The following is a 72089-nucleotide window of genomic DNA, read 5'->3' on the forward strand; positions in this document are numbered from 1 at the left end:
CTTCTGCCTTTGACTCTAACACACTCTACTCAATTTTTTGAGGTCATAGTTAAAATGCTGCCATTCTCAACATATTCTTTTTTGTATATTTCCAAAGTACTTTAAATTATGTAAAAATCTGTCTTTCCTTCAAAATGAAGGCTCATTGAAGGCAGGGAATATGTCTTGTTTAGCTTTTCAATCTCATTCTTTTCTATGTGCATGATGAATAAATAACCATTTTATCTCTGATTGCCTCAATTTCCTATTTGTTATTTATCCTCTTCCCTCTTTCTTCCACTTTCCATTAGTAAAAACTCTAAGAGTTATACCACAGGAAGTGTTTACATTGCTTACCTCAGGCACAAAATTCTGTTGTGAAAATAGAACAAAAACTAGACAAGAAATTTGAAAGAAAAGCCCATTGTGAAATTCGAATATGAATAGTGAAATTGGGTCAGTATAATTTAGTAAGATGGCAAAATTAATCCCCCAATGTAATCATGTTCAAAAAGCAGTTTGTGGTAGCATGTGTTTTACAGTAAAATGGCAGAAAGAAAGAAAAGGAATAAAAGTTCTGTCAAGTAACTTTTGCTTAGGGTCATCACAGAAGGCCTAAGACTTACAGTATTAAGAAGAAAAAGAACAGGGAAATTAAAGAAGAAAAGGGAATAAATGAAGTGACTTACAGAGAAACTATATATAATAGTTATAATATAACTATATAAAAACACTCAAAGGTCAGTTGAATGGAATTAATTTCCAATACGTGTTTGATTAAAATATCACAAAGTATATTTAATTTTAAATTTTAACACATAAGAAAGAGATGAGGGCTTCCCTGGTGGCACAATGGTTGGGAGTCTGCCTGCCGATGCAGGGGACATGGGTTCGTGCCCTGGTCTGGGAAGATCCCACATGCCGCGGAGCGGCTGGGCCCGTGAGTCGGGCCCGCTGAGCCTGCACGTCTGGAGCCTGTGCTCCGCAACGGGAAAGGCCACAGTGGTGAGAGGCCCGCGCACCGCAAAAAAAAAAAAAAAAAAAAAAAAAGAAAGAGATGAGATTTTCAAAGATTAAAGAGAATATATGGATAACTTTATCAAAATAGAATACTGAGCATATCTCTACTGCTGATTCTCCTAAAAAAACTAGTTGAAATGACTGAAAAATAAAGAGAATTGTCTATAAGACCAGAGGAGGAAAGAAAATAGAAATACAATCAGCAAAGCAGAATTTTTTCTATTGTACTTTTTGTTCTCTGAATTTTTAAGACATGTTTTTAAAAAATGAACAGCAGACCCTAAATGGAGTCACTTGTCCCATGACAGCAAACTAAGACCATATCTCACATGACTGCAGTTGCAGCCTCTCACAGGAATGTTACCTTTAATCAGTCAATCTGGAATTATCAGATCAGCACTAGTGAGGTCATCTACAAGATATACCCACCACTGCCCTTCCACCAAAGGAAGGTGACCCTGCCTAAAACAATCCACTCTTTGTTAGAAACCTCCTTTTTCCACCCCCTCTGACTATATAGCCTTCTATTTTGTACAGTTCCTTAGAGTTCCTTTCTACTTACCAGATGGGAGGCTGCCCAAGTCATGAATTGTTCAATAAAGCCAATTAGATTTTCAAATTTACTCAGTTTAAATTTGTTTTATTACAGATGAAAGCATTCTTCCAAAATTTAATCTTTGTTCAGTCATACTTAAGAACAAAATAGGCATGAAAAAGCTGATTGGAAACTCTGTATATGAGGGTGGGCTTTGTCACTGGTGGATCTCCCAATAAGTGATTGAGTGGGACTTAATAATGTCATATGGTTACTCTAAAGTTTCAGTATTTGAAAGTTTTTTGAGGGCTAGTCAAGAAAGGAATAGTCTAACCAGCTACTCTGAATAGGGGTGAGTTACATTCATTGGCCTTCCAGTGTTCAGGGAATAAGTGGGGGATGGGGGATCTCAGAATTAATTATGTAGGGTTTCAGATGATCTCTCTTTTGACTAAGGTCCCATTGCTATCCTCTGATGTGCCTGGTGTTTTCCAGGAAAAAGTCTTATTTGTTCAATTTTACCTGATACTAAAATTCTCATTTTCTACAAGAAGTGATGATGTGAAGATGGCAGAAGAGTAAGACGTGGAGATGACCTTCCTCCCCACAAATACATCAGAAATACATCTACACATGGAACAACTCCTACAGAACACCTACTGAACGCTGCCAGAAGACCTCAGACCTCCTAAAAGGCAAGAAACTCCCCACGTACCTGGGTAGGGCAAAAGAAAACACAATAAACAGAGACAAAAGAATAGGGATGGGACCTGCACCAGTGGGAGGGAGCTGTGAAGGAGGAAAGGTTTCCACACCCTAGGAAGCCCCTTCGCGGGCAGAGACTGCGGGTGGTGGAGGGGGGAAGCTTCAGAGCCACAGAGGAGAGCGCAGCAACAGGGGTGCAGAGGGCAAGCGGAGAGATTCCCGCACAGAGGATCGGTGCCGACCGGCACTCACCAGCCCAAGAGGCTTGTCTGCTCACCCACCAGGGCAGGTGGGGGCTGGGAGCTGAGGCTCGGGCTTCGGTCGGATCCAGGGAGAGTACTGGGGTTGGGGGCATGAACACAGCCTGAAGGGGGTTAGTGTGCCACGGCTATGCGGGAGGGAATCGAGGAAAAAGTCTGGAGCTGCCGAACAGACGAGACTTTTTCTTGCCTCTTTGTTTCATGGTAGCAAGGAAAGAGGATTCAGAGCACCAGTTAAAGGAGCTCCAGAGACAGGCGTGAGCCACAGCTATCAGCACAGACCCCAGAGACGGGCATGAGATGCTAAGGCTGCTGTTGCTGCCACCAAGAAGCCTGTGTGCGAGCACAGGTCACTATCCACACCTTCCCTCCCGGGAGACTATGCAGCCTGCCACTGCCAGGGTCCCATGATCCAGGAACAACTTCCCCGGGAGAATGCATGGCACGCCTCAGGCTGCTGCAACGTCACGGCGGCCCCTGCCACTGCACGCTTGCCCCGCATCCATACCCCTCCCTACCCCCGGCCTGAGTGAGCCAGAGCCCCCGAATCAGCTGCTCCTTTAACCCTGCCCTCGCTGAGCAAAGAACAGACACCCTCAGGTGACCTACACGCAGAGGCGGGGCCAAATCCAAAGCTGAATCCAAGGAGCTGTGCAAACAAAAAAGAGAAAGGGAAATCTCTCCCAGCAGCCCCAGGAGCAGCGGATTAAATCTCCACAATCAATTTCATGTGTCCTGCATCTGTGGAATACCTGAATACAAAACAAACCATCCCAAATTGAGGAGGTGAACTTTGGGAGCAAAGATATATCTTTTTCCTTTTTCTCTTTTTGTAAGTGTGTATCTGTATGCTTTTGTGTGTGATTTTGTCTGTACTGATTTGCTTTTACCATTTGTCCTAGGGTTCTGTCTGTCAGTTTGGGGTTTTTTGGTTTTGTTTTGGGGGTTTTTTTTACTTAAGAAAATTTTTTTCTTAATAGTTATTTTTCATTCTTTATTTTAAAAACTGTCTTATTTTACTTTACTTTATCTTGTTTTATTTTATTTTATCTTCTTCTTTCTTTCTTTTTCTTTTTTTTTCTCCCTTTTATTCTGAGCCGTGTGAAGGACAGGCTCCTGGTGCTCCAGCCAGGCATCAGGGCTGTGCCAGTGAGGTAGGAGAGCCAAGTTCAGGACACTGGTCCACAAGAGACCTCGCAGCTCCACATAATATCAAACGGCACAAATCTCCCAGAGATCTCCATCGCAACACCAACACCCAGCTCCACTCAATGACCAGCAAGCTACAGTGTTGGACACCCTATGCCAAACAACTAGCAAGACAGGAACATAGTCCCATCCATTAGCAGAGAGGCTGCCTAAAATCAGGATAAGGCCTGAGACACCCCAAAAAACACCACCAGACGTGGACCTGCCCACCAGAAAGACAAGATCCAGCCTCATCCACCAGAACACAGGCACTAGTCCCCTCCACCAGGAAGCCTACACAACCCACTGAACCAACCTTAGCCACTGGGGACAGACACTAAAAACAACGGGAACTACGAACCTGCAGCCTGCAAAAAGGAGACCCCAAACACAGTAAGTTAAGCAAAATGAGAAGACAAAGAAACACACAGCAGATGAAGGAGCAAGGCAAAAACCCACCAGACCTAACAAATGAAGAGGAAATAGGGAGTCTACCTGAAAAAGAATTCAGAATAATGATAGTAAAGATGATCCAAAATCTTGGAAATAGAAGGGAGAGAATACAAGGAATGTTTAACAAGGACCTAGAGGAACTAAAGAGCAAACCAACAGTGATGCACAACACAATAAATGAAATCAAACATTCTCTATAAGGGATCAATAGTAGAATAACTGAGGCAGAAGAAAGGATAAGTGACCTGGAAGATAAAAGAGTGGAAATAACTACTGCAGAGCAGAATAAAGATAAAAGAATGAAAAGAATTGACAGTCTCAGAGACTTCTGGGACAACATTAAACACCCCAACATTCAGATTATAGAGATCTCAGAAGAAGAAGAGAAAAAGAATGGGACTGAGAAAATATTTCAAAAGATTATAGTTGAAACTTCCCAACTAAGGGAAAGGAAATAGTTAATCAAGTCCAGGAAGCACAGAGAGTCCCATACAGGATAAATCCAAGGAGAAACACGTGAAGAAAAATATTAATCAAACTATCAAATATTAAATACCAAGAAAAAATATTAAAAGCAGCAAGGGAAAAAAACAACACATAAGGGAATCCCCATAAGGTCAACAGCTGATCTTTCAGCAGAAACTCTGCAAGCCAGAAGGGAATGGCAGGACATATTTAACGTGATGAAGGAGAAAAACCTACAACCAAGATTACTCTACCCAGCAAACATCTCATTCAGATTTGACGGAGAAATTAAAACCTTTAAAGACAAGCAAAAGCTAAGAGAATTCAGCACCAGCAAACCAGCTTTACAACAAATGCTAAAGGAACTTCTCTAGGCAGGAAACACAAGAGAAGGAAAAGACGTACAATAATAAACCGAAAACAATTAAGAAAATGGTAATAGGAACATACACATGGATAATTACCTTAAATGTAAATGGATTAACTGCTCCAACCAAAAGACATAGATTGGCTGAATGGATACAAAAACAATACCTGTATATATGTTGTCTACAGGAGACCCACTTCAGACCTACAGACACATACAGACTGAAAGTGAGGGGATGGAAAAAGATATTCCATGCAAATGGAAATCAAAAGAAACCTGGAGTAGCAATTCTCATGTCAGATAAAACAGACTTTAAAACAAAGACTATGATAAGAGACAAAGAAGGACACTACATAATGATCACAGATCGATCCAAGAAGATATAACAATTGTAAAGATTTATGCACCCAACATAGGAGCACCTCAATACATAAGGCAAATACTAACAGCCATAAAAGGGGAAATCGACAGTAACACACTCATAGTAGGGGACTTCAACACCCCACTTTCACCAATGGACAGATCATCCAAAATGAAAATAAATAAGGAAACACAAGCTTTAAACGATACATCAAACAATAAGGACTTAATTGATATTTATAGGACATTCAATCCAAAAACAAGAGAATACACATTCTTCTCAAGTGCTCATGGAACATTCTCCAGGATAGATCATATCTTTGGGCACAAATCAAGCCTTGGTAAATTTAACAGTATTGAAATCGTATCAAGTATCTTTTCCGACCACAACACTATGAGACTAGATATCAATTACAGGAAAAAATCTGTAAGAAATACAAACACATGGAGGCTAAATAACATACTACTTAATAAGCAAGAGATCACTGAAGAAATCAAAGAGGAAATCAAGAAATACCTAGAAACAAATGACAATGAAAACACGATGACCCAAAACCTTTGGGATACAGCGAAAGGAGTTCTAAGAGGGAAGTTTATAGCAATACAATCCTACCTTAAGAAACAAGAAACATCTCAAATTAACAACCTAACCTTACACCTAAAGCAATTAGAGAAAGAAGAACAAAAAACCCCCAAACTTAGCAGAAGGAAAGAAATCACAAAGATCAGATCAGAAATAAATGAAAAAGACATGAAGGAAGTGATAGCAAACATCAATAAAACTAAAAGCTGGTTCGTTGAGAAGATAAAATTGATAAACCATTAGCCAGACTTATCCAGAAAAAAGGGAGAAGACTCAAATCAATAGAATTAGAAATGAAAAAGGAGAAGGAATAACTGACACTGCAGAAATACAAAGGATCGTGGGAGATTACTACAAGCAACTATATGCCAATAAAATGGACAACCTGGAAGACAGGACAAATTCTTAGAAATGCACAACCTTCCAAGACTGAACCAGGAAGAAATAGAAAGTAGGGGACAAGGTGAGAGAGAGGCATGGACACATATACACTACCAAACGTATAATAGCTAGTGGGAAGCAACCGCATAACACAGGGAGATCAGCTCGGTGCTTTGTGACCATCTAGAGGGGTGGGATAGCGAGGGTGGGAGGGAGGGAGATGCAAGAGGGAAGAGATATGGGGACATAAGTATATGTATAACTGATTCACTTTGTTGTAAAGCAGAAACTAACACACCATTATAAAGTAATTATAGTCCAATAAAGATGTTAAAAAAGAAGTGATGATGTGACATTCACCCTTAAGTGTTGGTTTGGGAAGGGGATCTGCAGTTTAAGAATTCCTTTTATAGATTTTAACTACTTCTGTTTTTTTTAGCACCATTTTCCTCCTGCCTTCAAAGTTACCTGATGCCTCCAATTCTTGGATTTCCTGAGGTTTCAGAGTGGAAACTGACTTGTTTCATGTTATGTCCACCCAACACTCTCACTTTTGCAGGCACTTAGATTAGAGAAAATAGAAACCTAAGTCAATTACCACTTGTCAATCCACGTTCTACTTTCTAAAACTGTAGCAACATTTTTCTCTGCTTTCATCAACTTCCCTTTTGTCCTTGTGACTTTATAATCTTTTAAAACTTTCTTCACTATCATTTTAGTTACATCTCAGATGGGGAGAAAAGATAAAGACATATTCAGTTAGCTATATTTACAAAGAAATCTCAGAACTACCTTTTAAATAAAGTAAAGGGCTCTGGCATGAGTAATTAATCTAATAGAGAGCAGAGTGCAGTCTGACATAACCTGAAAAAAAAGAATAAGAAGTAAAAGGAATACCTGATTCTAGGATTTTCCCTCAGGATAAAGCCCTATTTAAGAATGTGTGAGGGTGGGCTTCCCTGGTGGCGCAGTGGTTGAGAGTCCACGTGCCGATGCAGGGGATACGGGTTCGTGCCCCGGTCCAGGAGGAACCCACATGTCACGGAGCGGCTGGGCCCGTGAGCCATGACCGCTGAGCCTGCGCATTCAGAACCTGTGTTCCGCAACGGGACAGGCCACAACAGTCAGAGGCCCACGTACCGCAAAAAAAAAAAAAAAAAAACTTAAAAAAGAATGTATGAGGGCTTTCCTGGTGGCGCAGTGGTTGAGAGTCCGCCTGCTGATGCAGGGGACTCGGGTTTGTGCCCCGGTCTGGGAAGATCCCACATGCCGTGGAGTGGCTGGGCCCACGAGCCATGGATGCTGAGCCTGCGCATCCAGAGCCTGTGCTCCACAATGGGAGAGGCCACAACAGTGAGAGGCCCACGTACCGCAAAAAAAGAAAAAAAAAAAGAATGTGTGAGGTTACAGTTCTGACTCAAGACATTGCCAGAATGGATGATGGGCCTGGTAAAACAAGGAACTTCTCTAGGAAAGGAAAGGAAATATCTATACTCAGACAACCTATGGATACATTCCATGCAACTAAATGTCCAAGCCATCTCAATCACCATGACAGACATCTGCATCAAACCCTGTATTCTTCAACTGTTGATCCAGGGTTCACACTTAGGCTAAGCAACGTGAAAATTCTATTTAGAGTCTCAATGCAATGTATGAAGAAAAATGAAGAATCACCAAATTTCAGAAAGTAACCCTCAGGCAATAAAATTAATTGGGAAAATAGAATAAAAATCTTAAAGAAGAACAACGAATGCAATTAAAGTAATTTTATAGGAAATCATATGACTCAAAAAGAACAAACTTTCAAGTTCTTGAAAGTGAGAAGCTAAAATAATTAATGAATAAAATGAATGAATTGACAAGAAAACATATCAAAAAATTTGGAATGATACTGAAGCATCACACAGGCAAAAATTTGTAGGACCAAGTGCCTATATTAGAAAAGAAGTCACAAAAAAATTAATTTAGCTTCTGCTAAACAAAACTTAAAAAGTAAGAGCAACTTACAGTGAGCAGAAGAAAGAAAATAAAAAGAAAAGAGTAGAAAAAAATGAAAGAGAAGACAGAAAAAAATAGAGAAGTCAAAATTTTGTGTCTTTTTTTAAGTATCTTTATTGGACTATAACTGCTTTACTATGTTGTGTTAGTTTCTGCTGTATAACAAAGTGAATCAGCTATATGTATACATATATCTCCATACCCCCTCACTCTTGTGTCTCTCTCCCATCCTCCCTACCCCACCAGTCTTGGTGTTGACAAAACACGGAGCTTATCTCCCCTTGTGATACAGCTGCTTCCCACTACCTATCTATTTTACATTTGGTTTTGTATATATGTCAATGCCACTCTCACTTTGTCCCAGCTAACCCTTCACCCTCCCCATGTCCTCAAGTCCATTCTCTACATCTATGTCTTTATTCCAGTCCTGCCCCTGAGTTCATCAGAACTTTTTTTTTTGGATTCTATATATATGTATTAGCATACGGTATTTGTTTCTCTCTTTCTGACTTATTTCACTCTGTACGACAGTCTCTAGGTCCATCCACCTCACTACAAATAATTTAAATTCTTTTTATGGCTGAGTAATATTCCATTGTATATATATATGTGCCATATCTTCTTTATCCATTCATCTGTTGATGGACACTTAGGTTGCTTCCATGTCCTGGCTATTGTAAATAGAGCTGCAATGAACATTTTGGTTTTCTCAGGGTATAAGCACAGTAGTGGGATTGCTGGGTCATATGGTAGTTCTATTTTTAGTTTTTTAAGGAACCTCCATACTGTTCTCCATAGTGGCTGTATCAACGTACATTCCCATCAACAGTGCAAGAGGGTTCCCTTTTCTCCACACCCTCTCAAGCATTTATTGTTTATAGATTTTTATTTTTTATTTTTTATTTTTTGCGGTACGCAGGCCTCTCACTGTTGTGGCCTCTCCCATTGCAGAGCACAGGCTCTGGACGTGCAGGCTCAGCAGCCATGGCTCATGGGCCTAGTTGCTCCGTGGCATGTGGGATCTTCCCGGACCAGGGCACGAACCCATGTCCCATGCATCGGCAGGCGGACTCTCAACGACTGTGCCACCAGGGAAGCCCGGGAAATATTTAAAGTGATGAAAGGGGAAAAACTACAACCAAGAATACTCTACCCAGCAAGGCTCTTGCTCAAATTCGATGGAGAAATAAAAAGCTTTATAGACAATCAAAACCTAAGAGAATTCTGCACCACCAAACCAGATTTACAACAAATGCTAAAGGAACTTCTCTAGGTGGGAAAGAAAAGGCCACAACTAGGAACAAGAAAATTATAAATGGGAAAGATCACCAGTAAAGGCAAATATACAGTAAAGGTAGGAAATCATCTACACACAAATATGATATCAAAACCAGCAATTGTGAGGAGAGTACAAATGAAGGATATTGGAAATGCGTTTGAAATTAAGAGACCAGCAACTTAAAACTATATATATATATAGACTGCTATACATATCAAAACCTCATGGTAACGGCAAACCAAAAATCTACAATAGATATATACACAAAGAAGAAAAATGAATCCAAATGGAATACTAAAGATAGTCATCAAATCACAAGAGAAGAGAACAAAAGAGGAAGAGGGAAAAAAAGACCTACAAAAACAAAACCTAAACAATTAACAAAATGGCAATAAGAACATACATATCAATAATTACCTTAAATGTAAATGGATTAAATGCTCCATCCAAAATACATAGACTGGCTGAATGGATACAAAAACAAGACCCATATATATATGCTGTCTACAAGAGACCCACTTCAGATCTAGGGATTCAAACAGACTGAAAGTGAGGGGATGGAAAAAGGTATTCCATGTAAATGGAAACCAAAAGAAAGCTGGAGTAGCAATACTCATATCAAACAAAATAGACTTTAAAATAAAGAATGTTACAGGAGACAAAGATGGACACTACATAATGATCAAGGGATCAATCCAAGAAAAAGATATAACAATCATAAATATATATGCACCCAACACAGGAGCACCTCAATATATAAAGCAAATGCTAATAGCCATAAAAGGAGAAATTGACAGTAATATAATAGTGGGGGACTTTAACACCGCAGTTACATCAGTGGACAGATCATCCAGACAGAAAGTCAACAAGGAAACACAGGCCTTAAATGACACATTAGAACAGATGGACTTACTTGAGATATATAGAACATTCCATCTGAAAGCAGCAAAATACACATTTTTCTCAAGTGTACATGGAACATTCTCCAGGATAGATCACATGCTGGGCCACAAAGCAAACCTCGGTAAATTTGAGAAAACTGAAATCATATCAAGCATCTTTTCCAACCACAGTGCTACGGGATTAGAAATTAACTACAAGAAAAAACTCTAAAAAATACAAACACGTGGAGGCTAAACAATATGTTTCTAAACAACCAATGAAGCACCAAAGAAATCAAAGAGAAAATCAAAAAATACCTAGAGACAAATGAAAACAAAAACATGACAATCCAAAACCTTTGGGATGCAGCAAAAGCAGTTCTGAGAGGGAAGTTTATAACAATATAATCTTACCTCAGGAAAAAAGAAAAATCTCAAATAAACAACCTAACCTTACACCTAAAGCAACCAGAGAAAGAACAAACAAAACCCAAAGTTGGTAGAAGGAAAGAAATCATAAAGATCAGATCAGAAATAAATGAAATAGAGAAGAAGAAAACAATAGCAAAGACCAATGAAACTAAAAGCTGGTTCTCTGAAAGATAAACAAAGTTAATAAAGCTTTAGCCAGACTCATCAAGAAAAAAAAGGGAAAGGGATCAAATCAATAAAATTACAAATGAAAAAGAAGTTACAACTGACACCACAGAAATACAAAGGATAAGAGATTACTACAAGCAACTATATGCCAAAAAATGGACAACCTCGAAGAAATGGACAAATTCTTAGAAAGGTACAAACTTCCAAGATGGAACCAGGAAGAAATAGACAATATGAACAGACAGATCACAAGTACTGAAATTGAAACTGTGACTTAACAACTTCTAACAAACAAAAATCCAGGACCAGATGGCTTCACAGGCGATTTCTATCCAATTTCTATCAAACATTTATAGAAGAGTTAACACCTATCCTTCTCAAACTATTCCAAAAAATTGCAGAGGAAGGAACACTCCCAAGCTGATTCTATGAGGCCACCATCACCCTGATTACAAAACCAGACAAAGATGTCACAAAAAAAGAAAACTACAGACCAATATCACTGATGAACATACATGCAAAAATCCTCAGCAGAACTAGAATAAATAATTTTTAAATATACAAAAACACAAAAGACCCTGAGTAGCCAAAACAATCTCAAGAAAGAACAGAGCTGGAGGAATCATGCTCCCTGACTTCAGACTATACTACAAAGCTACAGTAAACAAAACAGTATGATACTGGCACAAAAACAGACACACAGATCGATGAAACAGGATAGTAAGAAATAAACCAGAAATAAACCCACAGACCTATGGTCAATTTATCTATGGCAAAGGAGACAAGAATATACAATGGAGACAAAACAGTCTCTTCAATCAGTGGTGCTGGGAAAACTGGACAGCTACATGGAAAAGAATGAAATTAGAACATTCTCTAACACCATACACAAAAATAAATCAAAATGGATTAAGATCTAAATCTAAGACGGTATACTATAAAACTCTTAGATCATCAACTTAAAATAATCATATATATGTGTATATATATATATATATATATATACACACACATATATGTATATTATATATATATATACACATATAACCCCTCATGGTAACCACAAACCAAAAGCCTATAATAGATAAACACACACATACACACACAAAAAGCGAAAAAAAGGAATCCAAACATATCACTAAAGGTAGTCATCAATATCACAAGGGTAGCGAACAAAAGAAGAAGAAAGGAACAAAAAAGAACTACAAAAACAACCCAAAAACAATTAACAAAATGGCAATAGGTACATACCTGTCAATAATTACCTTAAATGTAAATGGAATAAATGGCCCAATAAAAAGCTATACTAAAAATCTACAGTAATCAAAACAGTATGGTACTAGCAAAAAAAACAGACACAACATCAATGGAACAGAACAGAAAGCCCAGAAATAAACCCACACTTATAAATCCACAATTACTCTATGCCAAAGATGACAAGAATATGTAATGGGAAAAAATAGCCTCTTCAATAAATGGTTTTGGGAAAACTGGAGAGCTACATGCAAAAATTCAAACTAGACTACTTTCTCACACCATATACAAAAAGAAACTCAAAATGAATTAAAGAATTAAAGGAAAGACCTGAAATCAGAAAATCCTAGAAGAAAATATAGGCAGTATACTCTTTGACATCAGTCTTAGCAATGTTTTTTGGATCTGTATCCTCAGGCAAGGGAAACAAAAGTAAAAACAAATGGGACTCCATCAAACTTAAAAGCTTTTGCACAGTGAAGGAAACTATCAACAAATCGAAAAGGCAGCCTACTTAATTAAAGAAGATTTTGTAAATGATATATCTGATATGGAGATAATATCAAAAATATACAAAGAATTCATACAAGTCCACATCAAAAACAAAAAACCTGATTTTAAAATGGGCAGAGAACCTTAACAGACATTTTTCCAAAGAAGACGTATGGATGGACAAAAGGTACATGAAAAGGTGCTTAACATCACTAATCATCAGGGAAATGCAAATCAAAACCACAATGAGAACCACCTCATATCTGTCAGAATGTCTATCATCAAAAATACAACAAATAACAAGTTTTAGTGCCAATGTGGAGCAAAGGGAACCCTTGTTCAGTGTTGGTAGGATTGTAAATTGATGTAGCCACTATGGAAAACAGTATGGAGGTTCCTCAGAAAATTTAAAAATGTCATATAATCCAGCTATTTCACTTCTGGGTATTTACCAGAAGAAAACAAAAATACTAATTCAAAAATACACACGCACGGGCTTCCCTGGTGGCGCAGTAGTTGAGAGTCCGCCTGCCGGTGCAGGGGACACGGGTTCACGCCCTGGTCCAGAAGGATCTCACATGCCGCGGAGCGGCTGGGCCCGTGAGCCATGGCCGCTGAGCCTGCGCGTCCGGAGCCTGTGCTCCGCAATGGGAGAGGCCACAACAGTGAGAGGCCCACGTACCACAAAAACAAAAACAAAAACAAAACAAAACAAAAATACACATGCACTCCAATGTTTACTGCATTATTTACAAAAACCAAGATATGGAAGCAACTTTTGTGTCCATCAACAGACGAACATATAGAGAATATGTGATACAATGGACTCAGTCATAAAAAATGAAATCTTTCCATTTGCAACAACATGGATAGATCTAAACAGTATTATGCTAAGTGAAATAAGTCAGACAGAGAAAGATAAATACTACATGATTTCACTTATATGTGGAATCTAAAAAGCAAAATAAACAAACAAAATGAAAATAGACTCATAGATGCAGAGAACAGACATGTAGTTACCAGAAGGGTAGAGGGTAGTGGGTGGGTGAAATAGTGAAGGTGATTAAGTAGTACAAACCTCCAATTATATAATAAATAAGTCATGGGGATGTAATATACAGCATAAAGAATATGGCCAATAATATTGTAACAGTTTTATATGGGGACAGATGTTACTAGGCTTATTGTGGTGATCATTTCATAATGTATGCATATGTCAAATCATGATGTAGTACACCTGAAACTAACATAATATTGTATATCAACTATATTTAAATAAATAAATACTTTTTAAAAATCGACACTATGTTAGCAGGCATGAAAACAACATTAATCTCATTTTACATCTCCATCAGAGCTCTTGGGTTACCTGCTGCATTGTCAATGAGCAGTAAGATTTTGAAAGAAATCTTTTTCTCTGAGCACTTGGTCTCAATAGTGGGCTTAAAATATTCAGTAAACCATGTAGTAAACAGATGTGCTGTCATCCAGGCTTTGTTGTTTCTTTTGTAGAGCACCAGCAGAGTAGATTTAGCATAATTCTTATGGGCCCAGGGATTTGGGGAATGGTAAATGAGCACCAGCTTCAACTGAAAATCACCAGCTGCATTAGCCCCTAACAAGAGAGTCAGCCTGTCCTTTGAAGCTTTGAAGCCAGGCATTGACTTCTCCTCTCTAGCTATGAAAGTCCTAGATGACATCTTCTTCCAATAGAAGGCTGTTTCGTCTACAATGAAAATCTGTTGTGTAGTGTAACCTCCTTTATTAACGACCTTAGCTAGATCTTATGAATAACTTGCTGCAGCTTCCATATCAGCACTTGCTGCTTCACCTTGCACTTTTATGTTATTAAGATGACTTCTTTCCTTAATCCTCACGAACCAACCTCTGCTGGCTTCAAACTTTTCTTCTGCAGTTTCCTTGTCTCTCTCAGCCTTCATAAAATTGAAGAGAGTTAGGGCATTGCTCTGGATTACACTTTGGCTTAAGAGAATGTTGTGGCTGGTGTGATCTTCTATCCAGACCACTAAAAATTTCTCCAAAGCAGTAATAAGCTGTTTCAGTTGCTTATCATTCATGTGTTCACTGGAGTAACACCTTTAACTTCCTTCAAGAACTTTTCCTTTGCATTCACAACTTAGCTATCTGGCACAAGAGGCCTAGCTCTCAGCCTATCTTGGGGCTTTCAACATACCTTCCTCACTAAACTTAATCATTTCTAGATTTTGATTTAAAGTAAGAAACATGTGATTCTTCCTTTCACTTGAACACTTAGAGGCCACTGTAGGCTTTTAATTAGCCTAATTTCAATACTGTTGGGTCTCAGGGAATAGAGAGACCCAAGGAGAGGGGGGAGAGATGGGGAGAATGGCCAGTTGGTGGAGCAGTCAGAAAACACACATTTATCGATTGTTTGCCATCTTATTTGGGCTTGGTTCATGGCGCCCCAAAACAATTACAATAGTAACATAAAAGATTATTGATCACAGATCAACATAACAAATATAATAATAATGAAAAAGTTTGCAATACTGCAAGAATTACCAAACTGTGACACAGAGACCTGAAATGAGCAACAGTTTTGGAAAAATGGTGTGTCAGTAGACTTGCTCAACATAGGGCTACCCCAAACTTTCAATTTGTAAAAAAAGCAATATCTGCAAAGCACAATAAAGCAAAGTGCAATAAAATGAGGTATGCCCATATTATATATATATATATATATATATATATATATATATCCATTTGGTTCTGTTTCTCTGTAGAACCCTAATATAAGAGAGTTCGCATATATCCTTCATCCAGTTTCATTTTCTCATAATGTTATCATCTTCATTATGATGATGTATTTGTCAACATTTTTTCAAAAGGCTGATTATTAACTGAACTACAGCCTTTATTCAGGTCTTACCAGCTTTTCCTTTATGTACTTTTTCTGTTCTAGGATCCCATCCAGGATACAACACTGTATGTAGTTTCCATGTCCCCTTAGTCTCCTCTGGTCTTTGACAGTTTCTCAGATTCTCTCCTTGTTCTTCATGACTCTGACAGTTTTGAGGAGAACTAGTTATGTATTTTGTAGTATGTATCCCTATTTGGGTTTCTAATGTTTTCTTTTCTCAAGATTAGACTAGGATTATGAATTTGGGAGAAGAATACCACAGAGGTGAAGTGTTCTTCTCATGACATCATAACAAGCAGTGCATGATATCTATATGATATCACTGCTGATATTAACACGAGTCAGTTTTCTAAGGAATGTTTGCCAGGTTGTTCTACTATAATGTTAGCATTTCTCACTTTCTGTATTCTATTCCTGTGAAACAAGTCACTATGCTCAATTCATATTAGGAGGGGTGAAGGGAGTCATCTGCACCTCTGGGAGGTGGAAGTATCCATATACATTATTTGGAATTTTGAGAATTACATATTTAAGATAGTCTTATTCCTCAGTAGAAGAGATTTCATCAAGAAACTAAATACATGATGCTCAGTTATAGAGATTCAAAGTATACAGCTTGTGATTCATCTTTGCTTATACATCATATCATGCTCATAGTGACACTTCCGAGGTTTATGGGTAGTAAATCATTAAAGGCCTTTTTTTTTTTCTTCACTAGGAGATGTTTTTATGTCCCTCAGACAGGTGGAATCTAGGACAGAGAAACACAGACTGAAATTTAACTCCCGTCTCTTTGTACTTCATTGCAATTTCTGGCAATATTGGTCCTTTTGCTCTCAACAGTAACTTAAAGTGTGGATCTCACATCCTTGACAATGGGAACTAATAAGAAATTTCATAAATGCTGAACACATTGTGAAAGTTACTAAAAGTCTCATGTGTTTAGCTCTATTTTAAAAATATGATACTGTCTTTGAAACAAGTCTTTCTCATTGTTGTCATCCTTGCGTTTTGGGTTTTTTTAGGCACTTTAACTCCTTTTCCATTTCTTATCACAGTTGAGCATATCCTATTATTCTCTATGTTGTATTAAGCAACTAATTTTTTCTCCTAAAATGCATCAATGTGTGCATTGGAATATCATTTTGTTACCAATTCAAAAATTACATTTTGCCTTCTAAACCCTCCCTTTTGAAAAATCGGCAACATCACTGAACATTGCTCACTAAATAATAAAGGTGAAGGAGAAACTATGATTCCTACTTTAATAATAATAAATATTATATTGCCTTGCAGTTTACAGAGGGCTTTCATATATGTTCTCTCATGTGATCATGTGATTTTCCCCCAAAATCTCAGGAGGAAGGCATAGACTAGAAATCATAATTTTATAGCAGAAAAACTAAGACACATAGAAGTTAGTGGCTTGCCCTTACTGATCATGAAAATTAGGGGCATGTGTCTGAATATGTTTCAATCAGATTAGATGAGTTTAGGCTATGAACCAACATCTCAGTAGCTTAACATACCAAAAGTTTATTTCTCACTCACACAAAATCCACTCTGAGTCTGGGAGAGTCTACAGGGCATATGACATCTATTTGGTCATTCAATATTTCAGGCTGGGTTTGTCTTTCCTCCTCACCTTCAACACAATAAATACATGCTTCTACAATTACTATGGCAAAGAAAGAGAACACGGAGTATCTCACACCAGCCTTTAAATACTCCTAACCAGAAAAGGCACAGGTCACTTCTCTCGTCCCATTGGATAAAGCAAGTCATATGACTATGTCCAACTTAAAGGAGGCCTGTGCCCAAAAGGTGAAGAGAATCAGAGATTTGGGTGAACATTTGTATGTCCACTACAGAATATTTGTTTGGTTCCCTTCCACAAGATCATACTGCCTCAACTCAGAATGTTCATGAGTAGTGTCAGTAATGACCCACCAGCTAATGAAGTATCCTTCTGGACTTAAGAGTCTGAACAATTTTAAGACTCCAATACACTTTTTCAATCCACATTAGCTAAAAGAGTCTCAAAGAGGCACTATTACCTAGTAGTCAAAGCTTGAGCTTTAAAGTCAGAAAAACAGTTCAAACCCAGCTTTACTACTTATTATCTTTGAGACTTGGGGCAAGGTGTTTTACATCTCCAAGTAAAAAGGAAATAAAAATAGTATCTACCTCACAGATTGCTTCTGAGCATGAAGAAAGATAATGCATAAAAGCACAGTGCTTGGCATATAGTAAACCCTCAATCAATGTGTACAACTTTCATGATACTGTAGCCCAATGTAATTATAATAAACATAGGTCCTAAATTTTCAAGGACAATCCCAGTGTTGCCTTCTCTTACCCTATATGTATTGACTTAGGTGCAAAAACATGGCTAAAAGTATAATCCACAATAAGGTAAATTTGAAATCTTAAAGAAAAACAGATTACATCTAAAAATATTCACATATGAATATAAATACACTAGACTAATATTTCGGGAAGAGTGACAGGAACATAACATCTGCTTCACTTCCATTCTATTTAATAAGGCCATTTGTCAGTAAGAGGTAGAAATTTAAATATTCCAATATGAATGATTCTTTATAATTCCATGTTGTTTATTATATTATTCTGAAGTTTTATAGATATGTGGCTACTAATTGTTTAGTATTTAGTTAGAGCCATGAACTCCTAAGACAGAGTGGTCTTACAAATTAGAAAGCAGGAACACAATTAAACCATAAAACCCTTTTCAACCAGGTACCGTTTATGGTATCACTGAAGGTATAGAAATTTATTTTTAATCACCATAAGCACTAGCATAACAGAAATAATTTCTTTAGTATTATTTTTTTTTTTCTTTTTTTTTTTTCTTTTTTCTTTTTGCGGTATGCGGGCCTCTCACTGTTGTGGCCTCTCCCGTTGCGGAGCACAGGCTCCGGACGCGCAGGCTCAGCGGCCATGGCTCACGGGCCCAGCCGCTCCGCAGCATATGGGATCCTCCCAGACCGGGGCACGAACCCGTATCCCCTGCATCCGCAGGCGGACTCTCAACCACTGCGCCACCAGGGAGGCCCAGTATTATTTTTGAAGTGCCTAATGTGACAGAAACACTTAATATTGCCAATTAATATGCTTGCAAATATTAGCTTTCCCTCAACACCAGTAGAATGCCATAAAACTGGAAACTTTTTATTTTCATTCACTTTATATAAATAAAATTCTAAGTTTACAACAGTTCCAGATAAGAAACCATTTAGATAAACTCCTAATCAATATCAGGCTCATCTAACTGCTAATCAAAAAGGAATTTCTGAACTTTTGAAGTTTAGCCATACACAATATTAACAATTTAGTATTTTGTGTGTGTACCTCTGTGAAGCATGAATTTATCCTTAAAATTACACTGAGATAATCTGCTAACTTCTTTTGTGTACCTCAACAAACATACACAAATGGAAGTGAACTATTGACCTAATGTGAAGACAAAATTATGACTTTACCTCCAACTCTATGCTAGTTGATAAGCACTTACTGAAATAATATTTTTCACACAAAGAGCTAATATATTTTCTAATACTTTCCTCACCCCACTATTTTTTTTTATAAAGTAGTATGTTTATCATGACTGTCACTGATTAAAATTTGGTCCATTTTCCCACTTTCAGAAGTGTAAGTTAACTTTTGAAATCTGACTGAAATAAATTACAAATGACAAACTTTGCGCTCCTTTGTAGAAAGAAGCTAGATTTATTTTAAAGTCCACTTTCCTATAGTCACCCACATGTGTCCGTTCTGAGAAATGAACTTCCCAGATTGCCTCAGTAAGGTCATGTTTCCTTACTAATTTATACTAAGTGAATTTTGTACCCTACATGAGGGGGACAACATCCAACTAAATTGCTAAAGTCCCACCAGATTTGAATTGTAAGTTTATAGTTTTATACCAGATATTTTTGACCTTTCCATTTTCTAAGATCAATTTAAAAATACTTTCCACTAAGATTTTTTCATGTAAAAAACTAGTCTGCATATTAGAAAACTGAGATTTCTTTTCATTATTTCAGAAAATTCAGAAGAGGAATAAAAATAATAACATGGAAGTAAATAACTAGTATCTTATAGGAGCATTGTTCTTCTAAACATGTATTGGGAAATATTGACCTAGACAGCATGCTGCTCAAGGGCAGTGACCATGATTTATTTTTCTATGCAATTTCCCCAGTACGTAGTTCAGTGCTAATAAGTGTCTAATAAATGTTGAAAATGTTGAATGAATGAGTGGACAAATGGATGGCTAGACGGATGGATGGAAGAGTGAATGAATTAACAAATGAATAAAATGACTTTCAGTCAACAGTTACAATAGGTCAGAGACTTCACTTTATGAGGTCAAAATTTCTTTGCCCCTAGAAAAATTCTTTTTGTACTCTATCAAATGGCCTTTTAAGATTTGAACTTGACATTATCATCAAATCAGTAGATACATTTCAAGAAATAATACATGATTTTGACCTTTTTTATTGTAGCCACCATATCATCACTCTGCTTGATTAACTTGTCAGCTTTCTCCTCTTCAGACGGTGAGCCAAGCCCTTTGCACTGAAAGCTTTTAAAACAGCTAAAGAATTCATGATAAGGTCAGGCTATATCAACAGAGAAAGCAGAGCAAGACTTTTTATTTTATTTTATTTTATATTTATAAGATGAAAGTGACTAAAAATTGATTAGTGGCTGTCTCATGACACTTCACTTATTCATGATTTTTTTAATGTAAGTTGGACATAGGGTTTTCTCAAAGTAAAGACTTTGAAATCAATTTAAGGTATATTTCTGTTTTAAGACCCCATAAACTAAAAGTTCTTTATAGAACTGCAGCCTGAGCTGCGTCTTCAGGAAGTATCTTATTTATTAAACAAACAGAATAGTAAAATACCCTGAACTAAGCAGGGAGAAATAAACTACATTTCCCAAGACTAGCTGTTATCAGTGTCAATCAATATTTTTGACAATCCCATTTGACACAAAGCATTGTATTTTGTTTTATGAAGGACTTAGAAAATAAGTCTTCTAAATATCTAAAACCTGTATTATTCACGTAGAGAGAGAAAACGGCCACATGTGATTCAGCCTAAGACCACTTAAAAACATTGTGATAAACACATATAAATTTATGAGACTGACACGCTGCCCACTGAAAACATAAATTTAAATATTCAGAAGAAATAATATGCAGAGGACACCACAGTGAAGGAAGGATTAGGATGGTGGTTCAGAATGGATCAGCTAAGTCAGTGGTTCTCAACTGGGGGAGATTTTGCCCCCAGGAGACATTCGACAATATCTGTGGACATTTTTGTTTGTCACAACGGTGGGTGTGCTAATAAATTTAGAGGGTAAAGACCATGAATAATGCTAAGCATCCTACAATGCACAAGACAGTACCACAACAAAGAAGGTGGCACAAATATCAGTAGTGCTGAGGTTGAGAAACCCTGAACTAAGTTCTGGTAAGACAAATTTATGGTATTCTTGTTCCAACCCAACATCTTCCCATAGTACTGGGTTACTAAGTTTGCACTAAAGCAATCAATATTTGAATGCACACACTGCTCTAAAAATTATGTGATCTAAGTCTATTTTCCTAGTTTAATGCAACAACACTTGATCCCTATGCGTCAAAATGATTTTAGTGGTGGATATAAACAATATTATTGTTTATTAGGGTATGAGATAAGATTATTTGATTTTCCATGGCGCTTTTAAATTTTCAAAGAACAGGAATAGTGAAATCAGCAGAGTTAATGACAGCTATTATAACGTCTTATCTTGAAGGTAAAAAAAAATATATATATATATATAGGGCTTCCCTGGTGGCACAGTGGTTGAGAGTCCGCCTGCCGATGCAGGGGACACAGGTTCGTGCCCCGGTCCAGGAAGATCCCACATGCTGCGGAGCGGCTAAGCCCGTGAGCCATGGCTGCTGAGCCTGCGCGTCCGGAGCCTGTGCTCCGCAACGAGAGAGGCCACAATAGTGAGAGGCCCGCATACCACAAAATTAATTAATTAATTAAATATCCATAATGACCGTAAGTCATATAATTAGCATTGATGATTTTGATTTTAAATGACACTCTTTGCTCTAGTGCTTTTGCCTCTCAGAGAGGGCAGTATACTAATATCAGACCTTAGTTTATTTCCTCATTTCTCTCATCAGAGGTTTTATTTGTTTGTTTGTTTACCATATAGTAAGAATCATCATGATTAGGAAAAGAAAGTTTGAATATTGGTATAATGAACTTCTTTTTATAAGGCAAACATTTACTTCTCACTTTTGTCAATGAAAAGTACCTGGTCAATGAGTGAAAATATCTCGAACATGATGGTCTCAGTTCTCAGTGTCTTTGGCCAAGGTTTTATAGACTCTTTGATTTGTGTTCTAAAAGAAATGCAACAATCTCAGGAATAACTTAAAAATTTCAGGACTCCATTTCACATTTGGTCTGAGCAGATGAGACATGATTTTCAAATGACCTTTAGCAAGAGGTATTAAATAATGTCCTGAGCTTCTGTATTAGACAGGTAAATTCAGAATGGAAAAAAGGTTTTAGTAAAACCTTTTGAGTATAGCTCATGTAGTAATCCTATCGCTCTATCTCTGGAACCTTGCTGCATCCATAATGCTCCTCAATTCCCAGCATCCTTTACTTCAATGTTTCCATTCTTCCCTCCCTTGCTAGGGCGAAGTTCCATAGCCAGAACTTATATGGCCCTGCTTATCTCAGCAGATGTTTCATTTGACCACTGACAGGTAATCAAAATAACCAATCCATACTAATCATCGCCAAAGTATAATTTCTCCAAGATACTGCATCTGCATTTTAATATGAGCCTTTTAGAAATACAATGCCTTATATGAAAGCAGTGATTCCAAAGCAACACTAGTTAATTACCATATTGATTGCATTTTTGGCTTAATAGATTTATTAATATGTGAAAGATGCAACTTAACCAAATGATAATTGAAACAATGAATTCAAAGGCCTAAAAAAATAAAACATGAAATAACTGAGAGATGGGTGTCTCTGATAGAAAGTGACCCTGATCATAATAAAATATACACATGCATATTCAGTGATTGCAGGAAAGGATACAATCCTGTCTAGTATTAATATACTTTTAGAATATTGGTAGTAGAATCTGAAGTTGGTTCATTTTTGATAAATATTAATATAAAATATTATTCTAAAAATAATGCATTTCTTTGTTGCAGTGGTCATTTTCTGGTTATTTTTATTTAAAACAAACAAAAGAATACCGAATTGACAACTGTTTAAGTGTTCATCATAAGATAAACAGTAAGGACACATCTACCAGCTTATTTTAATAGTAATTCTAGCAAAAGTCAACGATTACATTTTACAAATGAACAGAATATAACAAGGGAATATAGAAAGACAGGGATTCTATTAGACTAGGACTGTATGTAACTTGGCTTGAAGTTTATTTTCTGTGACACTTACAAGTGAGTGTGGTATTCCTCTCCATTATCAACCAAAATCCAAGAAAACATAGATAAATTATGGCTGAGCTCCTACAGCCTGAGAGGGAGGTTAAGGCGCATGTTACCATGACAAACTGTAAAAGCTGGGAAGGAATAAGTCCAGATGTTACAGTTAAGAACATTACGTGAAATGATAGATTGAAAATAATGGTTTATCTAGAAGAGAGAAAATTTCACTGTAGGAGGAAAAGATATAACATGATAAAATAGAATGTAGGAAGGGTCATAAAATAATGAATTGCCAAGACAGTAAAAACTAATATAAGAAAAATGAAGAAAATGCTACAATCACTTACCATTGAAATATATTTTTTAAAGAATTATAGCAATAGCATATTGGCTTTAGAATGAAGCACAGAAAGCATCTAGTCCATCTCCATCATTTTGAAAATGAAGAGAATGAGATCAGGATTGAAAAAATGTAAAGTCACAAAGTCATGTAAAGTCACAAAGTAAATCAGTGGCACAACAGTAACAACTGTCACTTAAATGCTGCAAATAACTTGTTTATTAGAATTAGAGCCCAACATCCCCCACACTAATACTCCAAAGTAAGAAGAAATATTATCCAATGGGGACTTTTCTCTCACTTAGGAAAAGACTGCTGTTCATTTTAGACTGGTTTTATCCATATTGGAAAATAATAATTAGCATGTATTCATTGCGTACTGTGTCAAATACTGTACACATTTTTCTTTTCTCTCATTTAGCTCTTATAGCAACCCTATAAAGAAGGCACATTTAGTGTCCCTATTTTCAGATGAAACAAACTAGAGGCTTAACAGGGAAATAAATTGCCCAAATTTTCACAGATAAAAATAGAAGGACCAGCAGTCTCCCAAGGTAATAGAAATAAAAGCAAAAATAAACAAATGGGACCTAATCAAGTTATAAGCTTTTGCACAGCAAAGGAAACCATAAACAAAATGAAAATACAACCTACAGACTGGGAGAAAATATTTGCAAATGATGTGAACGATAAGGGCTTAATTTCCAAAATATACAAACAGCTCATACAATTCAGTAACAAAAAAACAAACAACCCAATTGAAAAATGGACAGAAGACCTAAATAGACATTTCTCCAACGAAGACATACAGATGGCCAAAAAGCACATGAAAAGATGCTCATCATCACTAGTTATTAGAGAAATGCAAATAAAAACTAAAGGGAGGTACTACCTCAAATTGGTCAGAATGGCCATCATTAAAAAGTCTACAAATACTAAATGCTGGAGAGGGTGTGGAGAAAAGTGAACCCTCTTAACACTGTTGGTGGGAACGTAAATTGGTGCAGCCACTATGGAAAATAGTGTGGAAGTCTCTCAAAAAGCAAAAAATCCAGCAATTCCACTCCTGGGCATATACTCAGACAAAACATAATTCGAAAAGATACATGCTCCCCTATGTTCATAGCTGCACTATTCACAATAGCCAAGACATGGAAACAACCTAATGTTCATCAACAGATGAACGGATAAAGAAGATGTGGTATATGTATAGAGTGGAATATTATTCAGCCATTAAAAAGAATGAAATAATGCCATATGCAGCAACATGGATGGGCCTAGAGATTGTCATACTAAGCGCAGTAAGTCAGAAAGAGAAAGACATATACCACTTGTATGTGGAATCTAAAATATGACACAAATGAACATATCTATGAAACAGAAACAGACTCACAGACATAGAGAACAGACTTGTGGTTGCCAAGGGGAAGGGAGGGTGGAAAAGGGAAGTATTGGGAGTTTGGGATTAGCAGATGCAAACTATTATGTATAGGATGGATAAAAAGCAAGGTCCTACTGTATAGCACAGGGAACTATATTCAATATGCTGTGATAAACCAGAATGGAAAAGAATATGAAAAAGAATATATATATATATGAGTCACTTTGCTGTACGGCAGAAATTAACACAACATTGTAAATCAACTCTTCTTCAATAAAATTTTTTAAAAAAAGAACTAAGGCCCAGAGAAGTAATTTTCACAAAGTCACAGCAATTTTATGGTAGAACAGGTCTAAAATATAGTTTTTCCAGCACACTGACAAGTGTTCAATCCATTATGTACCTTTTCTGAGTTTGTACGGAATTTATAGTCTGTGACTCAAGATTTCAGTCAATGTTGTATTCGCTTCAAGTTATTTCTCATATACACATGGGTCCTTCTCCCAACTAAATTGTCATCATTTAAATTCTCTCTCTTTTCTCTTGTTTCATCTTTCAGAAGCATGTTTATCATCCATTCCTGGTAAGCACAATTTTTCAACATCTTGCTAATAAATAATTTTTAAAAATAGAAAGACCAGGATTTTGACTTCAAGTAGTCTAGTTTTGGATACCTCTACTGCCTCAAATACCTAGTTTGTCAAGGTCTGTAGGGTAACAAAATGAAACAAGGCTTAACACCCTTGACTATTCAGTAAAGCAACATGAAAATTAAGTAACATGCAAATAAAGCAACAAATAAAAGAAGAGAAAATTGCTTGGGATCTAAGCAAACATTACTGCAACAACTCTACAACAACAAAAGAAACCTTCAAGGACAATACCTCTTTATGGGAGAAGTTTGATTTATTCATGAGGTCCACTAATGAGGACAGACACTTAGAATGAGCCAACAGGAGCAGAGAGGTTGGCAATAAAACAGAGAAGGAGTAATTCATAGTGCAAGACTCCTACAACAAGAAAGGATGGGACTCAGCTCACAGGTGAGACGGTTAGCTTTGGAAAGGAGAAAGGATACTGCTTCCCTGTAAAAGAACAAGAGGAAAATATGGGTATGAGTGAAGATATAATTTTTGGTTTGGTAGCAGTGAGACAAAGGGAGAAGTAATTTAATGGTGCCCATTTTCTCTGTGAAATAAGCAAGAGGTAATCAACTGTAGAAGATTAGAGGTTTAAAGAGAATGAAAAAGTTTTGAAACTTTTGTTGTAAAGAATGAAGACAGGTGAACGGGGACATGTAGAAATCTTGTCAGGCAGCAATAAAGGTCCCTCTGAAGTAGGAAGTAATTTATGTAAAGATTTTGTTGTGAATATACCATCTATGGTGGTTAATTTTATATGTCAACTTGGCTGGGCCACTGTGCCCAAATATTTGGTCAAACATCATTCTGGATATTTCCGGGAGAATGTTTTTCAATAAGATTTACATTTAAATCAGGGAACTTTAAGTAAAGCAGATTGCCTTCCATAATGTGAATGGGTCTCATCCAATCAACTGAAAGCCTAAATAGAACAAAAGGCTGACTTTCCTCTGAGCAAGAGGGAATTCACAGACTGTCTTCAGTCTTCATCTGCAACATAGCTCTTCCCTGGGTCTTCAGCCTCACTGCCTTTGGACTTAAACTGCAACTCTTTCCTGAGTCTCCAGCCTGCCAGCCTCCCTCATCAGATTCTGGACTCATTAATAAGTCTCCCCAATTGCATGAGCCATTTCCTTAAAATAAAGCTTTTCCTATATATTTACACATACAATTGGTTCTTTTTCTCAGGAGAGCCCTGATTAATACATCACCTAGAGGCTGGAGTGAGCGGAGCGGCAACCGCGGCGGCGCCGGCCCGCACGCGCGCGGCGGCGGCTCCCTCCCAACCTCCCCCTCCCCTCCCCTCACTCCCCTTCCCCTTCCCCACCCCGCCCCGCCGGGAAAACGCGAGCCGTCGCCGCGCACCCCAAACCGCCGCCTGCCCTCGGCCAACCGCCCCCAACGGCCGCCCGCGCGCGGCTCGCCGGGCCCCCTCGCTCCTCCCCTCAGGCCCCCAGAGCGCTCCCCTCCCGCCGCCTCGCACTCTCCCACCTCGCAGGCACGCCGCTGCTCGGGGCCGCCATGCCCCTGCCGCAGGCTGTCCACGGGCCTAGGCGCGGCGGCCCGAGATAGGGTCTCCTCCGCCTCCCGGGGGAGGAGAGAGGGAGCGGGCCGCGCACTCCGCCCCCTCCCCCCGGGCTGCCGCCGCCACCGCCGCCACCACCACCTCGCCGCCTCAGCCTGGCGGGGAGGAGGAGGAGGAGGAGGAGCAGCAGGCCTCCGGGCCCTGGCACCGCCGCCCGCAGGTTCAGTAGATGAAGACGTCACTGAAGGGTTGCCTACACTTCAGAGCACTTCTAGCACCAGCGCTCACGCAGATGATGATGACCGATTGGAAAATGTTCAGTATCCCTACCAACTCTACATTGCTCCTTCCACCAGCAGCACAGAACGGCCAAGTCCAAATGGTCCAGATGGACCTTTTCAGTGTCCAACATGTGGGGTGCGATTCACCCGTATTCAGAACCTGAAACAGCACATGCTCATCCACTCAGGAATTAAACCATTTCAGTGTGACCGCTGTGGGAAAAAGTTCACCAGGGCTTACTCGCTAAAGATGCATCGCCTAAAGCATGAAGTGATTTCCTAGTACCGGACTACTTAAACCAGGAGCAAGAAGAGACCCTTGTTCAGTATGATCTTGGAGAACACAGTTTTGAAAACAACTCCTCTGTCCAGATGCCTGTAATTTCACAGGTCTCCTCGACCCAGAATTGTGAAAGCACTTTTCCCTTGGGGTCTCTTGGTGGGCTGACAGAAAAAGAGGAGGAAATGCCAGGGCAGCCAAAGACCAGTGCTTGTGCCGAGGCAACCAGAGAGGACCCCCCCAAAATCAGAGCTGTCTTCTGTAACTATTGAGTAATTTCATGGTTTGGCTTCATTATTGATTTTGGAAAGTGCCTGTGCTTGGTCTTGTACATTTGAATTTAATTTAACTTCTTAAGCAAAAAAGGGTTGGGGAAAGAATTTCCCTTTTTACTTTGTAAGTTCTGCAACTGATGTTTTATTTTTCACGACACAGAGATTGCTTCTGTAAGTGCACAGTAACATGGTGTTGAAATATAATAGAAACCTTGAGCCTTAAGGAGAACCAGCTGACTTAAAACTTGTATCAGTTTCCTCTTCCATTATCAGGAGTAGGCTAACAACAGATCATGAGGTCAAGAAGAAATCAGATGATTATTAACCTTCCTGAAATGAAAGCATACACCAGAAACATATTACTGAACGAATCTGGCAAATGGCCTGAATAGATGTTTACTCCTACACACAGGATATTGTACAGTCTTTTGTAAAGCCTGTTGTTTTTGGAAGTATTTATGGTGAGCTTTCTTAAAAATTATTAGGGTATATACTTCTGAAATCCCACGTGTTTTGTGTTTGTTTGTTTGTTTTTTAAGCTTTGTCACTATAATTTTTCATGGTGAAAATTTGGTATTGGGATAGGTATTCCCTGTACCTTTATAGTACCACTCCTCCAAATAATCTTTCTACTGTGAAAGAAGGCGAAGAACCACGGTTAAGGATAGTCAACTTGTGCATGAAATGACCAGGAACAGAGAATATAGTATGTGTATCGGCTTCATAGGAACACTTTCATACTGCTTTTCTGGATAAAATTATTTTTTACCTGGTCTTTGAATGTTAATGCCTGGCTAATTGGGTCATTGCCTAAATCAGTTTTCTCTTGCCTATACTTGGCATGATCCCATGAAAAGGAGATATACTGGAGATGTTCTATATTTTATACATAGGTTTGTGTATTGTTGAGGATGTTTTTATTCTGCTGTTTTGGACAAAATAACGAATTCTCTGTTAAGGCTATATTCTTAACCCAACTGCAGTTGTTTACAAAATACCCATATGACAGTGATAAATTGTCCTTATTCCAAAATATTTTAAGACATTGCCAAATGTCATATTAAAAGCAGTTAGGATAGTTTTTACACAATTGAGCAATAATGTAGAAGTAGAGGAGAGTCTATAAAATGATGATCTATGACTCAAATCTATTTGGGGAAAAAAAAAGAATTGTTAAGACTAAAGAAAAACTAAAAACCTTAAATTAATGACTATTACCTCTTGCTGCTAAAAAAAGAAAAGAAAAGAAAGAAACTTTGTGGTTTATAGTTGAAATATATATGATACTCTAGACTGGAATATACAGTTTTACCTGGTGCCATTAAAGCATCACTGACCTTGATCCTAAATATTCATGAGTCCATGAACAATGATCTTTTGAGTAACTCTTTTTCTATGTATATACCCAAAGTTTAATAATTATGAAAACACCTGATTAGGTTAGAAAAAGAAAATACAGTTTCTTATTCAAAACACAAGATCTCAGTTTTGTCTGGGTGCTAGTCATTAATAATAAATTTTTTCTAAGTTATAATAAAAAAAATACATCACCTATACAGAACAGTGAATTAAACATACATATATAAAGAAAAAGTTAAAATTACAAACATTGGTGTTTACAGATCAAGAAATAGACCATTCCCAATGTTCAGAAGACCTTATGTACTCCATCCTGATCGCACTTCCTCCCAAGACCATATTCTAAAATTGACAACAGTTTGCACAGTTGTATCTTTTTTTTTACTTAATAGCATTCAGCATCCCTCTGTAAACTTCAAAAAAGTAAATAGGTGGATTGAGCCAAAGTTGTATTTAAAACGATGGTACAATATAAGGACAACTGAATAAAAAAATAAGGATATTAACAGAGTGTCATTGATGGAATGGGCCATATAGGGAAACAGGTAAGCTGAGAAGACTGGAAACCTATGAAATATGAGCTTAATAGACGATAGCCCCTGCTGGCTAATGGTTGCCAGAAAGAATGGCTTCCAGTGTTCCAAAATTAGTTATAATTTTCAGTAAATATCCCCTAATATTTAACTGACTTATAACTAATAAAACTGTCTCATCATATAACCTAACCAGCTTATACTAGAAGGCTAACTGGAGAGTTATGTTGCTTGATGAAGATGTATAATGGATGATATACTGAAATGTCTTCTTCCAGATGAGAACACATGTGGCACCAAACTTTGGGACGTTGGGTATTTGTTTATCTGTGTGCCAAAGCACAGAACATATTAACTTTGCAACTCTCAAACCACCTCTACAAAGGTGAAAGGGTCTTTTTTACAAACATGAACTCTCACTAGGCTTCTTGACTTGATAAGAAGTCACTGCTATGCCCTACTGACGCCTAAAGTTTATGCATCTGTACTTAACCATTACCACACTTAATGTTATATACCTCAGACCTATTCCAAACCAATATTTATTTTAAAAATTACTAAGTAAAATAGGGTTTAGAGGAGTGCCTAAAAATTTAGCGTTATGCAAACCATTTATTTTTCTATTCACCAAAAATGTGTCCTTAGATTAAGCTAGACCAGCAGAGAGTGATATATTTAAATCATATTATTTAGGACTCATATAGAATTATTTTTATTAATATCATTGTCTTATCTTGAAGAAGCCTATAGAAAAATCTTATGAAATGCTTCATTGTATTTACTATAAAGCTATGGTTGAGGACATTGTTAATCATATTATATAACATCTTCCTTATAACAAAGCACTGGGAAATTTTCTCTATGTCTCAGTACCAGGTATAATTGTATTTCTTTTATGAAACTGGCTTATTTATATCTTTTGTTTACTGTAAATCATGTGTCAATCTTTGCATTAAATGTGTGAAAGCTCAGAGCTAAATGTTGGGCCAACTTCTAGCAGGTGTACCGACATTATGGCACTAATTCTGTGTATTTATATCACCCTTGGCTTTGTTTTACTTTTCTATGTTTATTTTTATTTTGCCCTGATTGATCTTCCTTACTTTTTGCTTCAACCCTTTTATGCTGTATGAATTTTATAAGCCATCTTAAATCCTTTTGGGAATAAGACAGGACATAAATCAGTAAATATACTATATATAAATTATGGACAAAGAGGGAAGCATGGACTAGTGGAAAGAACAAATGTTAAGGTCACTTAAGTGGACCTCTGTTTCCTAATATAAAAAATATATGTTACACTTCTTCTATTCCTCAAGATCTTTGTGAAAAGAAAATCAGATAGTATATATGAAAACACTTTAAACAGCAGACTAATACTTAAGTGCAAAATAACCATAGTATTGTCATCTTTCAAGTAGAATATAATTGATGATCTGTGCAATAATTAGTCAAATAAGAATTATATCCCCCAATCACATTGAAAATAAAAAGTGCCATCTAAAAATAAAGACACTGTGGCCAATATCAATGGTTTTATCCTAAGTCTTGGTGACAATCTGAAATTTGGCATTATCATCACCTAGTTAAAAATTATTTATTGCCTTCCTATGAGCACAAAATGTTCTGCTACAATTCACAAAGCTCTTCATTCCAAAAAATAAGTTACTAAAATTACACATCTGTAAATTAAAGAGGTCGGACCACACGTTCCCTATATTCCCTTCCAGACAAAATCTATGTGATTTTATAGCTTTTCTGGATTATATAAGCCAAACAACTATTCACAGTATTTTTATGGTGTCATAAAATAATAATTACTATTTACTTTATTAAACATTTATTTACAGAACTAATTACTACAAGTTCAGTGCTCTATTCATCATTTTATGCCATATATAATAGCCTCCTGCTTAATACCAAGGTCCAATCCACAATGGTATCATAAAAGATGTTAGGTTAGTGAAACAGAAAACCACTGGTAGTGCTGAGGAAATATCATATTCAACACACATGTTAGGAGCCAAACACAGGACAGATAAAACATTTCCTGGAAAATAGATACAAGTGACTGCTTTGAATATGGCTGTGAAAACCCAGGAAAGAGCATTAAGTCTATTTGGAAGCACTGTTAATAAAGTATATAATAACATTAAGATATTAAAGTGACTATAGGAAAAATATACAGGTACCAACTACCATAGCTGCCATTAAAGCCATAGAGAAATAAAATCATACATCCAGATAGCTTTCTTAGTGACTATGAGGAATGACCAAGAGGAATAAGTGACCAATCTGGTGGCTTTAAGATATGTACACAAATCCTATGACACTCCTCACTTCAAGAGGTAGAGCCTAATTTCCCTCCCCTTGAGTGTGAAATGCTTCTAACAAATAGAATAAAACGTTGTGTGACTTCAGAGATTAGTTCATAAAAGGCACTTCCTATCTCTCTCTCTCTCTCTCTCTCTCTCAGCACTCATTCTGGAGAACACCAGATGCTAAGACGTGAAGACACTCACTTATGCAGAGACCCACGTGGTAAGGAGCTGAGGCCTTCGGCCAGTGAGGAGCTTGAGGACTCCAACCAAGAGCCATGTAAGTGAGCTTGGAAGTGAATCCTCTAGCATCTCAGTCCTTCAGATGACTGCAGTCTTGGCTGACAACTTGGCTGTAAGCTCATGGAAGACCCTGAGCTAGACTCACCCAGCTAAGCTTCTCCCAAATTCCTGACTCAATGAAACTGTGAGATAATAAATATTTGTTGTTTTAAGCCACCAAGTTTGGGATTAATTTGTTATGCAACAATACACAACTTATACAAATAAGGATCTCAATCTGAAATATATCAGGTATATGAATTCATGGAGAAGGGAGAGAAAGAAATTAGTTAGTAAATAATGGAGAACACCAAAGTATTATATACTTTCATGTTTCAATGGATGTGGGGTCATCTATGTAAGTAGGTTATTCCAGTGTGAGAGTTTTTAAAACATACTTTGAATCCAGTTTTCAAAATTTAATCTTTTAATAGGGCTTTACTAGTGACTCTAAAGAAACTCTTCCTTATAAAAGAAGCATTGTTCATACAATACAGGGTGCTTCTTCCTACTTTATCCTTCCTTTTTAGGCACTGTGATGATTCCTAATCCCCACCAGACTAGTAATCAATTTGAAAGCATTTGTCATTTTAGTATTGCTAGAATCATAACCACTGCTAGGAGTTCAGAAACCAAACAAGAAATGCTTTTAAATATCACAGAGGCATAACATTACCTATCTATAAACAAACCTGAAAAAATGCAGATAATCAGTCTCCCAAACATATGCTACTTAAAATGCACTCCCCCATCCATTTTGATTGCCCTCATCATTTTTCAAGCTGACAAATCAGAAAGCTGGACCTCTTACTTTCCCTTCAGCTATTGTATTTATTCAAAAGTCAGCCATGAACAGATTTGGAAAAAGGTAAATTTAACTGACAAGGTGACAGTTGGGCAATGATATAACATACTACTCCAGCCTTCACCCGCCTCACTTTTAAAAATCCCTGGTACTTTCGTGTTGTACATTTTTACTCCTTGATTCTTATACATGAAAAATAGAAGAAGCCTTTCCATCTTATTTTTATTAGATAAAAATAACATTGAAAAGTTTACATTATCCTTCTCATTGATTAATACACTAAATCATCACCATAACAAGATTTGCTACATAGAAACCTCCATTCAAATACATACTAAAATACAAAAGACCTCATTATGAGGCAGTTTGGTCTTTGATAGCCTCAAGGAAGACTGCAAGGCTACAGTAAAGTGCCTGGCGTGCTTATTTTACCTCATCAAAACTATGCCAGAATGAGTACTAAGAATGTTAGTTGAAAATAATAGGATATCAGTATGAGTTCTGAAGCTTGATTTTTTAACTAAAAGCACATTTACTTTGAATAACATGGCAAATAATTTAAATTAATATGTATTTGTTAGGATTTTAAAAATTATATAAAGTATGTGAAGTCACTACAACAGGCCACAGATTGCAGCATGGACTCAATAGGTAGTACTTACTTATAGTACTAAGTAAGTACAATAGATAGTATTTATTAGCAGATAGTATTTATTAGCAGTGCTACTGCTAGTACTGCTGGGCTCTCATTTTTACTATAAGTAGTAATAGTAATAGCAGTAATAATACAGTAGCTTCATAGTAGTTCCCTGCTCTCCTCCCCCTTTTTACGTGTGCATTTTTTCCAGAACATCTTATCAATTGTAGAAGGGCCAGCCTCTGAAACATATTACCAAAATGATCATTGAGTCCCCTTATTATATATAATCAAGAGAAAAGGTCCAGATTTTATGCAAGACAATGAAAGACCCAAGTGAGAATAGAAAGGAGGGAAATCTGGAGAATTTTCCCCAACTTTTGCAAAGGAAGAAAAGCCCATATTTTAGCTACTGACACATATAATAATACTAATCCACTGTGGGATCCACTGCTATGTGATGCAACAGATATTACCACTACAGAAAGAAGAGGAGAAAAAGGAAGAGCAAGAATAAAAATCATCATCACCATCATCCAAAATGGAGAAGAGTACAGAAAGGAAGGCAGTGACCTATACAAAAAAATAAACTCAGAATGTGTTAAAGATCTAAATGTAAGGCCAGATACTATAAAAGTCTTGGAGGAAAACATAGGCAGAACACTCTTTGACATAAATCTCAGCAAGATCTTTTTTGATCCACCTCCTAGAATAATGAAAATAAAAACAAAAATAAATAAATGGGACCAACTTAAAAGCTTTTTCACAGCAAAGGAAACCATAAACAAAAAGACAATCCTCAGAATGGAAGAAAATATTTCCAAATGAAGCAACTCACAAGGGATTAATCTCCAAAATATACAAACAGCTCATGCAGCTCAATATCAAAAAACAAACAATCCAATCAGAAACTGGGCAGAATATCTAAATAGACACTTTACCGAAGAAGACATACAGATGGCTAAAATGCACATGAAAAGATGCTCATTATCACTAATTATTAGAGAAATGCAAATCAAAACAATGAGGTATCACATCACACTGGTCAGGATGGCCAATCATGAAAAAATCTACAAACAATAAATGCTAGAGAGGGTGTGGAGAAAAGGGAACCCTCCTATACTATACTGTTGGTGGGAATGTAAATTGGTACAGCCACTATGGAGAACAGTATGGAGGTTCCTTAAAAAAAACTAAAACAAGAACTACCATATGATATAGCAATCCCACTCCTGGGCATATATCCAGAGAAAACCATAATTCGAAAAGATACATGCACCCCAATGTTCACTGCAGCACTATTTACAATAGTCAGGACATGGAAGCAAATTAAATGTCCATCAACAGAGGAATGGATAAAGAAGATGTGGTACATATATACAATGGAATATTGCTCAGCCATAGAAAAGAATGAAATAATGCCATTTGCAGAAACATGGATGGACCAAGAGACTGTCATACTGAGTGAAGTAAGTCAGAGGGAGAAAGACAAATATCATATGATGTTGCTTATACGTGGAATCTAAAAAATGGGTACAAATGAACTTATCTACAAAACAGAGTTACAGATGTAGAAAACAAACTTATGGTTACCAAGGGGTAAGGGGCAGGGAGAGGGATAAATTGGGAGATTGGGATTGACATATACACACTACTATATATAGATAATTAATAAGGACCTACTGTATAGCACAGGAAATTCTACTCAATACTGTAATGGCCTATATGGGAAAATAATCTAAAAAAGAGTGCATATATGTATATGTATAACTGATTCACTTTGCTGTACACCTGAAACTAACACAACATTGTAGTTCAACTATACTACAATAAAAAAAATTTTTTTTAAAAGAAGGAAGGCAGTGACAATAACTGAAGATAAATTTGCTAACTGTAAAATCATATTGACAAGAAGAACAGAGACAAAATGTGGACATCTCTTTCAAAGCTTAGTATTTTACAGTCCTAGGCATTTACCCGGTCTATTTTTTGTAAGGAGGTTACTCTAGTCCTAACTTCTCCACAGAAGAAGTTGAATTTATAGAGGCATACAGATTTCCAAGAAAGGCAATTTAAGAGAAGCTTGTGGGTAGATATTTGGGTTAAGGGATTGTAAATCCTGGGGGATCTCTGGTTCAGACACTGAATTACCCTTAATCCTCTCTTAAATCACTCAGCCTCTCTGTTCTATTGTTTTACCTAGTTAAGATGTCTAAAGTCTAAACAATGTATATTCCTATATCAGTCATGAAAAAGACTCCATAGAAATGCAAAATAAATTTCAGGTGTTATAATTTCTTTTAAAATTAAAAGCTCTGGTTTTATCTAAGATCAGAATGAAACTGAGACTGAGATGGAAGTCCAAGAGGAATCTAGAGTCCAGGAGATTAATTTTTCTCTATCTTTAGCACTTCTGAAGAGTTCACAGAAATACTAGCATCTGTTTAATTGAAAGTAAGAGAGAGGGAGTAGTGGTGAATGAATTATAAAAAAGAACTGGATTTCATATTTAGTTCCTTTAGTCATTGAAGTTCTTTCAAAATACTTTTCACATTAATGAGTTAAATGTTAGCAGTAGTGAGCTTAGGTCAACTGAGATATTTTTTGCACTTGTTTTAAAGTGGGGGCATTTGGTAGGATGCAAAGTGCTATTATTCTTGTTCTTCCTATTGAACAAACATTTGTACAGACTCAGTATTTTAACAAGTGTCTAGAATAATTTTTATTAGTTATTGTTCATAGGTACCTAAAGAAATGATCCAATATTAATCATCCCATTTTCCAAATGAGAACACTGAAGTACTTAAATTTTCAGATAGCTGTTACCTGAATCATTCATCTACAAAGACCTTTTTAAAAGTGGTTCACCCAAATAGGAAACAGCTCTAATTAGGAGTTATTATTACAATCAATAGGACTTTAACTAAAATGGCATTTGAGTTCATCCAATCCAAATGTCTTATTAAAACATAAATTGATACTGTAAATCCAAAACTTCAAAAAATCACAAAAATATAAGGAGAACAAAATCAGAACTTGATAATAGATATATACAGTTTGCTGAGTATCAATTTAAGCATACAAACTGTACATTAAAAAGCAAATATCAGACAATCCCTTTTCACTGGTCTCTGATACTTCCACAACTGTCACTATTTTATGCCTCTGCTGGACCACAAGACAACTTCTGATATAATAATTGTTGACTTGTCAGTCTCTCTCAGAAATTATCAAAATTCAGACTTTATATTACTCAAAGGTCTTTTCCTCTTAGCCATTTTCTTAAAACTGCACACTACAGAAGCTAGAATTAAAAGTTGATTCCTTGCAACAATAAAAAAAAATGCTATTTTGCTGAGGTTTTCCCACTCAACTATCTCATGCCTTTGGCCTGTGGGTTACAAATACAATTGTCTACTCCTGTCTTTCTATTCAGTTGCTTAACTACCTGTGAAAATCCTTTACTACCTTCAACACCTGACTAATCATTGCTATTTGACCAAGAAATGACTACCACAGGAAAACAAAACTGTATGGGGAAGGAAGTAGATAACTGGCCTTATTCTAATACTGCATTCTACCAATATTCTCCTCGTGAATATTTTTTAACCGAATGGGTGAGTTCCTGAAAAGTAGATTACGTGTTTCTGTTCACAAAAACATAATTTTTCCTCTGGCTTATATTTTGTTAATTAGAGGTATATATTCCAGTGGGGTGATTTGGCAGAGAAAGGAGAAAAAGACCATTTAAAAATTGTGCAAGCAATGTATAACCACACTTTTAAGGAATTATTAAACTCTTTATTTCATTAATGAAAATACTCAAAATCATGAATAATTATTACCAGATACTTGTACATAGTTGGTGATCAAAAACTATTTACTGAATAATAAAATATCACCATATAATCTTGCATGATCTCAATGGAAAATATATCCTTTAAGGCACTGGAGTAACATGAAATTATATATACCCTCTGAAAGTTCAAAGGTCTGTAGAAAGCGATAGAAAAAACAGAACTGCCTCATTTCTAACACTTGAATATATTCACTGTGTGCCAACTAAATATTCCTTTCTTCTATGCTTACTATTGAGTTTGTAACCTACAGCCATGAGTTTCTGAACTTGTACTATAATCTCTTAATTGCTCCATTAATGTTTCTAACTGGCATGTTAACTTCTTAAAGAATATGGAAGTAGAGAGGAAGGTATTTCCATTTCATTTGAAATATACTTGTGAACTAGGTAGCACTGTCCTCCTTAGCAGATGTGTCTCCATGGATTAGAAGAACTAATAATCTTTATTATTTTCAGAAAAATGATTATTTCATCTACTTTGGAATTCCTTTAAGTAAAGTGTATAATGTCTTATATATGCCCCCCTCCAAAAAAACAAAAGCTGTATTTTTGTTTGGTTAAGTAATACCTTCATCCCACATAGCAAATTCTGTCAATGCTCTTTATAGTTTCACCTTGTTATAAACAACTGTAGACTTCATTCATTTTACATCATTGTATTGTTCAGTGAAGGAGTCATTCTTTTTTTTTTTTACATCTTTATTGGAGTATAATTGCTTTACAGTGTTGTGTTAGTTTCTGCTGTATAACAAAGTGAATCAGCTATATGCATACGTATATCCCCATATCCCCTCCCTCTTGCGTCTCCCTCTCACCTTCCTTATCCCACCCCTCTAGGTGGTTGCAAAGTACCGAGCTGATCTCCCTGTGCCACGCAGCTGCTTCCCATTAGCTATCTATTTTACATTTGGCAGTGTATATATGCCAATGCTACTCTCTTACTGCGTCCCAGCTTACCCTTCCCCCTCCCCGTGTCCTCAAGTCCATTCTCCATGTCTGTGTCTTTATTTCTGTCCTGCTCCTAGGTTCTTCATGAGCATTTTTTTTTTTTAGATTCCATATATATGTGTTAGCATACGGTATTTGTTTTTATCTTTCTGACTTACTTCACTCTGTATGACAGACTCTAGGTCCATCCACCTCACTACAAATAACTCAATTTTGTTCCTTTTTATGGCTGAGTAATATTACATTGTATATATGTGCTACATCTTCTTTATCCATTCATCTGTTGACGGACACTTAGGTTGCTTCCACGTCCTGGCTATTGTAAATAGAGCTGCAATGAACCTTGTGGTACATGACTCTTTTTGAATTATGGTTTTCTCAGGGTATATGCCCAGTAGTGGGATTGCTGGGTCATATGGTAGTTCTATTTTTAGTTTTTTAAGGAACCTCCATACTGTTCTCTGTAGTGTCTGTGCCAATTTACATTCCCACCAACAGTGCAAGAGGGTTCCCTTTTCAAGGAGTCATTCTTCTATACAAAAGTCACAACATTTAAGTGAAGCTAAGCCCTATTTAATGTAGTTTTAAAGTTTTTCAACAGTGTTGAATTAGAAAAGCAACACAGGACTTCCCCAGTGGCGCAGTGGTTAAGAATCCACCTGCCAATGCAGGGGACACAGGTTCAAGCCCTGGGCCGGGAAGATCCCACATGCTGTGAAGCAACTAAGCCCGTGTGCCACAACTACTGAGCCTGTACTCTAGAGTCCATGAGCCACAACTACTGAGCCTGCCTGCTGCAACTACTAAAGCCCGCACGCCTAGAACCTGCGCTCCACAACAAGAGAAGCCACCGCAATGAGAAGCCCGTGAACTGCAACAAAGAGTAGCCCCCACTCACAATTAGAGAAAGCCCATGTGCAGCAATGAAGACCCAACACAGCCAAAAATAAAATTAATTAATTATTTTTTTTAAAAAAAAGCAACACAGAGACAGAAGATGATCAGAATCTTCAACACTGGATCAAAAAATAATTTGAATAATGCCACCCTAAATCACTATCACACACCACCACTAGTCTGCAAAAGAAACAAACACTAAGGGAAACTCATCAGAAGGAAAACTCCAAGATTTAACTGAGTCCAGAGGATTTAACTACAGACATTTTTCTTCTATATAAGAATGGCAAAGAAAAAAAGAATTTGAGTTTGAATTTACTTACTTACTTCACCCTGCCCACCCAAAAGTAGAAGTAGTGACGAGATTAAATAGCCATAGACCTGAAGAATAAGAGAAAACAAAACAGCACTTGGATCATCAATCTATGAACATTTGAGTGTGAATGGTACTGGAAAAAGGTTTCTTCATTTGTCTTATGTTAGTAATCATGCTTCACCTTGTACTTATGTTTTCTCCCAGTGTTTGCTAAATTCCTAGCAAATTCTTGTCTTTTAGAAACATAGTTTAAAGTATTTTAAAATATTGATTCTTAAAGCCCTGATGCTAGAATTGGGCTGTGAAATGAGTGAGAATTATCCTACACTAGCTGCCAAGATAAATCAATCTTCACTTGAAACTCTGACTTGGTTAAAGTTCAAGGACAGATTTTCATCAGGGGATTTTTCACATAATTGCATAGCCAAGAGTAAAAACATTTGACAGATTATCACATAATTCATTACTAGCTAGAATCTTGGTCGAGCAGGAGAGCCAACTGTTTGTCCCCAGGATATGTACCTGTAATTGAAGCTTTACAGCCACTAATATGGCTATTGACCTTTCACATGTACACATAACATCTGCACAATTCAGTTACAATGATCAGTTTTAGTAAAATAAAAAGATGAGAGAAGGAGGAGGAGGTAAGAAGGGGAGAGGAGGAAAGGGAGGGTGAGAAGAGAGGGAAGAGAAGAAATCATAATGTGTTACTGAATCAAACTTGGGTCCACTCACCCACCATGCAACAAAGGCAATCTACCAACACAGGTGTGGTGAAAGCACAGCGTTGACTTGCAGAGCACCAAACAAGGAGATCGGGCAGCGCATGCTCAAAAGATAACCCAAACTCTCCAATGGCTTTCAGGGGAGGGTTTTTAAAAGGAAACATTTGAGCGAGGGTTGTGGACTTTCTTCTGATGGATTGTTGATGAGGTAACAGGGTGATGTTTTGGGAATCTTAATCATAAACCTTGGGGTTCTGGGACTTCCCTGGTAGTCCAGTGGTTACAACTGCTGTCTCCCACTGCAGGGGGCCCAGGTTCGATCCAAGGTCGGGGAACTAAGATCCCACATGCTGCGTGGCATGGCCTAAATAAAGAAAAAAGGAAAAGAAAAAAAAGCTTGTGGTTCCAACTAGTCTGGGGTCCACGGGCTTGTGGTCAGCATGTAGTCACCATCTGTCTAGCTGGAGGAGTCTTAGTTTCTACAGAACTCAAAGATATGCATCAGATTGTTACATGTATTCCCCTCCCTTTGAGTGTAGGTGGGACTGATGACTTTTGTCTAACCAACAAAATATGTCAAAGGTAACAGGATGTCAATTCCATCACTGTGTTATGCTATACAAAACTCTATCTTGCTAGCAGACTTGCTCTATAGGGTCTTGTTCTCCTTGCTGGCCTTGAAGAAGCAAGCTGCCATGAGTCCTACAGCCATAAAGAAATGAATTCTGTCAACAACCTGAGAGAGCTTGGAAGCAGACACTTAGTCAAACCTCCAGGTGAAAATCCAGCCCTGGCTGACACCTTGATTACAGCTTTGCTGAGGACTCAGATAAGCTGTGCCTGGATTCTTGACCAACAGAAGTTATGAGATAGTAAATGTAATGTTTTTTAAGCTATTAATTTTGTGATAATATGTTTTGTAGCATAGAAAACTAATACATCTCCTTTTGATAACATAAAATTTTGATAACATAAAATTAACCTATCCTATTTATTGTTTTCTCCTGAATAAAATAAAAAGTCTGGCATAATATTTTGAAATTTTCATATCCCGTCTATAATTGAGATGTGAATGCCAACTACTGATAACTTATTTATTTTCCTCAAAGTAATACTATAGAATACTTGGAAAACTAGAAAAATCAGTTCTACTGCTATCTACATGTATCAACTTACAGTAATTAGACATATTGTTTATGAAAACCATTAAATGCTAAAATTTTAGATACTCATTTATTGTCAATATTAAGATTATTTAAATTAAATCATAGATATACTAGAAGTGAAAGGGACCTTTGAGATATTTAAATCCTTATTATTCTTTTCAGAGATGAAGAAGTTGAAGCCCAGAGAGGTAAAGTGACTAAGGTAACTTAGCTAGTCAGTGGCAGAGCAGGAAACTTGGATCCCTACTACTTTTTATCATTTTACCCTTACACCTAATAATTGTGCCATTATTTTAAAAGAAATGCATAACACATTCAAATGAACATTACACATTCAGAATGTAACTAAATGTTTGGTTATACAGGTAAGAATTATAGTGCCTACTATATTTCTGGGTTTTCTTTTTCTATTACAAGAAATGGTGTGCTATTACATTCACGAAGTTATGACATCTCTTTTTCTATCACACTGTCTCTGCATTAGTGCAAAGTGGTGGGGGTCAATCCATTTTTGCTTTTACTGTTTTGAGGCAGAGTTACATATGATTCTTGTTGAAAGACATAATATTTGAATTGTATAGTGGAATATTTCACTATATTGATTAAACACTGCAGTTTCTGTAAGTGGCTCCTGAGTTGTTGAGTCAATATTGAAACACTATAATTCTCATACTTGCAGTTGGCTCAAAACGTTTCTATATCAATCTGCCATATATTAAAGACCAGCTGGTACTACATTCTATATTATAACATTTTATTTGGGTTTTGTTAAGACAAATTTTTTTTCAAAATAAATCAGTTCTTTTCCCCCAAAAAAGTGAGCTAGTTATGTTATTCTCATTCTAGAGCATCATGAGGTAACTGAGTCAGCAAATACTCCTTAGTCACAGTTTCCATAAATGGAGCAATCCAATTAGGTAATCTTTCGAACTACAATATTTGGGTCACAAATCATCCCTTTAAAGATGTTCTAGTAAAAAAAAAAATAAAGGAAAACATACAATCCACATTCAAAATTCAAGCTGCAGCCTTAAATTTATAATTTCTTTATAAATTATTATTGCCCAATAGATGTTTCTGTACTCTATAGCCTTAAATGCCTCCCAGGGAAGAAAATAAAAGGAAAAGGAGAGGAAGAAAGGATAAATGTAGGGAGAGATAACAATGCACTAATAAAAGAGTAGTAGAATGTCACTAAAGATTGCTTCAGCTAATTGAATTTTTCACACCTATCCCTTGGTCATTCAAACTATATTTTGAAACTTTCAACACACATACATACACACACACTTTGATCTGACCTTTTGAAAAACAAACAGAAGTAAACTGAAGGATTTACATGGAGAATAGTACTTTTTGGCATTCATCCTTTGGTAAATACATTCCCACCCCAATAGGCCAAATTGTCCATTATTGTCTTTGTGTAGCTTATGAGACAGCAAGGCACTACAGTATATGGATATGCCAAGCAATAAGCGGCCTACAGCTTGGGAGACAATTCAAAGGTATCAGATCACCCCCATGTTACAGGATTGCTCAGAAATGAATGGAGACCCTTTATTAATGCCTTATCATTACTTGGGAACTATATGACTGAGTTCAATCACGTCTTTTCATTTCCATTTTAGTTTCTCCAAATATAATGTGGATAATAAATACATTGTGGTGGTCCAGTGTTGTAAAAGTTGTTAAACTAGTACTCTTAAACAATATTTAAAATGGCATTTTTATTAAGTTGGCATGAACCATGCTGCTAAATTGCTTTTAATATGATAATGTTTGCAGTTTACTATGCCATAAGTGCAGTTTGGCAGTAGAGTGTACATGAATATTTCATCTAGCAAAGGCCATGATTCTGTAATTATGAATAGACCTGTTCCAACAGAAGTAGACAGATGCTTGTGTTTCAAAGCAAATGTTCTAAAGTATGAGAAGTTGGTTAAAGGCTTGGGGAAAGGCAGAGATATGCAGGGGCGGGGGGGTGGTTGTGTGTGGATGTGTGTGTGCACACATATACACGTACATGTGTGTGCAAGTGCGCACACCCAAGTGTGTATGTTATCTGTAGGAAGTTATTTTAGGCACCGTGAAAGCTAAGAAGTCAACACTAAAGTCAGCCATAGATGTGTCTTAGACTACACTACCTCTGTAGCACTCCATTGTACTTTTGCTTCTCTTAGGCTGCTTCCATTTCAGAAAAGAGCTTCTGTCTTTTGCCCCAAGAACAAATATCCCCCTAAAACCTAATCAAATAGTACACACATTACCAAAGGGCTTAAGCAAGCTGTATGTTCTATATTCTGCCACGAGTAAATTAATTAGCTAATGCAATGTTTTTTTCTTTTCTTTTTTCAAAATTATCACATGATATATATTGGGTATGATGTTGCCCGGATGAAATGACTTCCAACAAAATGAAGTAAGAGTAAATATTGTCCATCTCCTTGTGTATACTCCTAGTGAACTCTTAATAGTCTGAAATTTTCAATGCTCTACTCATTTGATAGTGCCTGTTAAAGATTTACACACTGCTGAAGAGATCGGCCAAGATGGTGGAGTAGAAAAACCCTGAGCTCACCTCCTCTCAAGGGCACAACAAAATTACAACTATTTAAAGGACACCTATTGACAAAAAAGACTGGGACCTGCCACAAAAGATTTTCTACAACTAAAGATATAAAGAAGGAATCACAATGAGATGGGTAAAAGGGGCAGTTGCAGCAGAGTCAAGACCTATACGTGCGGGTGGGCAACCCAAAAATGGAAGAATAATTACAACTGCAGAGATTCTCCCCAAGAACCAAGAGGTCTGAGCCCCACATAAGGATTCCCAAAATGGAGGTCCTGTGCCGGGAAGACAAGCCCCTAGAGCACTTGGATTTGAAGGCCAGCAGGGCTTCCTTCTGGGAGGCCCAAAAGGCTGTGGGGAATAGACATTCCACTCTTAAAGTGGAATCTCATAAAAAAAATCTCACATGCTCCAGGACACAAGCAGTAATTTGTTTTGTTTTGTTTTATTTTTTATATATATATCATTATTGGAGTGTAATTGCCTTACACAATGTTGTGTTACTTTCTGCTGTTCAACAAAGTGAATCAGCTGTATGTATACATATATCCCCATATCCCTTCCCTCTTGCGTCTCCCTCCCACCCTCCATATCCCACCCCTCTAGGTGGACACAAAGCTCCGAGCTGATCTCCCTGTGCAATGCAGCAGCTTCCCACTAGCTATCTATTTTACATTTTGTAGTGTATATATGTCCATGCCACTCTCTCACTTCGTCCCAGCTTACCATTCCCCCTCCCTGTGTCCTCAAGTCCATTCTCTACATCTGCATCTTTATTCCTGTCCTGCCCCTGGGTTCTTCAAAACCTTTTTTTTTTTTTTAGATGCCATATATATGTGATAGCATACAATATTCGTTTTTCTCTTTCGGACTTACTTCACTCTGTATGACAGACTCTAGGTCCATCCACCTCACTACAAATAACTCAGTTTCATTTCTTTTTCAGAGGAGTAATATTCCATTGTATATATGTGCCACAGAGAAGTAATATTCCATTGTATATATGTGCCACATCTTCTTTATACACTCATCTGTCGATGGACATTTAGGTTGCTTCCATGTCCTGGCTATTGTAAATAGAGCTGCAATGAACACTGTGATACATGTCTCTTTTCGAATTATGGTTTTCTCAGGGTATATGCCCAGTAGTGGGACTGCTGGGTAATATGGTAGTTCTATTTTTAGTTTTTTGAGGAACCTCCATACTGTTCTCCATAGTGGCTGTATCGATCTACATTCCCACCAACAGTGCAAGAGGGTTCCCTTTTCTCCACACCCTCTCCAGCTTTTATTGTTTGTAGATTTTTCGATGATGGCCATTCTGACTGGTGTGAGGTGACACCTCATTGTGGTTTTGATTTGCATTTCTCTAATGATTAACAATGTTGAGCATTCTTTCATGCGTTTGTTGGCAACCTGTATATCTTCTAAATGTCTATTTAGGTCTTCTGCCCATTTTTGGATTGGCTTTTTTGATTTTTTGATATTGAGCTGCATGAGCTGCTTGTATATTTTGGAGATTAATCCTTTGTCAGTTGCTTCAGTTGCAAATATTTTCTCCCATTCTGAGTGTTGTCTTTTTGTCTTGTTTATGGTTTCCTTTGCTGTGCAAAAGCTTTTAAGCTTCATTAGGTCCCATTTGTTTATTTTTGCTTTTAATTCCATTTCTCTAGGAGATTGGTCAGAAAGTATCTTGCTGTGATTTATGTCATAGAGTGTTCTGCCTATGTTTTCCTTTGAGAGTTTGATAGTGTCTGGCCTTACATTAGGGTCTTTAATCCATTTTGAGCTTATTTTTGTGTATGGTGTAGGGAGTGTTCTAACTTCATTCTTTTACGTGTAGCTGTCCAGTATTCCCAGCACCACTTATTGAAGAGGCTGTCTTTTCTCCATTGTGTATTCTTGCCTCCTTTGTCAAAGATAAGAGGACCATATGTGTGTGGGTTTATCTCTGGGCTTTCTATCCTGTTCCTTTGATCTGTATTTCTGTTTTTGTGCCAGTATCATACTGTCTTGATTACTGTAGCTTTGTAGTACAGTCTGAAGTCAGGGAGCCTGATTCCTCCAGCTCCATTTTTCTTTCTCAAGATAGAAGCAGTAATTTGAATGGAGCCTGGGTCAAACCTACCTGCTAAAATTGAAAAGCCTCTCAGAGAGGCAAGAGGCAACTGGAGCTCACCCTGGGGACATAGAAACTGGCAGCCGCCATTTTGGAGAGCTTGTTCTACCATGACGACACTGGTACTGAGAAGCATCATTTTGGAATCCTCCCTCTAGCTTATTAGCACTGGCACTCGGCCCCACCCACCACCCTGTCAGCACCAGTATTAGGAGGAGCAACTAACTGGGAAGGGACACAGCCCTATCCACCCACCAGCAAACGGGTTGCCTTAAGAAATCCTGAGCCCAAAGGAACACCTGAACATGGCCCTGGCCACCAGAGGGGCCAGGACCAAGCCCCACACACCAGTGCACAGGCACTAGATCTAGGATCCCCAGGACCCTGTAGCCAGAGACCCCAGAACCCAACTCCACCCAACAGTAGGCAGGCACCAACTCCAGAATCACCAACCCTGCCCACCTATGAGCCTGCTCAAGCCCTGGGACCAGCCTCACCCACAGCAGGCAGATACCCACCCAAGGAAAACTACAGCCCCACAGCTTGTGGATTTAGCCAAATTACCAGCAGGCCAGCACCAGCCCAGAGACCAGCCAGACCCCAGCCCCACCCACCAGTGGGTCTGCTATAGCCTCAAGACCAGCCTCACCTGCCCCCAGGCAGACACCAGCCCCAGGAACATCTCAGCCCTGCTGCCTGTGGACAAGGCCCATCTACTAGCAGGACAGCACCAGACCTGGGACCAGCAGGGCCCAAACCCTGGCCACCAGCAGGCCAACACAAGCTTTGGGACACCCCAGATACTGCAGTCAGCTGTGTCAGGAATCAGCACCACCCACCACCATCTCTGGGACTCCTATGTTCTGCAGCCAGACCCCAGGACCCAGCTCTGCCTGCCAGTGGGCCAGCACTAGTTCTAGGACATAGCTTCATCTACCAGTGTGCAGGCACCAGGTGCAGGAACTCCTGGAATCAACCTCTGGCCAGCAGAGAGCCAGCACTAGCTCCAGGACCTGCAGGATTCTACAGCCAGCCACCTTGTGACCTGGCCTCACCAAGCAGCAGCCAGAAGTCTCTGCACAAGGCAGGGATTAGCAACGAACTGGACCGGGGTCAGCCAAGCCTACCAGACAACCCACAGTAGTCATGCCACCACAACAGAAAGACCCAAGAAGCTCACACAGAAGGCACAACTAGAGCATATACCTCCAGTGACCAGAGAGGAGTACATATTTCTGGGGCTAATAGGATATCTCCTTAAATAAAGGTCACTTCTCCAAGTTCAGAAATGTAACCAACATACCAGATACATAGAAATAAAAACAGCAAGTTAGGTGGAATGAGATGACAGTGGAACACGTTCCAAACAGAAGTACAGGATAAAACCTCAGAAGAAGAACTAAGTGAAGTGCAGATAGCCAACCTACCTAAGAAAGAGTTCAAGATAATGATCATAAAGATATTGAAAGAACTCAGGAGAAGAATGGATGCACTGAGTGAGAGGATAGACGTTTATACAAAGAGTTAGAAAATATAAAGAAAAACCAAACAGAGATGAAGAATACAATAACTGAAATGAAAAAACACACTAAGAAGAACTGAAAGTAGGCTAAATGATACAGGGGAAAAAGATCAACAAGCTGGAAGACAGAGTAATGGAAATCACTGAAGATGGAAAGAAAAGATAATAAAAAGAAATGAGGACATTTAAGAGACCTCTGAGACTACATTATACATACTAACATTCAGATTATAGGGTTCCCAGAAGAAGAAGAGAGAGAGAAAGGGGCAGAGAGTATATATGAAGATATAATAGACAAAAACATCTCTGATCTGAGAAAGGAAACAGTCTAAGAAGTAAAGAGAGTCCCAAAGACGATCAACCCAAAAAGGACCACACTAAGACACACTGTAATTAAAACGGCAAAAATTAAAGATTAAGAGAGAACATTAAAAGCAGCAAGGGAAAAGCAACAAGTTACATACAAGGGAACTCCCATAAGGCTATTGGCCTTATAGTGATACAAGTTTACCTCAGGAAACAAGAAAAATTTCAAATAAACAACCTAACCTTACACCTGAAGGAACTAGAAAAAAAAGAACAAACAACACACAAAGTTAGTAGAAGAAAAGAAATCATAAAGATCAGGGCAGAAATAAATAGACACCAAAAAAACAATAGAACAGATCAATGAAACTAAGAGCTGGTTCTTTGAAAAGATTTTAAAAATTGATAAACCTTTAGCTAAACACATCAAGAAAAAAAAGAGGGCTTCCCTGGTGGCGCAGTGGTTGAGAACCTGCCTGCTAATGCAGGGGACACGGGTTCGAGCCCTGGTCTGGGAAGATCCCACATGCTGCAGGGCAACTAGGCCCGTGAGCCACAACTACTGAGCCTACGCGTCTGGAGCCTGTGCTCCGCAACAAAAGAGGCCGCGATAGTGAGAGGCCCGTGCACCGCGATGAAGAGTGGCCCCCGCTTGCCACAACTAGAGAAAGCCCTCACACAGAAATTAAGACCCAACACAGACATAAATAAATAAATAAATAAATAAAAAAGCCAAGCATTTGTAGCCGTTTAAAAAAAAAAAAACACTCATTCTGAAAGCCCTGTTTAAAAAAAAAAAAAAAAAAAAGAGAGGGCCCAAGTCAAGAAAATCAGAAATGAAAAAGGAGAAGTTACAACTGACACCACAGAAATACAAAGGATGATAAGAGATTACTACAAACAGCTATATGCCAATAAGATGGACAAACTAGAAGAAATGGACAAATTCCTAGAATTGTACAATTTCTCAAGACTGAACCAGGACGAAATAGAAAATATGAATAGAACAATTACCAATAATGAAATTGAGTCAGTAATTTAAAAAAACCCTCCCAACAAACATAAGTCCAGGACCAGATGGCTTCATAGGTGAATTCTACCAAACATTTAGAGAATTAATACCTATCCTTCTCAAACTATGCCAAAAAATTGCAGAGGAAGGAACACTTCCCAACTCATTCTATGAGGCCAGCATCACATTGGTACCAAAACCAGACAAACATATCACACAAAAAAGAAAATTACAGGCAATATCACTGATGAACATAGGTACAAAAGTTCTGAACAAAATATTAGCAAACCAAATCAAACAATACATTAAAAGAATCATATACCATGATCAAGTGGGATTTATTCCAGGGATGCAGGATGGTTGAATATCCACAATTGAAACAATGTCATAAACAACATTAGCAATTTGAAGAATAAAAGTCATATGATCATTTTAATAGATGCACAAAAATCTTTTAACAAAATTCAACATTCATTTACGATAAAAATTCTACAGAATAGGGATATAGAGGGAACATACCTGAACATAATAGACACCATATATGATAAGCCCACAGCTAACATCATACTCAATGGTGAAAAGCTGAAAGCATTTCCTCTAACATCAGGAACAAGACAAGGATGCCCACGCGCTCCACTTCTATTCAACATAGTATTAGAAGTCCTAGGCACAGCAATCAGGCAAAAAATAAGAAATAAAAGGCATCCAAATTGAAAAGGAAGAAGTAAAACTGTCACTGTTTGCAGATGACATGGTACTATACATAGGGTATCTTAAAGACACCACCAGAAAACTACTAGAGCTCATCAATTAATTAGGAAAGTTGCAGGATACAAAATTAATATACAGAAATCTGCTGCATTTCTATGCACTAACAACAAACTACCAGACAGAAATTAAGGAAACAATCCCATTTACAATTGCATCAAAAAGAATAAAATACGTAGGAGTAAACCTACCTAAGGAGGTAAAAGACCTATACTTGGAAAACTATAAAACACTGATGAGAGAAATTTAAGAAGACACAAACATATGGAAAGATATACTGTGTTTGTGAATTGGAAAAATTAATATTGTTAAAATGACCTTACTAACCAAGGCACTCTACAGACTCAATGCAATTCCTATCAAAATACCAATGGCATTTTTTCACAGAACTGGAACAAATAATTTTAAAATTTCTATGGAAACAAAAAAGACCCTGAATAGCCAAAACAATATTGACAAAAAAGAACAGAGCTGGAAGTATCACACCCCCTGACTTTAGACTACACTGCAACACTACAGTAATCAAAACAGTATGGGTACTTGCACAGAAACAGACATATAGATCAACAGAACAGGATAGAAAGCCCAGAAGTAAACCAACACACTTCTGGACAATTAATCTATAAAAAAGGAGGCAAGAAGGAGAAAAAACAATCTTTTCAATAAGTACTGCTGGGAATACTTAACAGCTACATGTACAACAATGAAATTAGAACATTCTCTAACACCATATATAAAAATAAACTCAAAATGGATTAAAGACCTAAACGTAAGAGCAGAAACCATAAAACTCCCAGTGGAAAATATAGGCAGAACACTCTGTGACATAAATCACAGCAATATTTTCTTGGATCTGTCACCTAAGGCAAAGGAAATAAAAGCAAAAATAAACAAATTGGACCTAGCTAAACTTAAAAGCTTTTGCACAGCAAAAGAAACCATCAACAAAACAAAAAGAAAGCCTACTGAATGGGAGAAAATATTTGCAAGTGATATGACTGATAAGGAGTTAATACCCAAAATATATAAACAGTTCATACAACTCAACATCAAAAAAACAAACAACCTGATTAAAAAATGGACAGCAGAACTGAAGACATTTTTCCAAAGAGGACATGCAGATGTTCAACAGGCACATGAAAAGATGCTCAACATTGCTAATCCTCAGGTAAATGCAAATCAAAACCACAATGAGATATCACCTCACATCTGTCAGAATGGCTATCATCAAAAAGAACACAAATAATAAATGCTGGTGAGGATGTGGAGAAAAGGGAACCCTCCTGCACTGTTGGTGGGAATGTACATTGATGCAGCCACTGTGGAAAACAGTATGGAAGGTCCTCAAAAAACTAAAAATAGAACTACCATATAACCAAGCAATTCCACTCCTGGGCACATATCCAAAAAAACCCAAAAACACTAATTCAAAAAGATATATGCTCCCCAATGTTCATAGCAGCATTATTTACAACAGCTAAGATATGGGAGCAACCTAAGTGTCCATCAACAGATGAATGGATAAAGAAGATGTGGTATACATATACAATGGAATACTACTCAGCCATAAAAAAGAATGAAATAATGACATTTGCAGCAACATGGATGGACCTGGAGGGTATTATGCTTAGTGAAATAAGTCAAGCAGAGAAAGACAAATAATGTATGTTATCACTTACACATGGAATCTAAAAAACAAACTAGCAAATGTAGCAAAATAGAAACAGACTCACAGTTACAGAGAACAAACTAGTTGTTACCAGTGAGGAGAGGGAAGGGCACGATAGGAATAGGGGATTACAAGGTACAGACTACTATGTATAAAATATATAAGCAACAAGGATATATTTTACAGCAGAAGGAATATAGTCAATATTTTATAATACTATAAATGGAGTGTAATCTATAAACATTTTAATCAATATTTTGTACACCTGAAACTAACATAATATTGTAAATCAACTATACTTCAATTTAAAATAGACTTACACACTGCTTACCACATTTTTATGTTTATTTTGTGTTCCTTTTTCTCCTCATGTTTGATTTGATGAAGTCAATAGAATACATGTTGGTAGAACACAACGCATGGATAATACTAACATCGCACAGAACTAACAATTACGGTAATTTTCCATAAGACTAATTCTCCACCAATACATCTAAAAGGGATTCTCTTAGTATATCTCAGGAACTAAAAGGAGTCTCAGAAATATTAATACAACCTCCATTTTACATATGTGGAAAATGAAGTCCTGAGTAGAAATGAAAATGATCTATACACCTGGAAAAAGAAAGAAGCTCTTTGAACCTGTTAAATGGCCAAAAACAAATCCAGTCTGAATGAGTTTGTATTTGAATAAAAAGCAATGTCTTGATGAGCAGTGTAAATTGCGATGGAGTTACAAAGTACTCAAGATTTCTTTGCTTTACCAATAATGGAATCTTTGGCAATGAGATAATTTAACATCATTTCATTATAATTTTTTTCTAAGATTGTTTTTTTGAACAGTATTGGATTAATAATAAATGTAAACTATAACTTTTATGTAATAATTCATGCAATTAAGATGTATATGAGATGAGTTACTTGAGTATTTATGTTCATTTACCAGTAAACTTTAGAGCTTGTATTGTTTCCTTAGCCAGTGGAAAATTAGATGGATACAGTTTATATGTAAGAGAAACAAAAAAAAAATTGGGGGGGGGACTTCCCTGGTGGCGCAGTGGTCGAGAGTCCGCCTGCCAATGCAGGGGACACGGGTTCATGCCCCGGTCCGGGAAGATCCCACATGCTGTGGAGCGGCTAGGCCCGTGAGCCATGGCCGCTGAGCCTGCGCGTCCAGAACCTGTGCTCCGCAACGGGAGAGGCCACAACAGTAAGAGGCCCGCGTACCGCAAAAAAAAAAAAAAAAAGTTTTTTTGAAAGTTGTAAAGTACATTCTTGGAGGATGTTTTAACATCTTCCCAACAATACTGCATATGGGTTCTAAATTCTCTACCTCCTCACTAACTCATGCTATTTCCTTTTTTTTTTTTAATCATAGCCATCCTATTGGATATGAAGTGGTATTTAGTGGCTTAATTTCCACTTCCCTAATGACTAATAACTCCTTTACATGTGCTTCTTGGCCATTTGTATATCTTCTTTGGATAAATGTCTAAATAAATCACATGTCCATTTTTTAATTGGGCTGCCTTTTTGTTGTTGAGTTGTGTTTTTTATATGTTCTGGATATTAGACCCTTATCATATATATAACTAGTAAATATTTTATCCCATTCTATAGGTTTTTTCACTTTCTTGATAATGTTCTTTGATGAACAAAAGTATTTTTTTCACCTATAAGCTTTTTTCTATCATTTTTTCATAGCATTTTGAGTGTTCCAAGTACTGATATAAATTTTACTTTTGTAGCAACCGTTATTGGTTTCTTTTATAAGTATGCCTGTAATTGTATACCACTAGTGTCTACATTCATCTGACAGATGGGTTTTGTTCTGTTATACTTTTACTAAAGCTATAAGTCACTATAAAAATGAACAAAAATGAATTACTTGAGTTCCTTTATCATTCTGTTTCAATTAAATGGCTGACAGTTGCTTCCCATAAAGTTGCTATAAAATTAGATAAAATCAGAATATTATTGCACTTATTTAAAAAATGTATTCTCTTTCAACTCATGGTGCCTTTCCCCTCAGCTTTATATGATAAGGATCTACTGTTTTAAAGGATCTACTTTTTCTGTTTAGAAAATAAATTATTCAATTTTTATTTCAGTCTTGCAGAATGCCTCTGTTCTCCTTCATTACATTTAATATCTTCTTTTTAAAAAAGATGTTCCTTCGAAACTGAGTTGTTTGTAGTGAGGTGGATGGACCTAGAGACTGACATACAGAGTGAAGTAAGTCAGAAAGAGAAAAATACCGAATGCTAACAAATATATATGGAATCTAAAAAAAAAAAAAGAAAAATGATCATGAAGAACCTAGGGGCAAGACGGGAATAACAATGCAGACCTACTAGACAATGGCCTTGAGCATACGGGGAGAGGGAAGGGTAAGCTGGGACAAAGTGAGAGAGTGACATGGACATATATACACTACCAAACGTAAAATAGATAGCTAGTGGGAAGCAGCCACATAGCACAGAGAGATCAGCTTGGTGCTTTGTGACCACCTAGAGGGGTGGGATAGGGAGGGTGGGAGGGAGGGATATACAAGAGGGAAGAGATATGGGGACATATGTATATGTATAACTGATTCACTTTGTTGTAAAGCAGAAACTAACACACCATTGTAAAGCAATTATACTCCAATAAAGATGTTTAAAAAATAAAAATAAAAACAAAAAAGATGTTCCTTAATTAATATGTGTACAGATTTTCATGGGATCATAAATTGTTTTCATTTTTTAATGTTCTCAAAATGTCTGCTTTGATACAATTGCCTAAAATATTAACATTAACACAGAAGCTAGTAGAAACCTTCCTGCAAAAGACAATGATGAATGCTATTCTGAAATAGCTATAAACCATCAAGAAATAGAGTAAGGGCTTCCCTGGTGGCACAGTGGTTAAGAATCTGCCTGCCAATGCAGGGGACATGGGTTCAAGCCCAGGTCCGGGAAGATCCCACATGCCGTGGAGCAACTAAGCCCATGTGCCACAACTACTGAGCCTGAGCTCTAGAGCCCGCGAGCCACAACTACTGAGCCCACATGCCACAACTACTGAAGCCCGTGCGCCTAGAGCCCATGCTCCGCAACAAAAAAAGCCACCGCAATGAGAAGCCTGCGTACCACAACGAAGAGTAGCCGCCACTTGCCGCAACTAGAGAAAGCCTGTGCTCAGCAACAAAGACCCAATGCAGACAAAAATAAATAAATAAAATAAATAAATATTTTTAAAAAAGAAATACAGTAATACTTTCATCATTGCATAGTTTTTCTGACCAGCAGGGAAAAGAGATCTTTTCTTACTTGAATCCAAAGAATATGGCCAGTGCAAAACAGTGAGCTTAGGCATATGCAGTAAGAGACTCTGGTATTTACTTTTTGAAAAATCTAACATTTGTACCGAATTAAAGAAAGAATGTTCATCACTTTAAAGGTGACAATGTCAGGGAAAATATAGTTTTCCTGGGGTGGGTGCTAACAAATCAATTAAAAATATGACTAAAGGAGTCATTTTAGTTGCCTTTATAACTAATGGCAAGAATTCTAGAAAAAAAATGAGGAGTAAGAAGACTCATGATACAAGTTATAACTACTCTGAGTCTGGGACCAAGTGTTTAAATACTAGGCAAGGACTTCCTTGGTGGTGCAGTGGTTAAGTATCTGCCTGCCAATGCAGGAGACACAGGTTCAAGCCCTGGTCCAGGAATATCCCACATGCCACAGAGCAACTAAGCCCATGTGCCACAACTACTGAGCCTGTGCTCAAGAGCCCACAAGCCACAACTACTGAGCCCGTGTGCCACAACTACTGAAGCCCGCGCGCCTAGACCCCATGCTCCGCAACAAGAGAAACCACTGCAATGAGAAGCCTGCGCACCAGAATGAAGAGCAGCCCCTGCTCTCTGCAACTAGAGAAAGACTGTGCACAGCAACGAAGACCCAACACAGCCAAAAACTAAATAAATAAATACTAAGCAAATATATAAAGGCCTTAGTAAGTCCAAATGTAGAACAGTATCCTATAATGCAACACTTTCAGTAAACACTTTCCTTTAGAGGAGGCAAGACAAGTAATGCCAGCACTGTGGTAGGCAGCAGACAGGTGCTTGATACAAGAGTAGTACAGTAGAGGGCTAAAAGCCGATTTTCAGTTACCAAAAAAGTAATGTGCATGAGTGGAGAATTTTGCCATTAATTATTAGTGATGCTATAAGTCTGTGCATATACATCTCTAGCACCAAAATAAAGATAGAATTAACTTTATTAAGAAAGCATTTTAGGTCAAGATTCTGTATTATGTAAACATCTTAAAAGGGAGAAATTATTTACCTACAAATATTCCAGATCTGAAACAAAAAAGGATAAGACTGTTATAATAGTAGTTTCTTTTTTAATACTTCATTATTAAGGCAGTTTTACATTCACAGAAAAATTGAATGGAAGGTAAGAGATTTCCTGTAATCCTACACATGGATAGCTTCACCCATTAGCAACATTCCACACTAGAGTGGTACATTTGTTACAATTGTTGAACCTACATTGACACATCATTATCACCCAGAGTCCATAGTTAGGGTTCACTCTTGTACATCCTATGGGATTTGACAAATATATAATGGCATATAGACACAATCATGATTTCTTACAGAGTAGTTGTACTACCCTAAGAATCTTTTGTGTTCCAAGTACTCATCTCTCCTTCCCATGACACCTGGCAACCACTGATCCTTTTACTATCTATCTCCATAGTTCTGCTTTTCTAGAATATCATATAGTTAAAATCATACAGTGTATAGCCTTTTCAGAGTCACTTCTTTCCTTAATAATATGTATCTAAGGTTACACCATGTCTTTAATAGCTCACAGCTCATTTGATTTTAGGCACTAAACAATATTCCATTGTCTGGATGTACTACTACAGTTTATTTATCCATTCACCTAATGAAGGACATCTTGGTTGCTTCCAAGTTTGGGGCATTATGAATAAAGTTGATATAAACATTCATGTTCCGGTTTTTGTGTGGATAGAAGCTTGCAATTCATTTGAGTAAATACCAAGTAATGCAATTGGTAGATCGCATGGTAAGAATATGTTTAGTTTTGTAAGAAACAGCTAAACTGTCTTCCATTGCTGCTGTACCATTTTGCATTCCCACCAGAATTGGATGAGAGTTACTGCTGCTCCACAATCTCACCAGCATTTTGTGTTGTCAGTGTTCTCAATTTACGACATTCTAATAGGTGTTGAGTGGTTGATAATTTCTTGATAGATTATTTCTCTTTAAAGTAATCTTAATTTCCTTTCTTAAGAATATCCATAATATATACAATATGTTATAGCATACATATGTGTCAGTAAGAATAGAAAGTCCTCAGACTTTCCCCTTGGGGCTGTCTCCTCTTTAATGATGCTCTACCTGAGAGTAAGAAAGGAGAAACCTGTACCCTAGGTAGCCATTGCCAAAACTATAAGACAATAGGTATCATTTGAAAACAGAGCAGTGATTTCTGTTTTGCCATTGTGTGGATTTTCCTCCTTCTAAATTAACTTTATTTTAACAAAGTTTATGAAAAATTAAAAGCATTAATTTTAATTGTACAGTTCAATGAATTTTGACAAATGTATATACCTATTTAACTACCACCACTTTTACAATAAGAACATTTACATCACTGTCCCCCTCCAAACCCCTCCAAACCTCTCTTTCCTTCCCTTTTTGCAGTCAATCATATCTTCCCCCACACACACCAATCCACGTCACTAAGCAACCACTGATCAGATTTCCCTCATTAAAGATTAGTTTGGCTGTTCCATAATTTCACATAAATGAAATCATAGCGTATTATTTTCTGTCAGTTCTTTCATTCAGCATGTTTCTGAGATTTATCCATTTTTTGTGTGTATCAGGAGTTTTTTGCTTTTTATTATAAGTAATATTTCATTGTACAGATATATTACAATCTATCTATCCATTTATCTGTGATAGATCTTTGAGTCATTTCAAGTTGTGGGCATATGAATAAAACTGCTGTTAAAATTGAAGCTTAAGTCATTTTGTAGACGTATGTTTTTATTTCTGCTGGATAAATAAATACCTATGAGCACAATGGCTGGGTCATATGGTAGGTATAAGTTTAACTTTATGAGAAAGTAGAAGACATTTCCGAAGTGGTTATACCATATTATATATGCCCGTCAACAACATATGAAATTCCTGGCTGCTCCACATCCTTGTTAACAATTGTCACTCTTTTTTTTTTTTTTTGGACTAAAATCTACTATTTATTGGACAATTTGCAAAGCACTGTGCTACACTGCTACACACCACATACATTATTTCAACTGTTTCTCACGGAAGCCCTATGAGGTAGGTATTGTATCCACATCTTACAGAGAACACAACAGTTTCAGAAAAATAAGCTGCTTGCCCCTGATCACACTGCAAGGGAGAAGCCAAACCATAATATGATCCTAACCTGTCTTACACACCAGTACAACCTGACAGGGACAAAACTTATCTCCATGTATGAAAGATCCAGGTTTTCAAAGAGAAGTAGAATCACTTCATTTTATAATCACATTTAGTATCAATGGCATCACTGCCTGAAAAAAAGGTCTCTAAACCATTCTTCCAGTTTACTAATTCTGCTAAAATGTCTTCAGAAATGGCATCATCAGTGAAGCTACCAACAAGCCCTCTAGAACAAAACACCCAATAAAATGGGCCTTTATTTATATTTACTGCAAATTACACTTCCAGGACTTTAGCTTGGAGCTATCCCCCTTCACAGATATGTATAATAACATTAGGTTTAAGGTTATCACTGTAATAGCAACAGATAGGAAACAACCTAAACATTCCTCAGGAGCAGATTAAATAAATTATGGTATATTCATTCAGTAGAACTTTATGTAGCCAAAAAAGGAAAGAGGTTCTTTGTTCCTTACCTACTGATATGGAATGACCTCCACTGGGGAAAACACTGTATATAGTTTGTTATCATTTGTATAAAAACCCCCATGTACATGTATTTGTTCAGGCATAAAATCTTTTGCAAAAGGATACAGGAAACTAGCGAGTGCCTGACTCCAGGGGGAGGAACTAGGAGCTGGGGGACAACCCAAATCACTTTGTATTGACCCAGGGGGAAAGTTATGTATTTAAATTTTTTTTTCAATTAAAAAAATTATGGACTGATTATACACTTGAAAAATTACAAGAGTAATTTATGGTTGCAGAAGAAAAAACAAAGTCTTCTTATGAGAATCACTATAAAGTTATAACGTAAATACATTTTTTAAATGTAAAAAGGCATAAAATTTCCTTTATAGACAACTTCTCACTTATCTACCACATAATGTCAAATGTGCCTGTAATCCCATAAAATAAGTATGATTCTTATGAGAGAATAGAGCCAGATCAAATGCATCATTAAGAAAAAACATGCATACTAGACTATGAATTCTACTGAGAACAAAGGACATTACTTTAAATACTTTTAAATTTCCTAGTTCCTGATAGGGTTTTCAGAACAGAGTTTCTTGGTTAATGAATAGCAAATTGATTTATTGGTTAAATTAGCAACTATGGAGCTTCCTGACAACAATATAAAATTAGTGGACAATTCACCAGAAACTAGTTTCTAGATTTTCATTTTAATTACTACTTTAAAACAACATAATTTAGTACCAAAGGTTTAAACACCCAATATAATTGCTAGACTGTGAAATAAGCATTATTTATATTTCATCAGCTATACAAAACTCATCAATTTTTCTTTTGAAAATGGTAGCAGAAATCCCAAAGAATAAAAGAGAGACTACTAATTAAAGGTCATGTTTACTAATCTATCACCATAATTCCACTCGCAGGACCTCCCAGGTGGCTGGAAGGAGGAAGGGAAGAAGTGAGGATGTTGGAAAAGTGAGGGTTGTTCTTAACTTGTGGCCCCATTTGTGCTGTAAGGCAATGCAGGGTCTAGCAAAGAAGAAAATTGCTGAGGCTGGAGATGAAGCTAATGCACTGAAATCTCTTGCATTCCTATACACTAATGATGAAAAATCTGAAAGTGAAATTAAGAAAACACTCCCATTTACCACTGCAACAAGAAGAATAACATATCTAGGAATAAACCTACATAAGGAGACAAAAGACCTGTATGCAGAAAATTATAAGACACTGATGAAAGAAATTAAAGATGATACAAATAGATGGAGAGATGTACCATGTTCTTGGATTGGAAGAATCCATATTGTGAAAATGACGATACTACCCAAAGCAATCTACAGATTCAATGCAATCCCTATCAAACTACCACTGGCATTTTTCACAGAACTACAACAAAAATTTCCCAATTTGCATGGAAACACAAAAGACCCTGAATAGCCAAAGCAATCTTGAGAAAGAAAAACAGAGATGGAGGAATCAGGCTCCCTGACTTCAGACTATACTACAAAGCTACAGTAACCAAGACAGTATGGTACCGGCACAAAAAGAGAAAAATAGATCAATGGAACAGGATAGAAAGCCCAGACATAAACCCACGCACATACAGTCACCTTATTTTTGATAAAGGAGGCAAGAATATACAGTGGAGAAAAGACAGCCTCTTCAATAAGTGGTGCTGGGAAAACTGGACAGCTACATGGAAAAGAATGAAATTAGAACACCCCCTAACACCATACACAGAAATAAACTCAAAATGGATTAAAGACCTAAATGTAAGGCCAGACACTATCAAACTCTTAGAGGAAAACATAGGCAGAACACTCTATGACATAAATCACAGCAAGATCCTTTTTGACCCACCTCCTAGAGAAATGGAAATAAAAACAAAAATAAACAAATGGGACCTAACGAAACTTAAAAGCTTTTGCACAGCAAAGGAAACCATAAACAAGACCAAAAGACAACCCTCAGAATGGGAGAAAATACTTGCAAATGAAGCAACTGACAAAGCACTAATCTCCAAAATTTACAAGCAGCTCATGCAGCTCAATATCAAAAAAAAAAAAAAAAAAAACAATCCAAACATGGGCAGAAGACCTAAATAGACATTTCTCCAAAGAAGATATACCGATTGCCAACAAACACATGAAAGAATGCTCAACATCTTTAATCATTAGAGAAATGCATATCAAAACTACAATGAGATATCATCTCACACCAGTCAGAATGGCCATCATCAAAAAATCTACAAACAATAAATGCTGGAGAGGGTGTGGAGAAAAGGGAACCCTCTTGCACTGTTGGTGGGCATGTAAATTGATACAGCCACTATGGAGAACAGTATGAAGGTTCTTTAAAAAACTAAAAATAGAACTACCATATGACCTAGAAATCCCACTACTGGGCATATACCCTGAGAAAACCATAATTCAAAAAGAGTCATGTACCAAAATGTTCATTGCAGCTCTATTTACAATAGCCAGGACATGGAAGCAACCTAAGTGTCCATCAACAGATGAATGGATAAAGAAGATGTGGCACATATATACAATGGAATATTACTCAGCCATAAAAAGAAACGAAATTAAGTTATTTGTAGTGAGGTGGATGGACCTAGAGTCTGTCATACAGAGTGAAGTACGTCAGAAAGAGAAAAACAAATACCGTATGTAACACATATATATGGAATCTAAAAAAAAAAAAATGGTCATGAGGAACCTAGGGGCAAGATGGGAATAAAGACGCAGACCTACTAGAGAATGGACTTGAGAATACGGGGAGAGGGAAGGGTTAGCTGTGACAAAGTAAGAGAGTGGCATGGACATATATACACTACCAAACGTAAAATAGATAGCTAATGGGAAGCAGCCGCATAGCACAGGGAGACCAGCTCGGTGCTTTGTGACCACCTAGAGGGGTGGGATAGGGAGGGTGTGAGGGAGAAGAAAGAGGGAGGGGATATGGGAATATCTGTATATGTATAACTGATTGACTTTGTTATAAAGCAGAAACAAACACACCATTGTAAAGCAATTATACTCCAATAAAGATGTTAAATAAAATAAAAAAAACAGTGAAGAAGGTCGCATTGGTGGTATAGTGGTGAGCATATGCCTTCCAAAAACACTGAAGAAGTTAAGTTAATTACTCTCCCAATACAAAATCCCAAGCCAGTGTGCCTGGGCTTCTGCTTAGTGCTGCTGCCTACCAACACATGAAGGGTTAATCCTGCAATCACAGGGCTTAATGACCCCCACCTGGTCCACAGACAAAATGACTTTACTGGATGTGACCCCCTCAACCTGGGGAGACACTACCTGGAGAAGGAGGAAGCAACCTATGAGATGAGCCACTGGGCACTCAAACTTTTCCCTGTAACCAACTAGAAGGTTTGCACTGTGGGTAATCAGCTGGAGACAGAAACTGCAAGTTGTGATTTCACATAGATATAACTCCAAAATATTCTGTGGGAATCTGTACTGAGAGAAAGGAGGGAAAAGTACGCATTAGATTGTAAACTGAGGTCCACATTCCTAACAGCAGACAATTCACTAGCACCCTTAAATACTACTGCTGCTGCCGCCTATGACTTTAACAGCAAAGATTCTGGTCCTCAAGGTTATAGGGGAAACACCCATGGTACCCCTGTGGCACAGTGAAGGGGTTAATTCAAACCTGACTCAAGCCTGGAGTCCTTAAGCCCTATAAAGCAACCATGGCCATGGAGAAGGCCCCTAACCCTGGGAATATTTGATTTGAGGCTCTCTGGAGGAAGACATTTATAAATATGAGCAGAATAAAGGGGACAACTCCTGAAGTATATCAAGTTAGGGCTGGGGAACAGGAAAGAAACAAACCTGGATACAGGGGAGGAAACAAAAAACTGAAACAGAGGTCCACAATTTGAGCTAACTGGAAATTCAAAGTTTACTAAAAAGAATTTATATAAGAAAAAGGTAAATGTTGCTGACTGGCTTTTGCATCTTTGCAACATAGGTTTTGAATTAACTTCAATAGCTGCTGAAATGCATCAACTGTGAAGCCTTCATGATCTTAATCAATATTGGGGCTCAGGTTACAGTTACACCTGGGGATCTCACTAAATTTAAACATGGCACACCCTGTAATCTTGGTAAAGTTACTGAATATAAAAGACATATATGTTTCACCTTAACCAATGGAACCATTCCTTTGTCTAAATTCCCCATGGTCATAGCACCCACTGGCCTAATTTTAAGACAAATTCACAGTGAGTATAAACACTCTGACACAATGAGTAATAAGTTAAAATTAAGTCTTTGTCACAAATTTGCTTGAGAAGATGGGACTCCATAAATCACACCCCAGTTACAATAGGTAATATGGCCCAATGTAAATTAAAACAGGGTCTTCAAGGATTGACACCCATCATACAAGACCTATTTAGTAAAGGGGTGATTATCCCCCATTTCCCCTTTCAGCAATCAAATTGCATTTTCTTAAGCTTGGAATGAGTGGCACCTCACAGTGGTTAACACAACCTTAATGCTGTGGTCCCATCCATTAAGGCCTCCAAATCTAATACCCAATATTATCTAAATTACAAAGTCCATTCAATAAGCAAATGGTATACATTTTGCTATTACAGATTTGGCCAATATGTTATGCTGGGTGCCTATTTCAACATCCTTTCAGTCATAGCTTGCTTTCATGTCCAAAGGGAAATGATACTTGGTACCCCATGGAATACCTCAGCAGCCTTGCAATCGCACACGGTCTTCACAGGCAATATTTTAACTGTATCAACCTTTCGCCATGAGCACAGATATGACATTAGATGGATGACATCCTGAGGAGAAAATTCATTTGCCACATTTATTCAGGACATACACATTTATAAAAGGGCTCATAAAAGCGGCATGGGCCATTGTCCTATATACAATGCAATGGCCATGCCACTTTGGTTAAATTCCTAAAAATTATTTGGTAACCTAAGGGTTGCTCCACCCCTGACACTGTCAAGAGACAATTATTGATCCTCTCCACACCCTCAATGTTAAAACAAGTCCAACATCTTTTAGGCCTTTTTAGGCTCTAGAGACAACAAATTCCTCATTCAAAAATTTTATTTAATCTGTTACTTGCAGATCAGCCCACCATGAAGAGCAGCCACTCAAAAAAGGCTCTAGAATCTGTCCAAATTGCCATACAACAGGCACTCCCATTAGTGACCCTGAGACTTAATTTTAGAGGCTTTAAGCAACCTCCTCTCATGTCTCCTAGTCTCTGGACCACCCATGATAACTAAAAATTGCCCACAAACTTCTGATGCAAGACACTGCCCTCCTTGGCCACATGCTATACACCATTACCTCAGCAATAGCTGGCCACCTACTTGGCTCTTTTGGAAGTTTAGGCCCTGGGCCCACGACCCTCTGTACTTAGCTGACAATTATACCTTGAGTTACAAAAGCAGCACCTTGAAAGCTTGGCATGGCTACTAAGGGCTCCTTGCTACAGGATGAAGCCAAACCTGGTCCCTCTGGCATATCACACCTACAGGAAGGGGTGGACTCCTTTGCTCTCAGTCCCTTGCCAGATGCCATGGTACTGGAGGGGTCACTCCTCTTCCAGACCCACTGGCTACTCAGAGAGTCCCTTGGGATCAAATGAGTGGCGAGCAACAGAAATTCATACACTTTATGGATAGTATTGCCACCATGTAGGTGATGGAGCTAATTGGGGAGTTGCTGCTTTTTCATCCCTTAACCAGGACCTCCCTGATAAGGGGCCAGACCTAAATGTCAGCACAATTGGCTGCATTTCATACAATCATCTCAGCATGCCCTGGCCAGAAAATGGCCCCACCTAGACATTCTTTCAAACTCTTAGACCACTGCCTAAGAGCTGTCCCCTCTGAGGTAAAGAACTCTGGCAATCTCTTGCCTCACAGATACCCAAAATATAAAGCAAGGTAACAGATGTCTCTATGATATTAAGACCATAATACAAGGTCTTACCAGGACACCTTATCAACTTCAGAGCCCCAGACATTGCTGATAGTGACCAAGACACTCAATTCACTTCTTAGAATACACAATGCTGGGCTCTTGAAGAAGGCATTCGATGAAACTTCTACCTCCCCCATAAACCCTAGGCAGCTGGAGTAATTGAGGAATAATGGGCTCCTCAAAGAACTCCTATTTAAGTTAAAAAGAGTCAAATGGACCCCCTTGTGGTTGTCACTATTGCCACAGGCATTGATTAGTCTAAATTCATGCCCCCTGGGAATGTGTATTCCTTACTCTAATGCCACACAGGTCTCTCAATTGACTTTATTGGCCATAAAGGGGAATACTTCTAAAGTTCATGGTTTTTACTACCACCTCACCATGTGCCCTCTCCCTCTTGATCAAGGGCCTACTTTATTTCCTAAGGAGGCACTCTACCTACTTCCTTGAAGTCCTAGTCATCACCTAGGTTTAAACTGATGTCAAGGAGTCAACTGCTGCCTAAAATTAAGAGCCAATATTATGTGCTACCTTGACATGTGACAAAATTGGGAGGGCCTCAAATGGTGTAACTGCAAGTTCCCCTCCCTAGTATGTTCCTGCAGATAAGGCCCCCTAACCAAGTAACTCTCCTCATCAAGAAGACCAGGCACAGTTCCTAGTTATCCCTGAGTAGTAGACTGCAGTTCCCTGCCAGCTCACAGAATTATGCAAACAAGACAAACACATCCTCCTGTGGGAACCAGGGGGGCACCACACCATCTTAATACTATAAAACCTGCCTCCCACAGCCTGTGGTTATTTACTCTGTTCTCAAGTGCAACCCCCAGGTCACCCTGCATGGTATACTGTGTCCTCCTCTGGATTGTGAGTATATGTGCCTAATAACTACTGTCAGTCTCATCTGTCGGGTACTGGGTGTCATGTGTTTGGCCATACTCCTAATCCTAGGGCAGGAATTCCTCCCTCACCAACAGGTAAATAAGTGATTAAAACACACCCTTTCATTGGGTCACCAAAAAGCTCAGATGAACGCCAAGCAGCTGTGCTTTCAGGAAAGCCTGTCCTCTGCCAGACGTGGAGAACAGGAAGGGGCAGGAGATAAATTTCATTTGGAAGAAGTGCAAGCTGTGTGTCACGGTAAATATGGACCATGTGGGAAAATGATGTACAAATTAGTCAGATTTGAGAAATATAGGCTACATGATCTCCTCATCCCAAACTAAAATCATGAGTCGTGAGAATTAAAGGTAGCAAAGTAAAAGGAGAGCAAAGCAGTGGGGGGAGGGGGATTAAATACCACTTCCCAAAATGTTCCTAAGGAACCTGTGAGACAGGAGGTAAGTAACTTGAAAGAGCAAGATAGCAGGTGGATAATGCACAAACACATGTTTAAATAGAAACTGGAGTTCTATTTAAATAGAGAAAAATGTCCAATTGTAAGAATGAGAGCAAGTGAGAAAAAGTGTGTTACAGATGAGCAGGAACCATTTCTTTGTTCCTTTATTGTTACACATATTCACAGACCCTAATAAGCAGTGGGTCCATGCAATGAATACAAGAGCTAAATAACAGAAAGAATCATCAATTTAATCTACTAATCCCTTATGTCAATTTATAAATTCAAGATTGTTTTGTAATTTTCCCTACATTGTATTGTAATTAATTTATGTTACCTGGAATAATTAACCACCCTGAATAAGAAAAGACCTCTGCTTAACCTTTTAATAAATATTTTTATGGGCTATTTATTGGAAAGCTAGGATTCCATTAGGCCCTGTTAAAAATCAGATTCAGGACTGAGCTTCCCCTTTCAGTTTGAAACCTGATAGCCTAAAACAGGAGCAAAATTAACTTTGGAAAACTGATCAGTCTCTACATCTATTTCCAGGAAGTTGCAGCAAGCATTAGCTAGAACTTCAGATAGCAACATCATACTTCCAGAGCAGGTAAATAACCTCTAGCTCTGGAAGACAAAGTGTCCATCCCTCTTATGAAACCAACATTGGAGCAAGAAACAAATATGAGAATTATTGTGGTTCCCTCCGTGGAAGCATTTTTTTTTTAATTGGAGTATAGTTGCTTTACAATGTTGTGTTAGTTTCTGCTGTACAGCAAAGTGCATCAGCCACATGTACACATATATTCCCTCTTCCTTGGATTTCCTTCCCATTTAGGTCACCACAGAGCAGAGTTCCCTGTGCTATACAGTCTGTTCTCATTAGTTATCTATTTTACACGTAGTAGTGTATATATGTCAAACCCAATCTCCCAATCCATCCCACCCCCCCTTCCCCCCTTAGTATTCATATGTTTGTTCTCTACGTCTGCCTGGAAGCATTTCTGATTTAACTACGACAGTTTCTTAGTGCCCATTATATAGCAGCCGGGTAATCTTTTGATTACAAGGAATCCTCCTTCTGCCCTGCTGCCCCTGGATGAGATCTCCCTCAGTTGTCTGCACCTGGAATAGATCCACTTTGTTTTTCACTTTACCCTAGGAATGGTGCAGTCCTTGAAGTTTGCAAAAAAGTAAATGTAGCCAAGGCACTAATATAACTTATTGCCAAATGAGAGGTGTTACTTTGATTTATTTAGGAATTCAGAGTTGCGAATTCAAGAAATGAAGGACCTGTGACAAAGTGAGAGAGTGGCATGGACATATATACACTACCAAACGTAAAATAGATAGCTAGTGAGAAGCAGCCGCATACCACAAGGAGATCAGCTCGGTGCTTTGTGACCACCTAGAGGGGTGGGATAGGGAGGGTGGGAGGGAGGGAGACGCAAGAGGGAAGAGATATGGGAACATATGTATATGTATAACTGATTCACTTTGTTATAAAGCAGAAACTAACACACCATTGTAAAGCAATTATACTCCAATAAAGATGTTTAAAAAAAAAAAGAAATGAAGGACATTGTATTTGGTTTCGTTCTTTTTTTTTAATGTTTATTCATTTTAATTTTGCCTTTTTAAAAATTTTGAAACCAATATATTGTGTTTTCCACATCAAATATTTTTTCTTCTTTTTAATTTTATTTTTTTATATAGCAGGTTCTTATTAGTTATCTATTTTATACAAATTAGTGTATATATGTCAATCCCAATCTCCCAATTCATCCCACGACCGCCACCACACCCCTTGGTTTGGTTCTTTTTTTCTCCTCACATAGCACCTAGCAGAGTTCTAAGCACACAGTAAGTGCACAATAGATACCTACTGATTGTTTTTCTACTAAATATGAAAATAGATGACTGTACAAATTGTTTCATAGAGTGTTTTTTTCCCAGCATGATCCATATCTAATCAGAAAATACTCAAACCTAAACCCAATGGTGGAGAATAGAGACCTTGACAATTCATCCCTGTATGCTTTCCTTGAAAACATGTATTTACTTGGTTTTTCTAGCTTGGATGAAGGACAGTCCTGCTTGCTGGTACAGGGTGTAGCCTATAAATTTGGTTCCAAACCTATAGATCACAGACTCCTGGGCAACTATGAAGTTATTTATTGTAACTGGTATATGATTCTAGAAGAAAATTACAATCATTTGCTTAGAATAGGATAAAATAGAATAGAATAGAATAGAACAGAACAGAAGTAAAAAACAAGAGTCTTCATCCAAAAAAATAGTTGAGACCTAATGGTCTAGATAAATGCTTTGGTATTGTTCTAATTCTATAGTTCCACTGACAGTGAAATATAAGATAGTTAACAAATGTTTTCTAAGTTCCCCAAAAGTAAATTTTAAATTCAAAGGTCTGACATACCAGTTCCTGATCCATGCTCTTGCTCTATGAGTCTCACCCCTGATTTTCTAATATCCCATGTAGTTTTATGACAGAAGTCTCTAAATGTTAAGAAAATCCTTGATTCTGTTCATTTTTAAAAACAAACATATGCTAGAACAAGCTACAACAATGCATATGAAGTTCAATCACAATTCTGTAAAGAAAAAAACCACAGGAAAACAAAGTAAAATTATGGGTGATTTGTATTTTCTTCTTTATATATTTTTATACTTCAAAAGTTTCTAAAACAAACACAAAAATACTTTTTATAATTAACAAAGGCCTTTTAAGTTCTCTTAGGAGAAAAGAGTCAGAGAAAATGTGTTGTTACAGATCCAAAAGGGTTTTGAATTCCTACTTTTTATAACAGGCCATGCTGATTATCAAATATTACATTTAACTTTTCCTCCTAAGACTACTTCATATATTGTTATCCAAGTCAATACTACTGGAAAGCTAAAATAACCAAAATGTTTTAGAGAATTGTGCATCTGCATCTTCTATCTTCTGCATGCATAAGAGTAAGAAAGTGTAAGTGAAGGACACTCTACTAAGGACTTATTAAATTTTTCAGCAAATCAATTCAGCTCCCCCAAAGAAAACCGAAACATATCAGTATCATTCCGACCTAAGTCACTCTACCTACATCTAAGATCCAAAAGTGCCTGCTGAGTCATCAGGTTTTCAAGTTAAGTATATGTTACTAGATTATTGTCACTCTTGACAATCTCCAAATTCAAGAACATCATGACAAGAAGATTTATGAAGATCAAGAAGCAAGTTGAAAATAATATCTCATTCCAATATTTGTGTGTATGTATGACTAAGACCACTCAGTAGTTAAGTGATTTACTCTCTTATACAAACAATGAAGGGCTAGTATAATTCGAATTTGTGCTTAGTAAATTTACAAAATATTCCCTGTTGTGGACCTTCAGGTATTTGGAAAGTGGCTGAACTCTTAAATGATATTTATTCTTATATAATTAGTAATCTGTTCAGTCACTAAGAATATTTGATTAACCATCTATTATAAGATCATTTTTTATTAAAAAAGACTTTAGGGCCTCCCTGGTGGCGCAGTGGTTGAGAGTCCGCCTGCCGATGCAGGGGATACGGGTTCGTGCCCCGGTCTGGGAGGATCCCATATGCCGCGGAGCGGCTGGGCCCGTGAGCCATGGCCGCTGAGCCTGCGCATCCGGAGCCTGTGCCCCGCAACGGGAGAGGCCACAACAGTGAGAGGCCCGCGTACCGCAAAAAAAAAAAAAAAAAAAGACTTTAATGAAAGAATATAAATATCTTGAATGTTCACAGCTTATCTGTTTGTTGTATGCATTGAGAGAGACTTCTGATATTTTCATGGTTTATTTATCACTGCAACACACACTTACTTTTAGCTTTGGTCCGCATAGTGCACTGCCCTGAGTATCTGAGTTTGGATGTTGTATTTGTCTTCACAACTTTAAAAGGTCTATTTGTCTGTTGACTAAACTGGGCTGATATCTCAGCAAATACTTGGACTAATATGTAGTCAAAATGCCCTGCATTTTTTTGTGCAGGAATCATTTAGGGAATACACTGTGAAAAATAACAAAATATATCAAGGGACTATGTTAAGATAGATCAGCAACTATTACACGAGTTTTGGGATTTTTTTTTAGCTTTGTGTAAAAATGCAAGGTAACAAGATAGGATTCTTTTTAAATTTCTGCTTTCTTCAGTAGAGCTGAGGCCTTCCTCATGTTCCATTGTAATCCAGATAAAGAAACAAAAGGCATGCAGTTAATATGAGGCAGCACAAATTGGGTAGTATTTCCAAGAAACAGAATTTCCTGTACTGTTTTTCAGCTGAAATCTTTGTCTTTGCCTTGTTTTAAGAGTCAAGAATTTGGAGACACAACACTACAGTTTGAGTCCCAATGGTAGCACCGATAATTTCTTTAACCTTGGGTAACAGATGTAATTTCTGTGAACCTGATTTTTTCTATTAAAAGGGTAAACATTATACAATATAGTATCTATAATATAGTTTCTATAAATAACAACACCATTTAAACAATGGTAATGATTTTTCCCTGGCCTGTACGTTATAAAATGCCACACAAATAGTACCATTATTCATATTAGTATTCAATCTTCAAGTCTCTTTATTTTCTTAAGGGAATTCGAGAGAAGAGATATAAGCTTTCAACCAGCACCTTACCATGAAGAGTGCAACCCACTATATTAAGCAAAATTTCTTGCACCTACTATGTGGAAAGCTTTATACTAGGGAATGCTATGGTATCTCTTAAAAACATTCCTTGGTTTTTTATTGTGGTAAAATTTACTTAACATAAAATTCATCATTTTAACTATTTTAAAGTGTATAATTCAGTGGCATTTAGTACATTCACAGTGTTGTATGATCATCACCATTATCTATATCCAGAATATTTTCATCACCTGAAAGGAGACCCCATACTCTTTAAGTACCCACTCCTATTTCCCCCACTATTCAGTAAATAGCATGTAAGTGCAATTAACATGTGGCCTTTTGTGTCTGGCTTCTTTCATTTAGCATGTTTTTGAGATTCATCCACATTGCAGCATGTGTCAGTACTTCGTTCATTTTCATGGCCAAATAATATTCTATTATATAGATAAACCACATTTGTTTATCCATTCACTGGTTGATGGACATTCTGCTTTTTGACTATTATGAATAATGCTATACTGAATATTCTTGTACAAGTTTTTGTATGGGGATAAGCTTTCAATTTTCTTGGTTATATACCTATGAGGGGATTGCTGGGTCATGGAAATTCAATGTTTGGCACTGTTTTCCACAGTGGCTGCACCATTTTACTTTCTCACCAGCAATGTAAAAGTGTTCCAATTTCTCTACATCCTAACTAACACTTGTTATTTTCCTTTTTATTATAGCCATCCTAGTGGGTATGAAGTGGTATCATGTGATTTCAATTTGCCCTCCCTAATGACTAATGATGATGAGTATCTTGACATGTACTTGTAGGCCATTTGTATCTTTTCTTCGGAGAAATGTCTATACAAGTCTTTTGGCCATTTTTTTAAAACTGGGCTGTCTTTTTGTTGTTGAGTTGCATGAGTTCTTTATATACAGTATTCTGGATACTACACCCTTATCAGATATATGATCTGAAAATATTTTCTCCCATTCTGTGGGATGTCTTTTCATTTTCTTTTGATGATGTCCTTTGAAACACAGAAGTTTTAAATTTGATGAAATCCAATTTAACTATTTTTTCTTTTGTTGCTTATGCTGAGTTACATCTAAAAGTTCTTTGCCAAATCCAAGATCATGAAGATTTACCCCTATGTTTTATTCTAATACTTTTATAGTTCTAGCACTTATATCTGAGCCTTTGGTCCATTTTAATTTTCACATATGTTGTGAGGTAGGGTCCAACTTCATTCTTTTCATATGGATATCCAGTTATTTCACCAGTATTTGTTGAAAAAACCTGTTCTTTCCCCATTGATTGGTTTGGGCACGCTTGTCAAAATTAACAGGTCATATACATATGGGTTTATTTATGGACTCTCAATAATATCCCATTGGTACGTAT

This window comes from Mesoplodon bidens (genome assembly GCF_964165515.1).
Source record: "Mesoplodon bidens genome assembly, chromosome: X".
Lineage (NCBI taxonomy): Eukaryota > Metazoa > Chordata > Mammalia > Artiodactyla > Ziphiidae > Mesoplodon > Mesoplodon bidens.